We start from the raw sequence: 72,089 nt of genomic DNA on the forward strand, positions 1-72,089 counted from the left end.
CAGTCTGGTCACGTGCTCCGGACACACATCTGGTGCACCATCTGTAACTCTCCCCCCCCTACTGTGCGTGACAGGTAGTCCCTCTGGAGGGGGAAGGTCATTTTTGGTGCAAAAGTACCCGGGACTTCTGATACATCTGGAATGCAGGGTGTGGTGGGAACTTACTGAGCTAATAGTGTACAGTAAATACATGAACAGATATTCAAAACAAGAAAATCACAAAGTAAACTTAGACAACATTGTCTATGTCGTTGCATTTGAAGAACAGGGACATTTGAAGACAATTGCATAAAAATCCAACACAAGTGTATAAAAAAAATTCAAGCAATTTATTGTTGCAGTTTTTCAGTGACATACTGTACAGTTTCACATCACAATGACACTTACAGTAACATCATGTTGGCTACAGGGTAAATGAAAGACAAAACATTTATTACAAGGTATGTACTAAAGCATACCAAGGTTAGTATCTTTGAGGCTGACTGGAAACCAATCACCATACTTCTATCTTCTCTATAATATGTGCATGATTTATGCATATTGTACAAATGTATATCAAGCCCAAGGTTTCATAAAATAACACAACCAGTCTGTACAAGAGTGAAATGTTGCATGACATCATAGGAAATGTATCTCAAATCATTACAGCAAGACACTCAGTTTAGAGTATAACGTAACACTTTGTTATACTCCACATAACTCATATTATTCTGTTGGTGGTTACTTACGTTATACTCCACATAACTCATATTATTCTGTTGGTGGTTACTTACGTTATACTCCATAACTCATATTATTCTGTTGGTGGTTAACGTACATTACATTTTCTTAAATAACAAAAATGTAAAAGTTTATTCGGGGGAGAAATCTCATCCAACATTGTAAAGACGATTCATTCTGTCTGAAACAAGCTTATGTGGTGCTGAACATACTGAATGTATGACAGTCTGTGGTCAATGCACTCCCACAGACCCATTATGGGAATATTGAGCACGGGCAAAACGTTCAGAAAGTTGCAGGTAAAAACGTAATGTATCGAGCAGACACTATTCTCCAGAGAGCTGTGTCCGATGCACATTAGACATATGTTTGGAATATCCCCCAACTGAATTCATCTCTTATTCAGCTACCAATAACAGAGCACACTGAAGCGCCAAGGCCATAAGATACATGGTTCTAAATTCAACTTTTAGGAGAAGCAGGGGGTACTGGAAGCATTCAGGGGCCCTATTAATAAACCATCTCAGAGTAGGAGTGCTGATCTTGGATCAGGTCTCCCCTATCTATTTATTCTTACATATTATCTAAAAGGCTAAACTGATCCCAATTCAGCTGTCCTAATCTGAGACACTTTATGAATATGTGCTCAGTGCTTTGTGTTACACATAGGTTTGCAAAGGGAGGGTGTATTACTTGAAACATTCAAAGTTGACCTGTAAATTAACAGAATTGTTTTTTATCTTCCAAGGATTTTTTTTTACAATCTGTCAGAAGACATCTAGTGGCCCATTTGTGTAATTCAGATTATGACAAGTGTCTAATAATCTCTGATCCTGTGTGGGTAATAACATGTAAAATATCTGAAATATTTTTAATCAGATAAGGATCGGCCCATTTTTTAAAATGTCCACCTAAAATGACATACCCAAATCTAACGGCCTGTAGCTCAGGACCTGAAGGAAGGATATGCATATTATTGATACCAGTTGAAAGGAAACACTTTGAAGTTTGTGGAAATGTAAAATTAATGTAGAAGAATAACACATTAGATCTGGTAAAAGATAATACAATCAAAAACATGCGTTTTCAGAAAAGAATAATTGTTCCATCGTCTTTGAAATGCAAGAGAAAGGCCATACATTCAGATAGGAGTTTAGGTGTAATTTAGATGGCAGCAGTGTGTGTGTGTAAAGTTTCAGACTGATCCAGTGAAGCATTACATTAGTACACTATATTTTGTATCAAGTCTGAAAGGAGTTTGCCCAAATGTGCCGAATTGGTCAATTGATACATAACTATAGAGAACACACAAAAAAGCTATGGTATTAAAAAAATACAAGTTTACACACATTCAGGAATGTCATACATGATGGATCATTTGCTTCCCTACAGAGAAAAAACACTAACCTTCACACATCTAGATGGCCAGGCGGGCCAAAGACAGAACCCAGTTCCTACATTTGAATATAACATGTATTTTATCAAACAAAACTATCCTACATTTTATCTCTGGGACCCTCATGATGACAAATCAGAGCAACATTACTAAATGTAAGTACACTATTTACCTTCGGAGGTGAATGTATCAAACCAGTTTCCATGATAAGTGTTTTGTTGTTGTGCACTCTCAAATTAATAGAATGGTATTTTTTCACTGTAATAGCTACTGTAAATTGGACTGCAGTTAGATTAACAAGAATTTAAGCTTTCTGCCCATATAAGACATATCTATGTACTGGAAAGTTGGCTGTTACTTATGTCATTCTAGTCACATTAGCGCACGTTAGTAACAACCATCCAGGTTTAGGGACACCGATCCCATAGAGGTAAAAAATATATATGACAAAGATGTTAAACAATCCTAAATAAAAAAGAAACTAAACTAATACCATTCATTATTGTTTAATATGAGGGTTTCAGCATGAAATTTCCTTTTTACAAACTTTTATTTATTTTATGTCAATGTTTTATTAATGTTTGGGCATCAAACTGGTGGCAGTTGTGAAAAAAGTAAATCATTAGATTAGTGTAAAAATAATGTAATGGTTGATTAGATGCTTTTTGCCATTAATTAGGTTATTTTCTCTTGAAAAATATGGTAAAATAAAAAAATGTCACATATACCAGATTAGTCCAGAGAAATGTGGTGTTTGACATGGTCAGCCATGGCGTTCCTGGAGCAAATTAGGGTTAAGTTCCTCACTCATGGGCAAGTCGGCAGATTTTTCACCTTGTCTGCTCAGGTATTCAAACCAGCAACCTTTCGGTTACTAGCCCAATGCGCTACCTGCCACCCTACTATCTAATATAAAACTCATGGACAATATGGTCACAGATATAATTAATGAACACTATATACGAATACAGTTTTTAAAAGTTATTCAAGTATAGATTACTAGATTACCAAAATTACAATATATTCTGTTAATGACTAAAATCACGCAATATTCCGGTAACTTTGGAAAATCACCGGTAGCTTTGCAACCCTAGTTACACACATACTGTAGATCTCAAAGTCAGAATACAGCCCCACTCACAGGTCATGTTTTGTTGCCCAAAGAAATAATGTTTCACCACTGATGCTCCAATACAGATAGGTGTTCTCAGTTTGTTTGAGGGCTTTCTATGTACAATCCATTCAGAAAACCAAAGCATCAGATTTGTTCACCCCAAGCACATATTCAATGTACAAGTCTTTGAAGAAGCAAAGGGAAATCAGGGGTTACAAATAACAAAAGAACAAACAAAATAGCAGATGAAAACAATGTTAATCACAACTTACATCAAGAGACATAACACTTCAGGAGGAAAACAGAAACTATATTCAACAGTACTCCAAATTCTTATACAAAATTAGCTCCATCTAAAAATCATAAAATACATGTTTACATCATCACATATGTTGACCTTGACATATAACATAGCCGTACAGAATTTTGTTTCTGGTGTTAAAATCTCCTCACTCCATCCCCGTCCCACCCCTCCACTTCCCATTGGCATTATTGCTTCTTATGAACAGGGGGCTATTGGATGGAGAAACATTGCCCTACAAGAGTGTGAAGTTCAGTTCTGTACACTTCTGTCCTCTGATCTAGACAAAATGAATTTTACGGGTAATTTTTTGCCCTTTTCGAAATCTGCAGTGCTCTGGATAAGGCAGCTCTGTTTGGTTTTAAGGCATTGCTGCTTTGAGACTTAACTCAGACTAGAAGGGGAGAAATGGAAGTGAACACAATCATCTCATTACATAAGGCCCAGACATAGGGGATACAGAGGGCAAAGTGTGTGTGTGTGGGCGTCTCTGTGAGCTGCAGCCGTTATAAAAGTCCAGATAACAGTTGTACAGAGGTCAGAGGTTAGAGGTCAGAGCGGGGCTCTTGGTGACTGACAGTGACTGCCATGGCCATCTCTCATTGCTGGTAATTTCCATATTGACCCTGTGGAGGGAGGAAGGGAGTACTGTAAATGGACATCTTAATTACTTTTCATCCGAACATCTGAACAAACAGGCATTTACTAGGGAAATGCTAATATTTACATATTTAAACAGGATGCAAACAAGCACATCTGTAGCAGCTAGTTATGAACCTTTTGTTACAGATACAGATGCAGACTATTCCTGTGTGGCTGCATTGGCTATATTTAACCAGCAGGTGGCAGCATGGCCACAGAAAAGGTCAACAGGAGGGAAGTAACGTCATGTCAGTTATACTGTAGCAGTAGGCAAAATGCTTCTCTCCGACTTGCACATTTCACATGTTTTGTATTTTGCAGGAGCATTTCTAAACAGGGGTCGAAAGTGGCTGCTCTTTAGGAATAAAAGTTTAGTTACACATTGATTTATTTTGCTTAAATTTGACTTACTTTGATCATTTACTATTCTACACAGTGCATAATTAAATTACGCATTAAAAAAAAAACATTTAAATGCAGTATATTGCATGAAAAGGGATGAATAATAACCCAAGGCATGAGGAGTTGTACTTTTGATTGATTTAGTCAATTCCAAACCATCAACATTTTATTTTTGAAGTTCCCCTACAGAATATGCTTGATATGTTTGAAGACCTCAAGAATAGAATTCGACCCCTGGTTACAAAAAGAGGTAAAGGTGGAAATCAGATGTTTAAATAGAAGACAGGAGGAGAAACATGACAAATGCAAATCAAGGCTAGGTGAACGGTCACACGTTCAGATTTTACCATTACCTTTGCTTCTTACAGAACTAGTCAGGGGTTCAAATCCCTGGGTCTTTATTTCCTCATGTGTCCCTGAATATTCAAAGATAAAGAATCAAAGTGTTGCTGTGGCCCCCGCAAAGGACCACAGAAAATACAGGGCAACACGTAGCTCTCCCCTCCCCTTCAACAATCTCAAAAGTCAGTTACGTTTAGGGAGGAGACACTACATTGCCCTCGCATTGCACTGCTCTGGTCTGACTTGCTGTATTATCCAATATTATTCAACTTGTCTTAATCTCCCCATACAATGTCAGCATGCACAAGACACCCACTCCACCCAGGTCTCTTGCTTATGGACACTCCCTGAACCCTGGAAAACTTCACGTTACATTTTTAACTTCTATCCATCTCTAGCCAACATATAAAAAGGACACAATAAGAGTCACATACAGATAGAGGTTAGGCCTGCCTACTCATGGGCTCATACTCACCTGATCGTAGCCTGGGTATGGGCGTTGCTGCTGGGCCTGAGGGGGGCCGGGCTGGGGGCCCCGGTAGGCCCCGTACTGCTGCCCCTGGCCCTGGGGGTAACCCTGGGGGTACTGGCCTGGGGCTCCCTGGGACGGACCTGGGGAGGGGGGACAGAGCAGAGAAAAAGGTTATGGATGTCTAACTGAAACATGCTACAGTTCTTCACACCATATAGGAGCAGTTAAGAAGACTGGTCTGTTCAATAACAAAAAGCACACAGTTAACCTGGGAGTATAAGAGCGCGCTTGATTCACTGACTTTGTCCTGTTTGATGTCCATTATGCCACGTCTTGTTCTTGAACCATTGAGTGTCAATTAACCTTTATCTCCCAATAGACATATCCAGTGACAACCAGCCAGAGGCATGGCAGAAAGAGACTGGTGGGTAGTAGTAGTATTAGTTGGGTCCTGGCCCATTTGCTGAAGTTTGGCTCCACATTAACACTGGCCTACTCTGTTTTAAGTGGATGGCTGCAAACTTTCTACTATTAAACTAGGACAAAACTGAGATGCTTGTTCTAGGTCCCAAGAAACAGAGATCTTCTGTTGAATCTGACAATTAATCTTAATGGTTGTACAGTCGTCTCAAATAAAACTGTGAAGGACCTCGGCGTTACTCTGGACCCTGATCTCTCTTTTGAAGAACATATCAAGACCATTTCGAGGACAGCTTTTTTCCATCTAAAACATTTACATTTACATTTAAGCAAAAATCAGAAACTTTCTGTCCAACAAGTGAACAGTGCATCTAAATTAATCCATGCAGGTTTCCGGAAGGTGTCTCCGCTGTCTTCTAGGTTTGTTCCAGACTACTGCAATGCTCTATTTTCCGGCTACCCGGATAAAGCACTAAATAAACTTCAGTTAGTGCTAAATACGGCTGCTAGAATCCTGACTAGAACCAAAAATTTGATCATATTACTCCAGTGCTAGCCTCTCTACACTGGCTTCCTGTCAAAGCAAGGGCTGATTTCAAGGTTTTACTGCTAACCTACAAAGCATTACATGGGCTTGCTCCTACCTATCTCTCTGATTTGGTCCTGCCGTACATACCTACACGTACGCTATGGTCACAAGACGCAGGCCTCCTAATTGTCCCTAGAATTTCTAAGCAAACAGCTGGAGGCAGGGCTTTCTCCTATAGAGCTCCATTTTTATGGAACGGTCTGCCTACCCATGTCAGAGACGCAAACTCGGTCTCAACCTTTAAGTCTTTACTGAAGACTCATCTCTTCAGTGGGTCATATGATTGAGTGTAGTCTGGCCCAGGAGTGGGAAGGTGAACGGAAAGGCTCTGGAGCAACGAACCGCCCTTGCTGTCTCTGCCTGGCCGGTTCCCCTCTTGTCCACTGGGATTCTCTGCCTCTAACCCTGTTACGGGGGCTGAGTCACTGGCTTACTGGGGCTCTCTCATGCCGTCCCTGGGGGGTGCGTCACCTGGGTGGGTTGATTCACTGTTGTGGTCAGCCTGTCTGGGTTGGCGCCCCCCTTGGGTTGTGCCGTGGCGGAGATCTTTGTGGGCTATACTCGGCCTTGTCTCAGGATGGTAAGTTGGTGGTTGAAGATATCCCTCTAGTGGTGTGGGGGCTGTGCTTTGGCAAAGTGGGTGGGGTTATATCCTTCCTGTTTGGCCCTGTCCGGGGGTGTCCTCGGATGGGGCCACAGTGTCTCCTGACCCCTCCTGTCTCAGCCTCCAGTATTTATGCTGCAGTAGTTTGTGTGTCGGGGGCTAGGGTCAGTTTGTTATATCTGGAGTACTTCTCCTGTCCTATTCGGTGTCCTGTGTGAATCTAAGTGTGCGTTCTCTAATTCTCTCCTCTCTTTCTTTCTCTCTCTCGGAGGACCTGAGCCCTAGGACCATGTCCCAGGACTACCTGACATGATGACTCCTTGCTGTCCCCAGTCCACCTGGCCATGCTGCTGCTCCAGTTTCAACTGTTCTGCCTTACTATTATTCAACCATGCTGGTCATTTATGAACATTTGAACATCTTGGCCACGTTCTGTTATAATCTCCACCCGGCACAGCCAGAAGAGGACTGGCCCCAGTCCACTCTCTTTCTTTCTCTCTCTCGGAGGACCTGAGCCCTGGACCGTGCTGACTACCTGACATGATGACTCCTTGCTGTCCCCAGTCCACCTGACTGTGCTGCTGCTCCAGTTTCAACTGTTCTGCCTTATTATTATTCGACCATGCTGGTCATTTATGAACATTTGAACATCTTGGTCATGTTCTGTTATAATCTCTACCCGGCACAGCCAGAAGAGGACTGGCCACCCCACATAGCCTGGTTCCTCTCTAGGTTTCTTCCTAGGTTTTGGCCTTTCTAGGGAGTTTTTCCTAGCCACCGTGCTTTTACACCTGCATTGTTTGCTGTTTGGGGTTTTAGGCTGGGTTTCTGTACAGCACTTTGAGATATCAGCTGATGTACGAAGGGCTATATAAATAAATTTGATTTGATTTGATTTGACTTTGTAATGAGAGAGTCTGACTTGCTGGAGCTGGGTGTTAAGTTTTCTAATGAAAGGAGACATCAAGGAGATTCAGTGGGCCCTCATTAGATAAGTGAAGCATCATTAAAAATCACTCCATCAGACCGCCTCTGTATACTACCACTGCACTGCAGCTACCTTACCGCCGCGTAGTGCCATAATCAGGCATCTTAACTTCTTTGGGATAGGGGGCAGCATTTTCACTTTTGTATGATTAGCGTGCCCAGAGTGAACTGCCTCCTACTCAGTCCCAGATGCTAATGAATGCATATTATTATTGGTATTGGATAGAAAACACTCTGAAGTTCCTAAAACGGTTTGAATGAGGTCTGTGAGTATAACAGAACTCATATGGCAGGCAAAAACCTGAGAAAAAAATCCAAACAGGAAGTGGGAAATCTGAGGTTTGTAGTTTTTGAACTCACCCCTATCGAATACACAGTGGGATATTGGTTATGTTGCACTTCCTAAGGCTTCCACTAGATGTTAACCGTCTTTAGAACGTTGTTTCAGGCTTCTACTGTGATGTGGAACCGGATGAGAGCTCTTTGAGGCAGTGGTCGCTCTCAGTCACGCGCTTTCACTTGGGAGGTAGCTCTCGTTCCATTGCTTTCCTACAGACAATGTAATTCTCCGGTTGGAACATTATTGAACTTTTATCATAAAAACATCCTAAAGAAAAATTCTATACTTAGTTTGACAAGTTTCTTCGACCTGTAATATAACTTTTGAACGTTTCGTCCGAATGGACCAGATCGCACATTTGGATTTGTTTACCAAACACCCTAACAAAAGAAGCTATTGGACATAAATGAACATAAATGATGGACATTATCAAACAAAACAAACATTTATTGTGGAACTGCGATTCCTGGGAGTGCATTCTGATGAAGATCATCAAAGGTAAGTGAATATTTATAATGCTATTTATGAATAATGCTGACTACCCAACATGGCAGATTTGGGATCTGAGCTCCGTTCTCAGATGATGCTTTTATGCTTTTTCCGTAAAGTTTTTTTGAAATTTGACACAGCGGTTGCATTAAGGAGAAGTGTATCTATATTTCCATGCCTAACAATTGTATTTTCATCGACATATATAATGAGTGTTTCTGTGAATTCATGTGGCTCTCTGCAATATCACTGCATGTTTTGGAACTACTGAACATAACACGCCAATGTAAAATAAGATTTTTGGATATAAATATGAACTTTACCGAACAAAACATACATGTATTGTGTAACATAAAGTCCTATGAGTGCCATCTGATGAAGATCAAAGGTTAGTGATTAATTTGACCTCTATTTGTGCTTTTTGTGACTCCTCTCTTTGGCTGGAAAAATGGCTAGGTTTATCTGCGAGTTGGTGGTGACCTAACATAATCGTTTGTGGAGCTTTCGCTGTAAAGCATTTTTTAAATCAGACACTGTGGCTGGATTAACAAGAATTTTATCTTTAAAATAGTGCCTAATACCTGTATGTTTCAGAAATTTGATTTATCATATTTCTGTTGATTTGTATTTGGCGCACTGCAATTTCATTGGCTGTTGGCGAGGGGTTCCGCTAGCGGAACGGGGTTCCGCTAGACAGGTTAACAGCTGATCAGTGATACGATGACTGACTGACTGACTGACTGACTGGGCCAAGTCAAACGTCATTAGGTGCTCATAATGCAGACGCAGCTACCGCAAATCTTAACCTTGTGTGGCCCGCCTGCGAGAGCGCATGTGAGCCAGATGGAGCCCAACTCATAGCCTCTGCCTCTCTCCACCAGCTCATTACTGACATGAGAGAAAGGAGAGCTGACAGGATTTTAAAAACGAAAGAGGGGGCTGTGGTTCCCACACCCACAATGCCGAGGGTTATTACCCATAAGCGTGTCCTATTCCTTTTACTCTCCCGCCATCTCTAACTTTCAGAGACTTTCTATCACACAGTAACTAGGCCTGTACAGTGACCCACCATAGTACGAGAGGGACACCTAACAGCGCCAATGTCTGCCAGCTACCGCTTCTGATCAACGTGCCAGTATGTGTAGCCTTGATTGCGCCGCTGCAACATTGAAAGTACACCATTTCAATTAGCAAAACAGTGGTGTGGTTCAGTAAACATATGTGAGGCTCTGGGTGAGTGCCATTTGGAATCTAGGACTGATGTTTCAAGATAATGAAAAGGAAAGTAAACGGTGAATCCTACAGGATGAGTGTGGACTGACTGCCATCAGAGTAATGGCACACACCAACATCTTTTTATTTCCCATTTCAGTAAATCCCCCAAAAAAGTGTACAAAGTAATAGGCTATGGAAAAATAAAGAGAAAGAAAGAACAAGAAAGAGAGAAAATAAATAGAGTGAGAGAACAAGATGAGTGAGAGAGAGAAAGACCGAGACACGCAAAGACAGATTCAGTGATATTGCTTAGGTTCCACCCACCATAGCCCTGTTGCGGTCCAGGGTAGCCCTGCTGTCCAGGGTACTGCTGCTGTGGGGGGTAGCCCTGCTGCTGGGGAGGACCTTGCTGGTAGGCCTCCTGCTGCTGGCCATACTGGGCATTACCTACAGGGGGCAACAGAGCGACATTACAGTATCTGTGATATTTCAGTACCTGAACCAGGTTTGACGACAACACAGCAGACATCAGTGTTTAGAGTGGCCAGAATCAGGCTTGGGGTCCATTTCAAGTCGGAAGGTAAACTGAAATTCAATTCCAAATTTTTCCAGCATGATTAGAATTTCAGTTTACTTCCTGAATTGAACAAGCTATTGACCCAAACCCGGATCAGAATTTGTTTGAACACACTGATTTTGGCTGTTAAACAAAGTTAACAAACCATGATCTTTTTCATATGGGGACTGTTGGTTGGCTGCTGGGTCTCGCTCTGGCAGACATAACCCACAGGAGAAAAGAACCAACACCATGATTGGAATTTAATTTTACTTCCTGAGTTGATTGAATTGAACAGGATATTGACCCTAATCCTGATCAGAACGTTTTTTGAAAACACTGATTTAGGCTGTTAACAAACAAAGTTAACAAACCATTATCTTTTTCATAGGGGGACTGTTGGTTGGCTGCTGGGTCTCGCTCTGGCAGACAAGACAAGAACCACAGGAGAAAAGAACCAACACTGTGAGCATGCCCATTGAAACATTAAGTTTATTTTTGTTTGTTTTTATATGCAACATGGTTGTTATAGTGACTCTTTTTTAGCATCCTTACCTGACACCTGCTATGAGCCATTAATAAAACAAAGCTGGAACGACAACATTTATGAGAAATGAAATATGTGAGTGAGAAATCATCAACGATTAAAAGTAGTCACGTGCATAGCGGTGAGGGACATGAAGCCAGAAAACAGAGACTAGAACAAACTCAGAAAGCTTCAGCTGGCCAGGGAAGGCTAAACAGAGGAAATAATATCGGTATAGAAAGTGTACTTGAGTTATGTTATTAATTGTAAAAAGCTAGCATTTAGGCTATTGCAGTTATAAAACACAATAGCCTTTGTCACAATTGGAAAGAAGTCTCAGAAATGTCTCCATAAAAGCAACACAAAAGTTCCATAAGTCATGTGTTTTTAGCTTAGCTTCTTCCTTTTCCCCTGTGAGTACATTTCTGTGAAGCTACATAGATACCTCCTTGGTAGTATTGTTCTGAGGGATCAAAGCCTTGATCAGGGAACGGTGGCTGTAGTAAACCACCTAAAGCATTATTTCACAAGGAGATAGGAAGACATGTTATTTCATGTCCATGTTTGAGGTGATAAGTCAATGAGGGGGAAAGTCAGGGGATTAAAAATATACAGATTGTTAAATATCAGTATATATTTTATATTGCTTCAAGCAATGTCTCTGTGTGTGTGTGGGTATCAATGTTCATAAATATAGGTTTTGCAAAAGTGATAAGTAAACATTGGAATATTTGTTTCACTTTCTTTTGGGAATATACAGTTTTACAAGACAATATTTAAATCCTGTAATTTCCATAGGAGTACAATTTAGCTACGAGACTGGAGAATACTGTGTCAAAGTTTGAAAGGGAGTAGAATGTAGACAACTCAGAAAGGTGTAGAAAGTGATTGATACATGCAAGAGAAAGTTATTAATTTAAGAATAATTGATGGGGATGCTATGATGCAAAATCACTATGGAGGGGTGGGAAATCACTGGTGAAAAATACCAGTCCAACTAGTCACCTTTTCCACCAGGAGTCTTCAAAGCAACATCTGTCAACACGTGTGTGGGGCTTCTGCTAAAGTAGGACCTCTGCTTCTGCTAAAAGCACCACCTAAGATCAACTTCCTGGATTGAATCGCGGTACGCATTTGGAGCCACACCTCCACAAGAAAACGGTTGGACAGAATAACTAGCTATTTGTTTATCGAAGACGCATATCACCGGTGGGATGGTGGGCAGGCAAACCAAACATTAGCTTCCTTCTTGCCAGGTTTACAGAGCACCATGACTAACTGACATCTTCCATTCTCTATTTCCACAAATGTTCTAGATAACTGCGGTGGAACCAAGATAAACCATTGATGATTCGTTTCAGGTGTAAAGTGGTCCTGAGCAATTCACTGGCTTTAGCTGAGGGATGGTGTCACTGTCATACAATGTTGTTTTGGTACTCGCAATCCTCTTGTCCTTCTACATGACTCAATACAGTTTCTCTAAGTGAACGTTAGACGGACGGAGAGGTTTGGTTGGTTCTACGAGCGGTTGGTTGGAGGGTTGGTTCTCCTACCTTCTGAGGCTCCCTGTCCTGCGTGACTGTACTGGTCCCCATAGTAGTCTTCCTGCCCTGGGTACTGCTGAGGGGGTCCTACATACACACACACAACACACACAGGTTGATTCAAGGTGTTGTTGGGGCGGGAGTGTGGGGAGGGGGGAGGGGGGGATTTCGGTGTGGAAAGGGGAGTGAGGTTGGAATTTGGGCCACTTATTCGCTAGAGAGCTCCTGGTCCTCAAACTATAGCTCAGTTGTCTGGGTCTGACAACAACCTTCAGGACACCTGGGTACTCCTTCTATGGTAATGGGGCTACCTATGTCTACAAGCAACGACAGTGTAAGTGAAAGATAGTTCCACTTAAGAGACGAAGTGGAAAGGGGGTTACGGACAGGAGAAGAGGTTTCAGCCCTGTGTCAAGTCAAACCAAGCGCCTTGTCCCAGTGCCCACTCTGTAGAGCAGAGCGTACCTTGCTGTGGGGGTCTGTAAGGGGGCATGGGCCTCTGCCCCATCACGTGGTTCCCCTGGCCCATCATGCCCATGGGGTTCTGCTGGCCCTGGTAGTGCTGCCCGCCACCTCCAGGGGGTATGTTGTACTGCTGGGAGGGAGGCTGCTGGTGCATCATGGGGCCTGGGGCAGGAACAACACAAACACACACAGTATGCCATTACAGAACCCAATTTGAAAAAAAACTCAACAATAAAGCATCCATGGATGAATGTCATCATCAAAAGATGTGTATGGGTCAAAGAGAAGGTCTATCAAGGACACGTTTGTTTTCCTCTTTCCTGTACCTTGGTTAGCCTGCATGTTCATGTTGGGCCGGGGGCCGTAGTTACCCATGGGTCCTTGGGTCATGTTCATCTGGCCTTGGGCAGGCATGCTCTGAGAGGAGGGTACAGCGTGGTTGTAGCCGCCCATAGAGCCATGGCTGCTGGGGGGCATGTTCATGGAGCCGCTGCCGGGCATGTTGGGGGGCTGGTTGGGACCCGGCCCAGGGCCCTGCATGGGCATGTGATTAGGCCCTGGGAAAAAAAGAACGACAGATCATTCAACATTTTGGAAGATATTAGACCATACAGTACAGAGATCAAATATTTAATTATTTAATTAAAACATTATTAATGATTTCCCGAGAAAAATACTTTCTCCCTATTTTAATATTCACAAGCATGTGCGCTGTAGAGCCTTGACAACTGGTAATAACTGGTCAATCTACCCTGCGGCAGAACAAAGTAGACTAAATGTTAACAGTCTAGCCCCTGGGGCTGGGCGGTATACCGCTTCACACACCAAACCCTGCCCCATGTTACTCAACGAGAGAGCAATTTCTCAACCATGGAGTCACAAGCACTTTCTTGCTGTTCACTCTGCAGTCTGCATGGTTAGATAGATACAACAAGATGTTGGTGACAACGATGCTGCTTTACACAAATGTTCTATAATTACACTATTAGTTTGTGTATCTTACCATCTGCAAACTACTACTAGTTTGTCTTTTCTTAGCAAGTTGGGGCTAAAAGAATTTGCATTAGCCGCAAATGCTAATCACTAGTTAGTACATTTAGCAAGCTAAGAGTCAGCTAGCTAATACAGCCTGGTACCAGTGCTGGTGTAGGCCTAGATAAGCATGTTGTTTGTGCAATGGTATACTCTATATCAGAGGAATAGGCAAAGCATGAATATGTTAGCTAGCTAGCTACATCAAGGCTGCGGTTCAAACACTTAAAAGACCCTATCCCCTCAGCCCTCAAATTAAGTGGACACTTCTGATGACGTATCATGACGTCTGACGAGTATACACTTGCAGGCTGAGGTAGGAAGGAATGCTTTTTAAATGGACCACCCTTGTCCGGAAATTCGTCACTCGTACATCCCACGATGATTGTGTTATTGACTGTACGTTTGTTTATCCCATGTGTAACTCTGTGTTGTTTGTGTCGCACTGCTTTGCTTTATCTTGGCCAGGTTGCAGTTGTAAATGAGAACTTGTTCTCAACTGACCTACCTGGTTAAATAAAGGTGAAATAAATAAAAAATAAATTGTGTTTTCAGCCACTGGTAGCTTGTGGGTGCTTTATATGCGCTAGTCATTTATGAGTGCATGTCTACTTAAATTAAATATATAATTATTAATATACGCTAACTGTACGATAGCTAGCAAATGAATTAGCTAACTAATATTAGCCTGCCTAGCTGGAACTTCTGAAGGAGGAAAATGTTTTATTTCTACAAATTCCAAAAGATAACCAAACAAAAACATTTTTACGAGACGTGTTTGTGCCGTCATGTGCATTACTAGCACAATTTCTAACTTATTTGCATTTGTTTTTGCTTCTATTTTTATGTTGACTCCATTGATGTTGTTATTAAGTTTTTGCTGACTTTTCTTAGTGGATGTACAATCGCCGCAAATTGAATTATGGGGAGTTTCAGGCCCCGGAGTGAACATAATTGTACACTCGACTAAAAACGAGGGCTGAGGGGCTTACGTTGCAAACTTCCCTTGCTTGGCTAATCAGTTGGGCCGCCCTCCAAAATGGCGACGGGGCTTTCCCCAAGGGCATAAGGCGAGGGTGTCTTTTAAGTTTGGACCGCAGCCCAGGTAATAAAACATCTAATGAAACACCTTATTAGGGTGCCCTGGAAACACTGACCAACACATCGGTTCCTAACCTGTCAATAATGATTCGAACAGTTCACCAAATAACTACGTCTACATTTTTTCCCCATACCATGCAACCTTGCAGAATTTTTTTTGTTTAAAGTTGGATTGAACAGTATAAAACAATCAAGGTCATGAACGACTCAAAGAACATTTAGAACTTTAATTATTCAAAAACATAACACCTTATCAAAATATTTGAAAATATAATTGTATATTTTGGCCATATTGCCCAGCCCTACTCTCCCCACACACACACAAACAAACACGCATACAAACACAACCACAGTGAAGTGGAGTCCAAGACAACCAGAGCTCAGACGGGTGACATCGTTTAACAGAGCACCCTCCCCTCCTCTTCCAGCTCTGTGGTGTTGCTAGGCAACCCTAGTGAGTGAGACAGGGATAGAGAGAGGATGGGAGGTCACTTACCAGGCATCTGTCCGTTCATCTGGCTCTGCATGTGTGGGGCTGGGGGTCCGCCACTGACCATGCCCTCAGAGGGCATGTTGTGTCCGTGGGGGGGCTGGGGGCCCGGCACTCCGCTCTGGTTCATCCCACCAGGGCCCATGGGCATGTTCTGAGTAGGAGGCTGCAGACAGACAACACAGAGAGAGAAACACCAGCCGTGTTAAGATACATATCTCAGCCATGTATGAGAGAAAAAGCGGTGGGAGAGGGAGGAAGACTGATGGACGGATGACCATGGGTTCTTAAATGTAAGAACAGAAATGATCATGTTCAAAATAAAAGCAAATTATATTGAAGGTACAGGATTTAAAGACCCCGGCCATTCTGTGGATATAATATGTTATATAATCTCTGGATTTTACATGTTGTTCTATCATCTATTTCACAGCACCAGATTGCAGCAACAAGTAAGCCTATATAATAAAGCAGAACCTATCAACACAAAGTATACCTTTACACGGCACTGTACAATACTATTGCACTATTGTACCAGCAGTCTATCTCAGAGGTATCACATATGAAGTTTCACAACAAAAGACCCTGTGTTTGAATATCAATCATATAGCCTCCAACGCACAGTATGAACCAAGACACCCTATCATAAATTAACCCCCACTTCTCCACCCATACTCACTTCAAGCTTTACCTCTGGGGGAGTAGGGGAGTCACACTTCTGAAATCAAGTACAGAGCATCTAGGTGAACATTATACACCCCTTTGACCAACAGTAGGGGAGACAGGGCAAGCTTCCATTGGTGGCATATGAGGCATATATTATTTACATTCAATCTCACATGCACCGCACAATCTATCGTCAGAGCTTGACAGGGTTAGATATACTGGGAATAGGATGGGAAACCCCTATACTGGCTTAATTTCCTGTACTGGTGGAATTTGGTGAAGTTCCTGACTAGCAGTGTAATGCATATAAAGAGGCTTGGCTCTTCTTCAATTGTAACTTAGCTCTGTTGTTGCATTTCTATGCCATTATTTCAAGTCAGGATCTATAAATTATGATAACAGAATACATTATAGTTATGGAGGGAGTATTGTTAGACCACTTCATCAAAGAGTCATGTTTTGGGCAGCAGGTAGCCTGGTGGTTAGAGCGTTGGGACTAGTAACCAAAAGGTTGCAAGATTGAATCGCTGCGCTGACAAGGTAAAAAAAATCTGTCGTTCTGCCCCTGAACAAGGCAGTTAACCCACTGTTCCTAGGCCGCCATTGAAAATAAAAATGTGTTCTTAACTGACTTGCCTAGTAAAATAACGGTAAAATAAATGTTTTAAAAGCCCTATGCTTAGTTTGAGATTTAAAATCACTGAACACAATCCTTGAACTATCGGGAGCCAAGAACAACACCGTATTTCTAACTGTACAGTGTCTGTACAACTTGATGAAATGTGTCAGAGTGAATCCAATTCAGCACCAATGAATTGTCCCCTTCTTGTAACATCACTGCCCTTCTCCACCCTGGACCCATACTCACAGCAGGGAGCAGAGACTGCATGTTCTGATTGGAGTCTGCTATTGTGGCCAGGTAAACTAAATTTCTGTGGAGCATCTGCTGGTACCTGTTAACAGAAAACAGATAAAAACCCATGTTAACATTTAAAAAGGCAGGGAGAGAAGCCATCAATACACTGCAAAAACTCAAATACATGATAGTATGAAGCCTGAAAGCTCATCAGGTATGGAGATGTTGTACATAAAGTATAACTTACTGTGAACATTCTGCTGTCTTTCCTTTGCTCTGGAAGTCCATTATACATTGAATCAACTGATTGTTTTCATCCAGTAACTGAAACATGACAGAGCAAAACAGGAAGAAAACTTAGTGTTCATATGTTAAACAAACCATACAACATGCACAAGGACTATTTCCACTGAACTTCACAAAACCCCATTTACTTGAAGAACTGTGCAGATACAAAGCGGGTTAACAGAATGGTTTGTGCTGTCTGTTAGCAAACTAGTCATGTGTAATTGTTAAAATTCGTCTATGTGCATAGTTGTATGGTTTGTCTAATTTAACAAATCATTGGTTTTTGTTTGGCATACATTTTAAAGTGAAAAATAATTGAGAATACAGTAAATACAATGTAAAAAGGGTTGGGGGAATTGTGATGCATACATGGAAACAATGTTACTTGTATTAACGTTTTGAACCATAGACAGTATAACTCCAGAGGACAAACTGTCGTTCCAATCCAGACTACTCATAAAATCATATTATTTTATTTGAGAGTAGAGTAGTGTAGTGTATGATGTTAATGACAACACTGTAACTAACTAGCTGGTCAAACTGTCTTTGCCGTTTTCTCTACCTAGTAACAAAGCATTTGTCATCTAACGTTACTGTTCTGTGTGCCAGCTAACAAAAGAAGCTAACAATCCAGCTAACAAAATACTAGTAGGCCTCCATTCATATCAGAAACAAATGTAATGTTAGTCCATCGAATCGACAAAAAAAAGAAGTTATTTTTAGATTTGCCCACTCCCGCGAAGTTCATATTGACCGCGCTTTACCCTAGCAACATTGTTACCAATCTATTTCCCTTTACTTAGCTAACGTTAGCTGCCTATAGTTCGACCTGGGCACTGGCTAGGCTAGTTAGCTATCTAGCTAGCAGCAGCTGGGTTCTCTCCGCATCCATTCTGTTGTGGTGCGTGATAAAGATGAATTACCTTCTGAATTCCAGTGGGTGTTATATCACCCTTTCCACGTTGTCTATGAGGTGCAAACGCCACCGACATGGTGATTTGCTATTAAGCGAAATAAACTAAAACATAGAACTAAACAGCAAAAAAAATATGTAGAACTCAAACCAGGCAGTTTAGAATATGAACTCGTATTCCGCCAGCAGCACAAACAATGACGTCACTTTCGTACGGTAATGAGGAACCTTCAAAATAAAATCCCGCATTTCCAAACATTGCAAGGTGAATAACCAATTCAAATGAAATTGCATTTTTATCAATGGCCACTTTTATTGTGCAATTGTTAGAGACCATTAATACAAAAATACAATGCTGACCCTGGTATGTTAAGAATATTGGGCTATAGAGAGAATTTTTCTACCTGTCTCAGATTAAATGGGGTGGGAAATATTCATTAGGGTCTCAAATATGCTTAGATTCAAATCAAATCAAATCAAATGTTATTGGTCACATACACATCGTTAGCAGATGTTAATGCTAGTGTAGCGAAATGCTTGTGCTTCTAGTTCCGACCGTGCAGTAATATCTAACAAGTAATCTAACACTTTCACAACAACTACCTTATACACACAAGTGTAAAGGAATTAATAAGAATATGTACATATAAATATATGGATGAGTGATGGGCGAACGGCATAGGCAAGATGCGGTAGATGGTATAGAGTACAGTATATACATATGAGATGAGTAATGTAAGGTATGTAAACATTATATAAAGTGGCATTGTTTAAAGTGACTAGTGATACATTTATTACATCCAATTTTTAATTATTAAAGTGGCTAGAGATTTGAGTCAGTATGTTGGCAGCAGCCACTCAATGTTAGTGATGGCTGTTTAACAGTCTGATGGCCTTGAGATAGAAGCTGTTTTTCAGTCTCTCGGTCCCAGCTTTAAAACCTACACTCGATCCCTCCGATGTCAACAACTACAGACCAGTATCCCTTCTTTCTTTTCTCTCCAAAACTCTTGAACGTGCCGTCCTTGGCCAGCTCTCCCGCTATCTCTCTCAGAATGACCTTCTTGATCCAAATCAGTCAGGTTTCAAGACTAGTCATTCAACTGAGACTGCTCTTCTCTGTATCACGGAGGCGCTCCGCACTGCTAAAGCTAACTCTCTCTCCTCTGCTCTCATCCTTCTAGACCTATCGGCTGCCTTCGATACTGTGAACCATCAGATCCTCCTCTCCACCCTCTCCGAGTTGGGCATCTCCGGCGCGGCCCATGCTTGGATTGCGTCCTACCTGACAGGTCGCTCCTACCAGGTGGCGTGGCGAGAATCTGTCTCCTCACCACGCGCTCTCACCACTGGTGTCTTCCCTCTGCTCAAACCTTCTCCAACCTATCTCCTGATTCTGCCTCCTCAACCCTCCTCTCCTCCCTTTCTGCATCCCTTGATTCTCTATGTCCCCTATCTTCCAGGCCGGCTCGGTCCTCCCCTCCTGCTCCGTGGCTCGACGACTCATTGCGAGCTCACAGAACAGGGCTCCGGGCAGCCGAGCGGAAATGGAGGAAAACTCGCCTCCCTGCGGACCTGGCATCCTTTCACTCCCTCCTCTCTACATTTTCCTCTTCTGTCTCTGCTGCTAAAGCCACTTTCTACCACTCTAAAGTCCAAGCATCTGCCTCTAACCCTAGGAAGCTCTTTGCCACCTTCTCCTCCCTCCTGAATCCTCCTCCCCCTCCCCCCTCCTCCCTCTCTGCAGATGACTTCGTCAACCATTTTGAAAAGAAGGTCGACGACATCCGATCCTCGTTTGCTAAGTCAAACGACACCGCTGGTTCTGCTCACACTGCCCTACCCTGTGCTCTGACCTCTTTCTCCCCTCTCTCTCCAGATGAAATCTCGCGTCTTGTGACGGCCGGCCGCCCAACAACCTGCCCGCTTGACCCTATTCCCTCCTCTCTTCTCCAGACCATTTCCGGAGACCTTCTCCCTTACCTCACCTCGCTCATCCCTGACCGCTGGCTACGTCCCTTCTGTCTTCAAGAGAGCGAGAGTTGCACCCCTTCTGAAAAAACCTACACTCGATCCCTCCGATGTCAACAACTACAGACCAGTATCCCTTCTTTCTTTTCTCTCCAAAACTCTTGAACGTGCCGTCCTTGGCCAGCTCTCCGCTATCTCTCTCAGAATGACCTTCTTGATCCAAATCAGTCAGGTTTCAAGACTAGTCATTCAACTGAGACTGCTCTTCTCTGTATCACGGAGGCCCTCCGCACTGCTAAAGCTAACTCTCTCTCCTCTGCTCTCATCCTTCTAGACCTATCGGCTGCCTTCGATACTGTGAACCATCAGATCCTCCTCTCCACCCTCTCCGAGTTGGGCATCTCCGGCGCGGCCCACGCTTGGATTGCGTCCTACCTGACAGGTCGCTCCTACCAGGTGGCGTGGCGAGAATCTGTCTCCTCACCACGCGCTCTCACCACTGGCGTCCCCCAGGGCTCTGTTCTAGGCCCTCTCCTATTCTCGCTATACACCAAGTCACTTGGCTCTGTCATAACCTCACATGGTCTCTCCTATCATTGCTATGCAGACGACACACAATTAATCTTCTCCTTTCCCCCTTCTGATGACCAGGTGGCGAATCGCATCTCTGCATGTCTGGCAGACATATCAGTGTGGATGACGGATCACCACCTCAAGCTGAACCTCGGCAAGACGGAGCTGCTCTTCCTCCCGGGGAAGGACTGCCCGTTCCATGATCTCGCCATCACGGTTGACAACTCCATTGTGTCCTCCTCCCAGAGCGCTAAGAACCTTGGCGTGATCCTGGACAACACCCTGTCGTTCTCAACTAACATCAAGGCGGTGGCCCGTTCTTGTAGGTTCATGCTCTACAACATCCGCAGAGTACGACCCTGCCTCACACGACCCTTCTCACCCCCCTTAAAAGACTTAGATGCACTATTGTAAAGTGGCTGTTCCACTGGATGTCATAAGGTGAAAGCACCAATTTGTAAGTCGCTCTGGATAAGAGCGTCTGCTAAATGACTTAAATGTAAATATAAATGCACCTGTACTGCCCTCTGGAGAGCCTTACGGTTGTGGGCGGAGCAGTTGCTGTACCAGGCGGTGATACAGCCCAACAGGATTCTCTCGATTGTGCATCTGTAAAGGTTTGTGACTGTCTTTGGTGACAAACCAAACTTCTTCAGCCTCCTGAGGTTGAAAAGGCGCTGCTGCGCCTTCTTCACAACGCTGTCTGTGTGGGTGGACCATTTCAGTTTGTCCGTGATGTGTACACCGAGGAACTTAAAACTTTCCACATTCTACACTACTGTCCCGTCGATGTGGATAGGGGGGTGCTCCCTCTGCTGTTTCCTAAAGTCCACGATCATCTCATTTGTTTTGTTGACGTTGAGTGTGAGGTTGTTTTCCTGACACCAAAATCCGAAGGCCCTCACCTCCTCCCTGTAGGCCGTCTCGTCGTGGTTGGTAATCAAACCTACCACTGTAGTGTCGTCTGCAAACTTGATGATTCAGTTGGAGGCGTGCATGGCCACGCAGTCATGGGTGAACAGGGAGTACAGGAGAGGGCTGAGAACGCACCCCTGGGGGCATCCTGTCAGAAAGTCCAGGACCCAGTTGCACAGGGCGGGGTTGAGACCCAGTGTCTTGAGCTTTATGATGAGTTTGGAGGGTACTATGGTGTTAAATGCTGAGCTGTAATCGATGAACAGAATTCTTACATAGGTATTCCTCTTGTCCAGATGGGTTAGGGCAGTGTGCAGTGTGATTGAGATTGCGTCGCCTGTGGACCTATTGGGGCGGTAAGCAAATTGGAGTGGGTCTAGGGTATCAGGTAGGGTGGAGATGATATGATCCTTGACTAGTCTCTCAAAGCACTTCATGATGATGGAAGTGAGTGATATGGGGCGATAGTCGTTTAGCTCAGTTACCTTAGCTTTCAGGAACAGGAACAATGGTGGCCCTCTTGAAGCATGTGGGAACAGCAGACTGGGATAGGGATTGATTGAATATGTCCGTAAACACACCAGCCAGCAGTTTTGGAGGGGGACTGTGTTATTGACATATGCATTTAGTCCTGCATGTTATACTAATTCCAAAACAATACATTAATATACTGTTGCTGTGTTGAATATCAGTTGTAAATATCAGTGCTGTGTTCTATCATACGAAATGAAACACAGTGAAAAGGTACTACATTTTCTTCAGAAAGACAAAAGTCATCTTTGCTCTGACACATCCACAAAGAATGACTAATCTGGGTCAAATATCATAGTTTATGTCAATTATTCGGTCACTTGTTGTCATTGCTTAATATGTTATAATCCTCTTTAGTAAGTGGAGATGGAAGAGTTTTGATTGTCTTTGGAATTTGAAGTTTTGACCCAGATTAGTCATTCTTTGTGGATTTGTCAGAGCACAGATTACTTTTGTCTTTCTGAAGAAAATGTAGTACCTTTTCACTGTCTTTCATTTTGTATGATAGAACACAGCTTGCTTCAGGAATTATTGGACCTTCTCTAAGGTAAAGCCCACACTTGATTTTTATACTTGAGTGCAGTCGAAATACCAGTGATTTACATGTAGTGTGTACAATTTCCCAAATTGATAATTATCTGAAAATGCTATAATACTAAATAATTCAAAAAGCTGTATGTTATATATGCAGGATATTTTATTTGTCAGTCCAAACTTCAAATTCCAAAGACAACAAAAAACTCTTTCAAACTCTTTTATAGCATATTAACCAATGACATATACTATGATCTTTTGAAGTCACATCAAAAGGAACAATTTGTGTTAATGTCCCCTGCGTCTTTTGAGAGTCAGGAATTACAGTCTGTTTAGTGGTTATAAAGAGGTTATAAATACCTGGCATTACAGTTTCTGGCAATGCATGGATTGGTGGTGAATGTGACACTAAACTATAATTTTCTCATAGGTGCTCCCATTTTAGAAAACAGTCAGACGGTAGTAGTTGTAATGTCTGTGTGATTATTCTCCAAAGCAGTCGTATTAGAGTGCAACGTGAATAAGTTGTCACAATGGAATGCGAAAGTATGTTTTATATGAGTTACCTGAGAGAAAATGACTACATAATACATTTGAAACTATTTCAAACTTATTGATCTTGATAGATAATACATAATACAGAGACGTAATGAATATCTTTCATTCTTTTCTCTGGTGTTGGTTTTGAAAACTTGGTTAATAGGCCTTTACAGTATACTGCTAACCTTGATAGAAAAGCCTATAACTCTCCATTGTTGTTCTGAAAGCTTCATTATATTTTGTACTGTCAGCCTTGTTGTCTCTTGTAATGCATTTTAAACTCTATAAAAAGTAGCTTTGCTGACCTTAATCGATAATCATGAAATCTTGCTTGTAAATAATCTTGTCTATGATATACATTTTTAAAACTAGTTAACAGGCCTATGCCTTTACTGTATACTGTTAACCTTGACAGATACGAAGTATATATCAGCCTACAACTTGTAAAAAAAAAAGGTGCAATTATACTGTGGCCTGGTTAATATTCATTACATGTAACTTGTAAATACATAAGATTTTGTTTTGATTAAAAAAAGTTAGGCTTATATATAGCGTACACAATAGCTTGTAACATACCAGTATTTGTAAACCTTCAAAAGAAATGGTGATATTAATGGGCTCCCGAGTGGTGCAGCGGTCTAAGGTACTGCATCCCATTGCTAGAGGTGTCACTACAGACCCTGGTTCGATTCCAGCCTGAAACACAACCAGCTGTGATTTTTAATTTTTATTGTGGTGCACAATAGGCCCAGTGTTATCTGGGTTAGGGTTTGGCTGGGGTAGGCTGTCATTGTAAGTACGATTTTTTTCTTAACTGATTTGCCTCATTAAATAAAGGATAAATTACTAATACTACAACAACAAAATTATCAATACAAATTTTCGAAGCTTTGCAATGCTGCGAAAAACAGTTGTACTGCACTAGAGTGCAAAAATATATCGATATTCCCAGTTCAGTATGTCTTTGCAAGGCAAATATTATTTAGAAAAATAATATTACACGATCACGCTGCCAGCATAATATCCAGCTGCTATGAGAAAACTAATAGAATAGGACGCTATTCTGGAACGTATTAGCTAGTCCATTAGAGGGGTGAACGAAAATGTCATTAATATATTTATCTTCCTGAGATATTAAAAAATTAATTGAAGTAATAACTGAAATATAGAAATAATACCAACATGTCAATACATTGTATCATTGTTTAGTGGGGTGCAATTAAGACATAAAAACAAAACAATATGTTCAAAACCTTTCTAGTAGTGGAATAATCCAAACTCAACCCCAGGGGATTGGAATATACAATGCTCCGGAAAGGAACCAAACAGCGCTGGAAACGTCTGTATCAACCCCTTACAATGGTTCCGAACCACACTTATAAAATATTTTCGAGTTATGGAGAGTGAAATAAAAAGTTTCACTTGGATAACTTTGAAATGGTGGGTATTTTCTTAGGGAAATGCTCAAAATTAAACTCGTCCAAGTTCAGAGTTCAAGCGCATGCGCTCTGTGAGTGTACACAAAAAACTGACTAGGAAACATTCACTAGCTGAGTAGCTACACACATTTCACTGCATTTGTTTCTAGCAACTACATAATGTCAGCAAGATATGACAGGGCGATCACTGTGTTTTCTCCTGACGGTCACCTTTTTCAGGTGGAATATGCGCAAGAGGCTGTGAAGAAAGGCTCCACCGCTGTAAGTTTATGAAGCTGATAAGCAGCTGTTAGCTATGTCATTTAGCTAACTAGATAACTTTTAGTGACTTGGATGAAGGAGAAAATGGATGGTTTCCACTTGTAACCACAGCCACAAAGTCAAAATTGGCTATATTACATAAAAACATTTTTAAAAAAGTGCTTTTTAACCAACCAAGGTTAGCAGTGTGGGTGAGGTTAGTTAGGTTTCAAATCAGATTTTAAGCAGGGGTGGGCAAACTTTGCTCGAGGGCCACATCCGGACTTTGAAATTCAAAGGAGGGCCAGTAATATCTAACAATCAGTGGCGATTTTAGCATGGAAATCTTTGTGGGGCCCAAAAAGGAAGGGGATGCATGCCAGCAAAGCCACGACACAACACTAAACAATACATTAATTGCACTTTAATGGTGACAAACGGTGCCCACAAACTGTTAAGGCCTACATGAAGCTGTCCCAACAGCAGTCCCAACACCTTACCACTACTACACCTGGCTATCAGCAGAGGCTTATCTGGCAGTGGAACAGTTAATTCAGCCTCATTTACGGCCTTTAAAAAAATCATAGCTGATATGGCTGACTTTCTTAAACAAATGTGCTTTCTAATGTAAATTGAGATGTACAAACTATGGCATAAGGGGACAACAAGCGGATAAGAGGCAATCTGTCATTTCGATTGAGACATTAATGAGCGGGCTAGGATGGAGGTAGTCTAACTATTTGTTTAGCACTTTTGAAATGTACAGCAACAGAATTCAGAACATGGGCTGTTCTTAGTGTTCTCCCTGTACACCAAGTCAGCGTAGGATAAATAAAGGGGGCTTGTAAATTAGGGATGCACGATATATCGTATCGGACGATATTAGCTAAAAATGGCGACATCGGCCGATGTCTAGTTTAATGCTGATGTGCAAAACTGATGTCAAAGCTGACGTGCATACCTATATAACGTAGGTGCATGATGTAATGACGCCACGTAAATTGTAACGTGAGACTTGCAACACAGCATTCCTAGTCTACAATGTCTGCTGTGTGAATCGAGCAGTCGAGCAGTCATTTGAAAGAGGAAGAACATTTCAGCAAGATAACTCAAAGGCGAAATCCATTAACACCAAGATAATGGAATTCATTGCCCTTGACAATCAACCGTTCTCTGTCGTGGGTGATGTTGGCTTTCACCGAATGGTCGTGCACCGGTACACACTAAGTATGTACTATTTTTTCAGATGTTGCCCTACCGGAGTTACACATTAATAGCATCACTGCTATTAGCTTCACGATTGACATTTGGACTAGCAATATCAGCCCCGTGAGCATGCTGAGTCTGACAACACAGTTGGTCGTCAAGGATTTCGTACTGAGGAAAGTCGTCTTGCATGCTCATGAATGTGGCTGTCATACCGCTGCTTCCATTTCAATGGCATTTGAGCACATGTTTGAAACTTGGAAACATGAACATGCTAGCTCTATTCGAACAACTGACTCAAGAAATAAGCTCATCAACTGCGCCGGCAGCAGATGTGATACCCTCTGTCATGGCATTGAAACGCCTGCTCAACAAAACTGCCCGACACAGGCTGTGAATAAGCGATTCGGTGGCATTCTCTCTTTACTGTGTCGCCACCATGCTCGATGCTATGTACAAGGACCACTACTTCGATGCAGACAAGAAACAGGGTTTACTTGAAATGTTACATAAGCAGCTAAACAAGATGGAAATGAACACAGTGACCGCACCGAAGAAGAGGCCACGGACAGACAGAGCTGAAGCATCCCTGCTTGACATGTATGATGAAATCAAATTTTGTTAGCCACATGCAACACCTTACAGTGAAGCTGTTCAGAAGCGACTTGGCACAGCGCGATAGCAGAGAGAACAGTCTATGACTAGGGTGGCTGGAGTCTGACTATTTTTAGGGCCTTCCTCTGACACCGCCTTGTATAGAGGTCATGGATGGCAGGAAGCGTGGCCCCAGTGATGTACTGGGCCGTACGCACTACCCTCTAGTGCCTTTCAGTTGGAGGCCGAGCAGTGGCCATACCAGGCAGTGATGCAACCAGTCAGGATGCTCTCGATGGTGCAGCTGTAAAACCTTTTTGAGGTTCTGCAGACCCATGCCAAATCTTTTAAGTCTCCTGAAGGGGAATAGGTTTTGCCATGCCCTTTTCATGGCTGTCTTGTTGTGCTTGGACCATGTTAGTTTGTTGGTGGTGTGGACACCAAGGAACTTGAAGCTCTCAACCTGCTATACTACAGCCCTGTCGATGAGAATGGGGGGTGTGCTCAGTTCTCTCTTTTTTTGGTCCACAATCATCTCCTTTGTCTTGAACATGTTGAGGGAGAGGTTGTTGTCCTGGCACCACACAGCTAGGTCTCTGACCTCCTCCCTATAGACTGTCATCATTGTTGGTAATCAGGCCCATCACTGTTGTGTCATCGGCAACCTCAATGATGGTGTTGGAGTCTTCCCTGGTCGTGCAGTCATGAGTGAACAGGGAGTACACAGGGACTGAGCACACACCCCTGAGGGGTCCCTGTGTTGAGGATCAGCGCTGCGGATGTGTTGTTACTTACCCTAACCACCTGGGGGCGGCCCGTCAGGAAGTCCAGGATCCAGTTGCAGAGGGAGGTGTTTAGTCCCAGGTTCCTTAGCTTATTGATGAGCTTTGATGGCACTATGGTGTTGACCGCTGAGCTGTAGTCAATGAATAGCATTCTCACATAAGTGTTCCTTTTATCCAGGTGGGAAAGAGCAGTGTGGAGTGCAATAGAGATGGCATCATCTGTGGATCTGTTAGGGCGGTATGAAAATTGGAGTGGTTCTTTGGTTTCTGGGATAATGGTGTTGATGTAAGCCATGACCAGCCTTTCAAAGCTCTTCATGGCTACGGATGTGAGTGCTACTGGTCTGTAGTCATTTAGGCAGGTTACCTTCGCTTTCTTGGGCACAGGAACTATGGTGGTCTGCTTCAAACATGTTGGTATTAGACTCGGACAGGGAGAGGCTGAAATTCTCAGTGAAGACACTTGCCAGTTGGTCAGCGCATGCTCACAGTACACGTCCTGGTAATCCGTCTGGCCCTGCAGCCTTGTGAATGTTGACATGTTTAACTTCTTGGTGACAGGGGGCAGTATTTTCACGTCCTGATGAAATGCATGCCCAAATTCAACTGCCTGCTACTCATCCCCAGAAGATGAGATATGCATATTATTAGTAGATTTGGATAGAAAACACTCTGAAGTTTGTAAAACTGTTTGAATCATGTCTGAGTGTAACAGAACTTATTTAGCGGGCAACCCCGAGGACAAACCATTCAGATTTTTTTTTTTAGGTCACTCTCTTTTCAATGGGGTTTCATTGGAAAGGCCAGGGGCCTTTCTTGCAGTTCCTATAGCTTCCATTATATGTCAAGTCTTTAGAAATTGGTTGAGGTTATTCCTTTGTGTAATGAAGTACGGCCATCTTGAACGAGGGTCACTTAAAGTGTACTGTTAGAGGCCGCGTGACCAGAAAGCTAGCTACAGTTTTTTTTCTTCCTGTATTGAACACCGTCTTCAATTTTATTGATTATTTACGTTAAAAAATACCTAAAGTTGTATTACAAAAGTAGTTTGAAATGTTTTGCCAAAGCTTACAGGTAACTTTTGAGATATTTTGTAGTCACGTTGCGCAAGTTGGATCAAACGCGCCAAATAAATGGACATTTTGGATATATATCGACGGAATTAATCGAACAAAAGGACCATTTGTGATGTTTATGGGACATATTGGAGTGCCAACAAAAGAAGCTCGTCAAAGGTAAGGCATGAATTATATTCTTATTTCTGCGTTTTGTCGCGCCTGCAGGATTGAAATATGGTTTCTCTCTTTGTTTTCGGAGGTGCTATCCTCAGATAATAACATTGTTTGCTTTCGCCGAAAAGCCTTTTTGAAATCTGACATGTTGGCTGGATTCACAACAAGTGTAGCTTTAATTTGCTATCTTGCATGTGATTTAATGAAAGTTTAATTTTTATAGTAATTTTTTTGAATTTGGCGCTCTGCATTTCCCCTGGCTTTTGGCCACATATCCCAGAGAGGTTAAAGGCATCAGCCGGTGTAGTACAACTCGATCTTAGTCCTGTATTGATGTTTTGCCTGTTTGCTGATTTAGGTGATTTTGGGGTTCAAAATGTTGGTTCCAACCGCCATGTCTTTGTGAAACGCAGAGTAGGTGATCTCTGCATGTGTGGTTCCCACGGTGAAGCATGGAGGAGGTGGTGTGATGGTGTGGTGATGCTTTGCTGGTGACACTGTCGGTGATTTTATTTAGAATTCAAGGCACACTTAACCAGCATGGCTACCACAGCATTCTACAGCGATATGCCATCCCATCTGGTTTGAGCTTAGTGGGACTATCATTCGGTTTTCAATAGGACAATGATCCAACACACCTCCAGATGTGTAAGGGCTATTTGACTAAGGAGAGCAATGTAGTGCTACATCAGATGACCTGGCCTCCACAATCATCTGACCTTAACCCAATTGAGATGGTTTTGGAGGAGTTGGACCGCAGAGTGAAGGAAAACCAGCCAATGAGTGCTCAGCTTATCAGTCCCCCGGGGTGAAATGAGCACTGCATACAGTAGATGTGTGGTGCTCAAAATACTTCCTATTCCAATTCACTCTCTTCAACCGGACAAACCGTGCCCGCTTCAAAGCTTGCGTCTCGTTTTTTGGCAACAAATTAGTCGTTATCCCTTACCTGTGGGTTTTACTGCACTGGCTACAAATGATGGAAAACAACTACACCGCTCACTTGACTACCACTACCAAATGCACAGGAGAACAGGCCTTGCAGTTTTTCACAGGAATTTGTTTTTCTTCATGGATGTACATAGTAGCTCACCAGCACCAACACCTTGGTTTGGAATTAAATTACATGCTAGCATGGCTAGTAGCTAACGTTAGCCAGCTGGAACTAGTATCGGGTCTCCAGATGATGTTGAGAAATAGTGCATTGTGGGTAGTTATCTGGAAATAAGTTAATAAATATGTAAAAATGCTAAAACCATTGTTTGTAGTTATAGGTAGTGAGATCGTGACTACGACTAAGTCTTTGACACACTGTTACTTTGAGTAAAAACTCATGCTTCCTACCCTTAAAGAAGAGATGGTCAAAATGGGTGGGGTTTATGACTCTGGCTGTGGTAACTACTGACTTCCCAAATGTATAGCTAGCTTACTCAGTTAACTAGCTAATAGTTGCTAGTAAATTATCATGTTCTATTATTTAATGCTGTTATCTGGAATATTTTTACTTGCATAATTTGTGTGATTACTAAGCTAGCAAGTTAGATTTGCTAACTGTCACAGCGCATGTGCTGTTTGTTTAAATAGCTAGCTGACTGTTTCATTTCCCCATTCATTCCTCTAACATTAGGTGGGCATCAGGGGCAAAGACATTGTTGTCCTTGGCGTTGAGAAGAAGTCAGTGGCCAAGCTGCAGGAGGAAAGAACAGTCCGCAAAATATGCACCCTAGACGACCATGTCTGCATGGCATTTGCAGGTACCTATAAACTTCATTAATATGCTTGAAATTGAAACCTGCTGGATGCTTTGGTCTTATTTAACCAGCTGTCTGTCAGGCCTGACCGCAGATGCCCGCATCGTGATCAACAGAGCTCGTGTGGAGTGCCAGAGTCACCGGCTCACTGTGGAGGACCCAGTGACCGTGGAGTACATCACACGACACATCGCCACCCTGAAACAGGTAGGATAGCCTACATCGCCATACTTAAACCGGTAGTCTCCGTTCCTCGAACTAAGAACCAACAGCCCCTAACGGCTTGAGTACCACAGAATGAGTCATAATACACACATCTAGAGGTCAAACAAGGAAATGGTTCCAATTGCTTTTTCACCATAAAACGTTCGCCATAGAGAATTTTAGGAACACTTTAAATTAGGGCTGTGTTTCATGTAGGCTTATCCTGGCGTGACATTTTGATAACCATGTAAGTGTATTTACGACAGTGAATTTTAGCCATATATTCGCCTGTATTTACCCCCCCCCCGTTAACGTGGCTATCATGAAGAACTACAAATGCCATGATGAGACTGCCGAATCGAGGCAAAAGTTAATCCAGGGATTATTACCAATTAGGCAGGTAGCCTAGTGGTTAGAGCGTTGGACCAGTAACCGAAAGGTTGCAAGATCGAATCCCCGAGCTGACTATGTAAAAATCTGTCGTTCTGCCCCTTAACTGACTTGCCTAGTTAAATAGAGGTAAAATAAAAAATGTAATTTCTAAATTGGCTATGTTTCTTTAGATGGACAATTCTGTCAACTGTCTTGTGCAAGTTTTAAATTGACACAACCTTTTTAGCAAAGGTATCATCTAGTGATGCTGTACATGAGCTTGCAGCGATTTGTAGTCTTACATGAGTTCTACTTTGATGCTTAAAAGCATTTTCAAATCTGAGAGTAAATAGAGCTGAATATCTTTAAGTCACCTTGTCTGAGCGAGATTTACATGGTTATCAAAACTCAAGCCAGGGTAAGCCTACATGAAATACAGCCCTTATTGTAATAAGTGTTTCTAAAATTCTCTGGGGAAGCATTTATGGTGGACAAACGATTGGAACCATTTCCCTTTTTACTGCTAGGTTTTATGGGTATTATAACACCTCCACTATTGCCATCCATGAGACACAGACATCACTCAACAATTGGACAGACTTCACTTAAACAGGAAGTCACAGCCCTCCGTAAATCTTTCTCTCGAGATAGCACCCCCCCAACCCAAAGAAAGCCATGTATGTGTGCCAGGAAACAGTAGCTTGTGTGGGACTTGTATTTTGATTTGGTGAAGCAAGGAGGAAGTGAAAAATACCTTTGTGGATATTTTTTCCAATTACAAACACCATAAAAACAATTGTGACATGACTTTAGATTTTCGGTGATGAGTTAATATGCAACAATCCTATCTAAGAGTGAGTTCATATGATGCTTGACTGAATGGTCTTTTGAAGGTCAGTTTTGTGTTCATAACCGGTTTTTGACATTTTAATTCTCTAGCGCTACACTCAGAGCAATGGACGTAGACCGTTTGGCATCTCTGCCTTGATCGTGGGTTTTGACTGTGATGGGACCCCCAGGCTCTATCAGACTGACCCCTCTGGAACTTACCACGCATGGAAGGTCAGCCAATCCACAAAGATTCCTTACCTTTCTCCACAGCCAAATATGTTAAACTTTCTTCACAGCTATAGTGTCTATAACTAGTGTGCCTGAAGTGTATCATTGCAAAAATGTGATAATTTCGTATCCTAAATGCTCAGGTCTGTTTTTTAAATCCACATTAGTAGGAGAAAATATTTTCCTGTTGATATGTATTTAAAATGTTTTACTTTTGTTTAAAAATGCTGAGCTACGGATTTGTTTCCTATGCCTTTGTTCAGGCAAATGCGATTGGCCGTAGTGCTAAGACGGTAAGGGAGTTCCTGGAGAAGAACTACACAGATGAAGCCATCGCCACTGACAATGAGTCGATAAAGCTGGCCATCAAAGCCTTGCTTGAGGTGAGGTCAAATGCTCTCTTTTATGGTCGTAAATACCAAACTGACCCCTAACCCCTACTTCTTAGGCACTTCTTGATCTGAGGCAATTGAATTGGTCTATTCACTATGGCAAAAATGCCACCTAGCCAATTAGAGGGCAAGATAGAGCTATACAATTAGCATATCATTTATACCTACAAGAATTCTGGATATTACAAACATTTAGGGGAAAGGGGACAATTTGCAATTCAGCATAGGTTTGCACCTGATCCATCATGCATATTTTTATGCGTACACCTTTGAACTATGTCCCCAGGTGGTTCAGTCTGGTGGGAAGAACATTGAACTTGCTGTAATTAGAAGAAACCAGCCACTGAAGGTAAGGGTCGTGGTCTCATGTCCTAGTATTTACTGCTTTGCAAATATATTCGTCTATGGGCTAATTGCTGTATTTTTTTTTACTCCATGTAGTTATTGGAGTCCAAAGAAATTGAGATTCTGGTGACTGAGATAGAGAAAGAGAAGGAAGATGAGGCAGAGAAGAAAAAACAGAAGAAGTCTACTTGAAGTCATAATAAAACTCTGGCTTTCATTTAGCACTTGCTTAAAGGCAGCATATTTGGTCTAACATCAAAATGTGTTTACAAGCCCAAAACAGCTTTCATGTCACACGCTAAGGGCAGAATCTTAACTTAATGTAGGTTGAATTAGTCACATCTCACATTGCCATCAATGCATTGTTTATGTGGAAATATAAGTCAAATGTATGGATCTCAAGTTAGGATTCAGACCTACAATGAGATCTCCTCTCTGCCCACTTAAGGTATGTTGTTGAACTTCTTTGAAGTGAATGTTTTTGGATCAAAATGCTTAATAAAGTCAACTTGTTCATGTACCATCTCTGTTTTATTCACAAGATGCCCTATTACTTTCTGACTTCTATTGCGTTATGGTGTCAGTGTTATTTTCTTTAGATTCATTGTTGTTTTTGTGAGGTGCTGGTGCTAAAATAATCATTTTCTGCAGGCAGAAACCGAGCACCTTATCACAGAAAAAAATATAACTAATATATATATCACAAACATACAAGTTTGGGGTCACTTAAATATCCTTGTTTTTGAAAGAAAAGCTTTTTTTTTTTGTCCCATTTTTAAAAGAACATCATTGATCAGAAATACAGTGTAGACATTGTAAATTACTATTGTAGCTGGAAACGGCAGATTAAAAAAAATATATATATATTTTTATATGGAATATCTACATAGGTGTACAGAGGCCCAGTATCAGCAACCATCACTCCTGTGTTCCAATGGTACGTTGTGTTAGCTAATCCAAGTTTATCATTTTAGAAGGCAAATTGATCATTAGAAAACCATTTTAAAATTATGTTATAGAAGCAATAAAACGGGCCTTTAGACTAGTTGAGGATCTGGAGCATCAGCATTTGTGGGTTCTCTTACAGGCTCAAAATGGCCAGAAACCAAGAACTTTCTTCTGAAACTCGTCAGTCTATTTTTGTTCTGATAAATGAAGGCTATTCCATGCAAGAAATTGCCAAGAAACTGAAGATCTCGTACAGCGCTGTGGACTACTCCCTTCACAGAACAGTGCAAACAGGCTCTAACCAGAATAGAAAGAGTTGGAGGCCCCGGTGCACAACTGAGCTAGAGGACAAGTACATTAGTGTCTAGTTTGAGAAAGACGCCTCAAGTCCTCAACTTCCAACTTCATTAAATAGTACCCGCAAAACACCAGTCTCAACGTCAACAGTGAAGCGGCGACTCTGGGATGCTGGCTTTCTAGGCAGTTTTAATTTTGGATTGGAGATGCTTAATATGAGTCTGGAAGGATAGTTTACAGTCTAGCCAGACACTTAGGTATTTGTAGTTGTCCACATATTCTAAGTCAGAACTGCCCAGAGTAGTGATGCTAGTCGGGCGGGCGGGTGCGGGCAACGATAGGTTAAAAAGCATGCATTTAGTTTTACTAGCGTTTTAAGAGCAGTTGGAAGCCACAGAAAGAGTGTTGTATGGCATTGAAGATTGTTTGTTAACAGTGTCCAAAGAAGGGCCAGATGTATACAGAATGGTGTCGTCTGCGTAGAGGTGGTTCAGGGAACCACCCGCAGCAAGTGCTACACTTCTCCCTCAGTCATTTAAAGTACCGTAATTGCTGGACTATAAGCCGCTACTTTATTCCCACGCTTTGAACCTCGCGGTTTATACAATGACGCGGCTAATTTATGGATTTTTCCCGCTTTCACAAGATTCATGCCGCCAAAAAACTGAGCACCGTCACATAATGTGACGTAAAATCGAGCGCGCTCAAACTTCCCATCATTCTGATAACGGTAGTAATTTTGTGACCATCATGGCAAAGATACGGAGAAATGCATATGATGCAGCTTTCAAGTTGAAGGCGATCGATCTGGCTGTTGGAAAAGGAAAGAGAGCTGATGCATGGGAGCTTGGCCTTAATGAGTCGATGATAAGACGTTGGAAACAGCAGCGTGAGGAACTGACTCAGTGCAAAAAGACAACAAAGCCTTTCAGAGGGAAGAAAAGCAGATGGCCCAAAGTATTTGCAGCCACTCGACATCAGTGTAAATCGTGCATTTAAGGTGGCGCTCCTTGTTCAGTGGGAGTCTTGGATGACAAGTGGGGAGAAATCCTTCACTAAAACGGGCTGCATGCGAAGAGCAACTTATGGTCAAGTCTGCCAGTGGGTCCTGACAGCGTGGAGCATTGTCAAAAAATCCACTATCATCAACGGGTTTCGAAAGGCTGGACTGCTGCGTGTTGAAGGGGCAGCATGAGCTCAGCGGGGTATTTGCCTCCGGATGAAAGTACCGAGAGCGACAATGAAAACGATCCAACATCGGATGAAGCAATTCTGAGGCTATTCATCTCCGACACCGAAGGAGATGACTTCAGTGGTTTCAGTGCACAGGAGGAGGAAGATAGTGACCAAGTTCATTTGTTTCAATGTACCGGTAGGCACCTGCGGCTTATAGGCATGTGCGGCTTATTTATGTACAAAATACATATTTTTTAATAATTCAGTGGGTGCGGTTTATATTCAGGTGCGCTTAATAGTCCAGCAATTACGGTAACTGTCCAGTGAAAATCTCACTTTTTCAAGTTAATATTCTGTTAACTCATACCCAAATAATGTTGACTTGTTATACTCATATTGTCCAAATCATAAATTGGAGAACCCCCCCACACACACACACCTCAATCAGACTAACTGAGCTGGCCAATCAGCAGTCTTATCACATTATTTTTTTTAACCAACATTTCACTCAATGTAATTCTAGGTAATATTTCACAGAAATCTGGAAACACTGGACAGTTGCATAACATTTTTGCATTGGACCAAGCAAAGGTCTTTTGGTGGTCCAAGATATGCCTCTTCCTTCCCTTTTATTTCACCCTAAATTTGCTGATCAAGAAACCGCTGCTCTGAATTTTTAAAGACACAATTATGGCCGGTGGTGTGGTAGGCCTGCTTAATGGAATTCTGGCCTCAGACCCCAGTGTTAAACTTCACTGACTTCAATCTGGAACCCTTTGAAAAGTGCTGCCGAGTTCTGCTGAAAAGCCCCGGGGTTCCTTGTGACTCTCACCAAAGACGTTATGGTGAATGGTAAAGTCCTTAATTTAGTCAACTCCCCCAGCCAGGATTTTCTGAGTGGGTGCCTTGACTGCCCTGGTAAGAGTAACCACAATTTGTCTGCAAATTGTCTTGTTTGTGGGGGTCATAAATGGATGGGAATTAAGTTAATTTCAGGAGTATCCTCTTATAGCCATAATATATACGTATAGGGTTTAAATGTCACATTTATCAAACTCATTTCTTAAACGTTCATTTTGTATTTCAATGAGTTGTATGTTGAAGCTCTGTCAGAAGCTCTTGTAAAATGATTATGCTGACGGAGACACAAGTCGACCAAACGTATAACAAAATATTTTTTTTAAATGTAATGCTTGTGGTAGTGATTTTAAAGTGAAGCCAAATTATATGGGAGCATCAAAAGTATATGGGAGCTCTCCAAGTTAACTCAGGTTAATCTTCTTAGACAGAGGTTATCTGCACTGAACAAAAATATAAACCCAACATACATTTAGGTTGGAGTCATTTAAACTCGTTTTTCAACCACTCCACAAATGTCTGATTAACAAACTATAGTTTTGGCAAGTTTGTTACGACATCTACTTTGTGCATGTATAACGGATGTGAAACGGCTAGCTTAGTTAGCGGTGCGCGCTAAATAGCGTTTCAATTGGTGATGTCACTTGCTCTGAGACCTTGAAGCTCTGCAAGGGCCACGACTTTTGTGGAGCAATGGGTAACGATGCTTCGTGGGTGACTGTTGTTGATGTGTGCAGAGTGTCCCTGGTTCGCGCCCGGGTATGGGCGAGGGGACGGTCTAAAGTCCCCTGAGTTACACAAGACACAAGTAATTTTTCCAACAATTGTTTACAGACAGATTATTTCACTTATAATTCACTGTATCACAATTCCAGTGGGTCAGAAGTTTACATAAACTAAGTTGACTGTGCCTTTAAACAGCTTGGAAAATTCCATAAAATGATGTCATGGCTTTAGAAGCTTCTGATAGGCTAATTGACATAATTTGAGTCAATTAGAGATGTACCTGTGGATGTATTTCAAGTCCTACCTTCATATTAAGTGCCTCTTTCCTTGACATCATGGGAAAATCAAAAGAAATCAGCCAAGACCTCAGAAAAAAGATTGTAGACCTCCACAAGTCTGATTCATCCTTGGGGGCAATTTCCTAACGCCTGATGGTACCACGTTCGTCTGTACAAACAATAGTACACAAGGGTAAACACCATGGGACCAAGCAGCCGTCATACCGCTCAGGAAGGATACGCGTTCTGTCTCCTAGAGATTTAACGTACTTTGGTGCGAAAAGTGCAAATCAATCCCAGAACAACAGCGAAGGACCTTGTGAAGATGCTGCAGGAGACAGTATCTATATTCACAGTAAAACGAGTCCTATATCGACATAACCTGAAAGTCTGCTCAGCAAGGATGAAGCCACTGCTCCAAAACCGCCATAAAAAAGTCAGACTACGGTTTGCAACTGCACGTTGAGACAAAGATCGTACTTTTTGGAGAAATGTCCTCTGGTCAAATGAATCAAAAATATAACTGTTTGGCCATAATGACCATCGTTATGTTTGGAGGAAAAATGGGGATGCTGGCAAGCCGAAGAACACCATCACAACCGTGAAGCACGGGGGTGGCAACATCATGTTGTGGGGGTGCTTTCCTGCAGGAGGGACTTTTGCACTTCACAAAATAGATGGCATCATGAGGCTGGAAAATTATGTGGATATATTGAAGCAACATCTCAAGACATCAGTCAGGAAGTTAAAGCTTGGTCGCAAATGGATCTTTCAAATGGACAATGACCCCAAGCATACTTCCAAAGTTGTGGCAAAATGGCTTAAGGACAACAAAGTCAAGGTATTGGAGTGGTCATCACAAAGCCCTGACCTCAATCCTATAGAACATTTCTGGCAGAACTGAAAAAGCATTTACGAGCAAGGAGGCCTACAAACCTGACTCAGTCACACCAGCTCTGTCAGGAGGAATGGGCCAAAATTCACCCAACTTATTGTGGAAAGCTTGTGGAAGGCTACCCGAAACGTTTGACCGAAGTTAAACAATTTAAAGGCAATGCTACCAAATACTAATTGAGTGTATGTAAACTTCTGACCCACTGGGAATGTGGTAAAAGAAATAAAAGCTGAAATAAATAATTTTCTCTACTATTACATTTCTGACATTTCACATTCTTAAAATAAAGTGGTGATCCTAACTGACCTAAAACAGGGAATATTTACTTGGAATTTCAGGAATTGTGAGAAACTGATTTCAAATGTATTTTGCTAAGGTGTATGTAAACTTCTGACTTCAACTGTACACCAATATGTTACTGAGTTACAGATCATTTAAGGAAATCAGTCAATTGAAATACATACATTAGGCCCTAATGCGTCATCTATGGATTTCACATAACTGGGAATACAGATATGTATCTGTTGGTAACAAAAAAAATAGGTAGGGGTGTGGATCATAAAACCAGTATCAGTATCTGGTGTGACCACAATTAGCCTCATGCAGTGTGACATCTCCTTCCCATAGCTGTTGATTGTGACCTGTGGAATGTTGTCCCACTCCTCTTTAATGGCTTTGTGCAGTTGCTGGATATTGGTGGGAACTTGAACACGCTGGCAAACTCATCGATACAGAGCATCCCAAACCTGCTCAATGGGTGACATGTTTGGTGAGTATGCAGGCCATGAAATAACTGGGAAATGTTTCAGTTTCCAGGAATTATGTACAGATCCTTGCGACATGGGGACGTGCATTATCACACTGAAACATGAGGTAATGGCGGTGGATGAATGTAACGACAGGATCTCGTCAAGGTATCTCTGTGTATTCAAATTGCCATCGATAAAATGCAATTGTGTTCATTGTCTGTAGCTTTTGCTTGCCCTTAACCCCACCACCACCATAGGATACTGTTGAAAACGTTGACATCAGCAAACTGGTTGCCCACATAAGGCCATACACACTGTTTGCCATGTGCCCGTTACAATTGAAACCGGGATTCATCTGTAAAGAGCACACTTTTCCAGCGTGCCAGTGGCCATCGAAGGTGAGCATTTTCCCACTGAAGTCGGTTACAATGCCTAACTTCATTCAGGTCAAGACACTGGTGAGGACGACGAGCATGTAGATGAGCTTCCCTGAGGTGCTTTCTGACACCTTCTGTTTGTGCAGAAATTCTTTGGTTTTACAAACCTACAGCTCAGACGATCCTACAGGTGAAGAAGCCGGATGTGGAGGTCCTGGGCTGATGTGGTTACAGGTGGTCTGTGTTTGTGTGGCCGGTTGGACCTACTGCCAAATTCGCTAAAATTACAAGAGGTGGCTTGTGGTAGAGAAATTAACATTCAATTCTCTGGTGGACATTCCTCTATTCAGCATGCCAATTGCAATCTCCCTCAACTTGAGACATCTGTAGCATTGTGTTGTGGACTTTTATTGTCCCCAGCACAAGGTGCACCTGTGAAATGATCATGCTGTTTAATCAGGGATGTACTACTGCTGATAGTTACATTTACATTTAAGTCATTTAGCAGACGCTCTTATCCAGAGCGACTTACAAATTGGTGCATTCACCTTATGACATCCAGTGGAACAGTAGTGCATCTAAATCGTTTAAGGGGGAGGGGGGGTGAGAGGGATTACTTTATCCTATCCTAGGTATTCCTTAAAGAGGTGGGGTTTCAGGTGTCTCCGGAAGGTGGTGATTGACTCCGCTGTCCTGGCGTCGTGAGGGAGTTTGTTCCACCATTGGGGGGCCAGAGCAGCGAACAGTTTTGACTGGGCTGAGCGGGAATTGTACTTCCTCAGTGGTAGGGAGGCGAGCAGGCCAGAGGTGGATGAACGCAGTGCCCTTGTTTGGGTGTAGGGCCTGATCAGAGCCTGGAGGTACTGAGGTGCCGTTCCCCTCACAGCTCCGTAGGTAAGCACCATGGTCTTGTAGCGGATGCGAGCTTCAACTGGAAGCCAGTGGAGGGAGCGGAGGAGCGGGGTGACGTGAGAGAACTTGGGAAGGTTGAACACCAGACGGGCTGCAGCGTTCTGGATGAGTTGTAGGGGTTTAATGGCACAGGCAGGGAGCCCAGCCAACAGCGAGTTGCAGTAATCCAGACGGGAGATGACAAGTGCCTGGATTAGGACCTGCGCCGCTTCCTGTGTGAGGCAGGGTCGTACTCTGCGGATGTTGTAGAGCATGAACCTACAGGAACGGGCCACCGCCTTGATGTTAGTTGAGAACGACAGGGTGTTGTCCAGGATCACGCCAAGGTTCTTAGCGCTCTGGGAGGAGGACACAATGGAGTTGTCAACCGTGATGGCGAGATCATGGAACGGGCAGTCCTTCCCCGGGAGGAAGAGCAGCTCCGTCTTGCCGAGGTTCAGCTTGAGGTGGTGATCCGTCATCCACACTGATATGTCTGCCAGACATGCAGAGATGCGATTCGCCACCTGGTCATCAGAAGGGGGAAAGGAGAAGATTAATTGTGTGTCGTCTGCATAGCAATGATAGGAGAGACCATGTGAGGTTATGACAGAGCCAAGTGACTTGGTGTATAGCGAGAATAGGAGAGGGCCTAGAACAGAGCCCTGGGGACACCAGTGGTGAGAGCACGTGGTGTGGAGACGGATTCTCGCCACGCCACCTGGTAGGAGCGACCTGTCAGGTAGGACGCAATCAAGCGTGGGCCGCGCCGGAGATGCCCAACTCGGAGAGGGTGGAGAGGAGGATCTGATGGTTCACAGTATCGAAGGCAGCCGATAGGTCTAGAAGGATGAGAGCAGAGGAGAGAGAGTTAGCTTTAGCAGTGCGGAGCGCCTCCGTGATACAGAGAAGAGCAGTCTCAGTTGAATGACTAGTCTTGAAACCTGACTGATTTGGATCAAGAAGGTCATTCTGAGAGAGATAGCGGGAGAGCTGGCCAAGGACGGCACGTTCAAGAGTTTTGGAGAGAAAAGAAAGAAGGGATACTGGTCTGTAGTTGTTGACATCGGAGGGATCGAGTGTAGGTTTTTTCAGAAGGGGTGCAACTCTCGCTCTCTTGAAGACGGAAGGGACGTAGCCAGCGGTCAGGGATGAGTTGATGAGCGAGGTGAGGTAAGGGAGAAGGTCTCCGGAAATGGTCTGGAGAAGAGAGGAGGGGATAGGGTCAAGCGGGCAGGTTGTTGGGCGGCCGGCCGTCACAAGACGCGAGATTTCATCTGGAGAGAGAGGGGAGAAAGAGGTCAGAGCACAGGGTAGGGCAGTGTGAGCAGAACCAGCGGTGTCGTTTGACTTAGCAAACGAGGATCGGATGTCGTCGACCTTCTTTTCAAAATGGTTGACGAAGTCATCTGCAGAGAGGGAGGAGGGGGAGGGGAGGAGGATTCAGGAGGGAGGAGAAGGTTGCAAAGAGCTTCCTAGGGTTAGAGGCAGATGCTTGGAATTTAGAGTGGTAGAAAGTGGCTTTAGCAGCAGAGAGAGAAGAGGAAAATGTAGAGAGGAGGGAGTGAAAGGATGTCAGGTCCGCAGGGAGGCGAGTTTTCCTCCATTTCCGCCTCGGCTGCCCGGAGCCCTGTTCTGTGAGCTCGCAATGAGTCGTCGAGCCACGGAGTGGGAGGGGAGGACCGAGCCGGCCTGGAGGGTAGGGGACATAGAGAGTCAAAGGATGCAGAAAGGGAGGAGAGGAGGGTTGAGGAGGCAGAATCAGGAGATAGGTTGGAGAAGGTTTGAGCAGAGGGAAGAGATGATAGGATGGAAGAGGAGAGAGTAGCGGGGGAGAGAGAGCGAAGGTTGGGACGGCGCGATACCATCCGAGTAGGGGCAGTGTGGGAAGTGTTGGATGAGAGCGAGAGGGAAAAGGATACAAGGTAGTGGTCGGAGACTTGGAGGGGAGTTGCAACGAGGTTAGTGGAAGAACAGCATCTAGTAAAGATGAGGTCGAGCGTATTTCCTGCCTTGTGAGTATGGGGGGAAGGTGAGAGGGTGAGGTCAAAAGAGGAGAGGAGTGGAAAGAAGGAGGCAGAGAGGAATGAGTCAAAGGTAGACGTGGGGAGGTTAAAGTCGCCCAGAACTGTGAGAGGTGAGCCGTCCTCAGGAAAGGAGCTTATCAAGGCATCAAGCTCATTGATGAACTCTCCGAGGGAACCTGGAGGGCGATAAATGATAAGGATGTTAAGCTTGAAAGGGCTGGTAACTGTGACAGCATGGAATTCAAAGGAGGCGATAGACAGATGGGTAAGGGGAGAAAGAGAGAATGACCACTTGGGAGAGATGAGGATCCCGGTGCCACCACCCCGCTGACCAGAAGCTCTCGGGGTGTGCGAGAACACGTGGGCGGACGAAGAGAGAGCAGTAGGAGTAGCAGTGTTGTCTGTGGTGATCCATGTTTCCGTCAGTGCCAAGAAGTCGAGGGACTGGAGGGAGGCATAGGCTGAGATGAACTCTGCCTTGTTGGCCGCAGATCGGCAGTTCCAGAGGCTACCGGAGACCTGGAACTCCACGTGGGTCGTGCGCGCTGGGACCACCAGATTAGGGTGGCCGCGGCCACGCGGTGTGGAGCGTTTGTATGGTCTGTGCAGAGAGGAGAGAACAGGGATAGACAGACACATAGTTGACAGGCTACACAAGAGGCTACGCTAATGCAAAGGAGATTGGAATGACAAGTGGACTACACGTCTCGAGTGTTCAGAAAGTTAAGCTTACGTAGCAAGAATCTTATTGACTAAAATGATTAAAATGATACAGTACTGCTGAAGTAGGCTAGCTGGCAGAGGCTGCGTTGTTGACTATGTAGGCTAGCTGGCATTGGCTGCGTTGTTGACACTACACTAATCAAGTCGTTCCGTTGAGTGTAATAGTTTCTACTGTGCTGCTATTCGGGGCTAGCTGGCTAGCTAGCAGTGTTGATTACGTTACGTTGCGTTAAAAGAACGACAATAGCTGGCTAGCTAACCTAGGAAATCGCTCTAGACTACACAATTATCTTTGATACAAAGACGGCTATGTAGCTAGCTATGTAGCTAGCTACGATCAAACAAATCAAGCCGTTGTACTGTAATGAAATGAAATGAAAAATGTGATACTACCTGTGGAGCGAAGCGAGATGCGACCGGATTGTTGAGTGCAGAAGTTCTGTTGGCTAGCTGTTGGCTAGCTAGCAGACGTTGGCTAGTGTAGACGTTGGCTAGCTGTTGGCTAGCTAGCAGAGTCTCCTACGTTAAGGACGACATAAAACTACACACTCTAAACTACACAATTATCTTGGATACGAAGACAGCAAAGACAACTATGTAGCTAGCTAACACTACACTAATCAAGTCGTTCAGTTGAGTGTAATAGTTGTGCTGCTAATCGGTAGACGGTGGACTAGCTAACGGTGGACGTTAGCTAGCTGGCTAGCTGCAGGGCAGTGTAGACTGCGTTAGGACGACGAAATATGATAATTACGCAATTATCTATGATACAAAGACGGCTATGTAGCTAGCTAAGAAGAAATTTGCCTAGATTAGACAAATCAAACCGTTGTACTATAATGAAATGTAATGAAATGTAATACTACCTGCGGACCGAGTGCAGATGCGACCGCTCGCTCCAACCCGGAAGTGACATGTTTGAACTGCTTATGGGAAGACTTTGGTCATGTTCCCCAGCTCAGACATTGCATGCATCAACCAATGGTTGCGTGACATGTCATTGACTTTGCCCTCGGGCACCAGATTCACCATATGATGTGGTCAGCTGATACTTAAAATACCTATCTAGGTGTTGTAAGATGTGCCATGCTTCAGCAATGCCTGGGCAGAGGAACACACCCTTTGTTTTTCGCTCTTTGTCGTTGCCCATAATCAGAGTGAGCTACTTTGCCTTGGGACAAAGCCCATCTCTCCCATCGCTGGCTGTTCGTCATTAATGCAGAAAGTAATGGCTCCACTAGAGGTCATATACGGAGGAACGAGGCCCGGGGGCATGTGCTCTCCAAGCAGGAATGCACAGTGCCCAAGGCTGTAGACGGAGTGCATTACAGAGTGTGTTCACACACACTAATAATGTACCTCACAAGCCAATTGCATACACACAGTAAACAATATAAGATGTATGTGTACACACAAGCATCGCAAACCAATTGCATACACACATTTATTACGCATAATAAACATTTTAAACTGAACACACTCTCAACCCAGAGTATTTATGCATTAGTCAATAGACTAATGTTACCTGAATACAGAAAACATGATAGAAACAACCTCTAGTATGAGTCTGCTGTACTAGCTTCCTGTCGTGTTGATTTCAATTCACATACAGTGCACATTGCAAGCAGTGCGGGCTGGGGATCTGCATTTTGTCATTCTAATGTGTTACCCTTTGGCTGTATTTCATCCCCTCTTGGGATGTTTAAATTTATCAGTGTGGAATGTCCCCGGGTCTAGATAAGATAACTGCTTCAAGGGCAAAACACACACCCAGAGACACACAACCCTTGGGAGCTAAGGTTATATCAGTCCTCTTGTACGGAGTGCTTCTGTTCATTGGAGCCAGAACCACTTGTCACCAGAAGGGTGCAGTGTTGCATAGAAGCAGTACATTCATAATATCAGTTACACTTTCATCTCACTTTTGTTCTAAAGACTGACAGTATGAGTCTAGTCACCTAGCTGAATCTACTGGCTTCTGACATGTTTTTGTCTCTCTGCGCTTTAAACATACAGCCTCAAAGGCTCGAAGAACAACTGAATTCATCGAGAGAAAGGGACAGAGAGAGAGAGAGAGAGAGAGAGAGAGAGAGTTGTATTTTCTTAAAACTGTCAGATGAAAAAAAAAACAAGGGTTATGTCCTGCAGGCATGGCCAAGCTGTCAAAGTGTGTTGGGTCATGAAAGGCTACACTCTCAACACTGTCCCTTTTCTTTTGTCACTTTTCGACAGATATATACACCATTATCCATGCATAGCCTGTCTGATCCGCTGGCCTTTACTCATTCCCTGCAGGTTTATGGTCATACCACGAAGTAAAGGATGGACAAATTGGCAGTATATATGTAGGCCTTAGACATATGTGTAATCACATGTGTGATCCCCTATTATATCTCTGGGGATGCATTGACTAAAGAATCATATTCACATATTTATCTCACATCACTAATTCATAGGCCTACAGATAGATCATCTTTGCTTTGTGAACACACCCTCCATCGTTGTCACAACAGTTGCTAACATACACATTGGTGGTAATGGATATAACAAACTTCATTGATAGCCTTGGCATTTGTGAGTGTTGAATGTGTGTTGGAACATTAACAGTTCAGTGTTTACAGACTAAAGGGCTGTTTTACTCTTACCTCTTACCTCCGAGTACATCCTCTTCTAATTGAAAGAGGATACTATCACATACACAGGAAGAGAGAGGGAGGGACAGAGAGAGCGACAAGGAACTAGAGGGAGGTGGTAAGAAATAAAGGGAGAGGAAGGAGATAGAGGCAAGAAGGAGCAGACAGGGCTAAGTAAACAATTCTCATGATGCCACAGGGCAGGAAGCAGTAGCCCGGAGGGTCTTGGCCTCTCAGGGCCATGGCAGAAGCCAGTCACACACATCACATAGCATTACACTGGATGGGGTTACAGCAAAATGTCAGCCGACGCATAAGAAGGAACCAACGGCCCATATGATAATTTGATGGCCTTAAGGGGGGTGCAATCTCGCATTCCCACAGTTCCGCTCTTTCCACCCACCCCCTTTTTTATTGTATTTCTGAATCAAAAAAATTCTCTCTTTTTCATTATTTAATATTTCAATTGTACTATGCACTCTAGTAGCCAAGCATACTCATGATTGTAACATGGTAAATGGTTAGTGTCTTTCAATGACGAATGAATGTAGTATCCTCTACCACCTGTCCTAACCCACATGAAAAAATACTATAGTGTATACTATGGTAGGAATACTATAGTATTCACTGTAGTGTTTTTGCACACTTTACTGTAGTATTGACAGTTTACTATAGTTTAAATACTGCAGTAAAAATATAATAGTATATACTATAGTAATTACTGTAGGGTTTTTGGGGACATTACATAAAAGAACAAATGTTCTATAACCTGTAGCTAGGTAGGACTAGGTTCTGAACGGAGAGCTCAGAGCTTCTGCTCTTTTCTATACACATAGGGAACACAATATTTGGTCTATACTTGGCATGTAGGTTTCTCATTTACGGGTGGCACAAATTGGGATATGGTGGAAGGAAATGGGCATGGTATATGCAAATTAAATGCTGTAGTATTTACTATAGTATTTTTTTTTTGCAAACTAGTGTTTTTGCAGACATTTCTGTAGTATTTACTATTTTTTTTTCTTAATACTGTAGTATTTACTATAGTATTCCACAGTATACTACAAAATTCTATACTAAGTACTACACATGATCAAGGGATACTACAGTGTGTTGTACAGTATTCTACAGTATACTACATAATTCTATAGTAGGTACTGTAGTATTCTATAGTAAACTGTAGTATTTTTTATATGGGCATTCCCAATGGAAATGTTCATGGCTATTGGTTTAAAGGGTCCTCTGACCTGACTGTTTGATGGCTTGATTCAGGACCTGCTGCCTTCTCTGAATGCTCTCCCTTTGTCTCACTCTCATATTATCACCACCACAGAATCTGTGTCCTTCTATTACTTGTGGGAGGTATTCTTTCCTTCCCAGTCATGAGGGTTTGTCATACTTAATAAATGGTTTAGGACCGTTGAAATACGGAGCTTCATTCTGTCCTTTTGACTGTCACCTTGTTTTTGGAGCTCTGTCATTAAGGTACCATATGAAAATGCTTAATATTATGTTGGTCAGTGTGTGTGTGTGTGTGTACGTGTGTACGTGTACGTGTGTGTGTGTGTGTGTGTGTGTGTGTGTGTGTGTACGTGTGTACGTGCAGATATCTGAGTGCCTCTGACAGGGAGGACAGGCCTGAAGGCAGGTCTCAGCCCTTCAGCACCAAAAATGACACATGACTGCTTTGACTTTTGTCATCTCCTCCCTGCCCCCGGCCCTACTACAACCTACAGAAAGCCTCAAACAAACACTGAGGCACACACACACACACACACACACACACACACACACACACACACACACACACACACACACACACTGTATACTGCTTAGGTTACATTATGTTTGTCCTCTGGACATGGACCCTCTTTGCTGGATGACATTTGGGCTTGTCCAGTCTGGATGACATTTGGGCTTGTCCAGTCTGGATGACATTTGGGCTTGTCCAGTCTGGATGACATTTGGGCTTGTCCAGTCTGGATGACATTTGGGCTTGTCCAGCACTGAGGTTACCTTTATTTGCCCCGAAGTTAAAGATGCCTGTCTTCAGCATGCTATCGCAAAAAAATAAAAGATTGCAAGAATAAAAAAACATGTGACGAGAGAAAGATTTCCAAAAGCACTTTGATCAGTGGCATCAACAGTCGCGCACTAACTTGTTAAGCAGTATGTAAATTTGGTCTGATACTGAAAAAAGTTGCCAGAATGGCATGAATCCATTGTGCTGCGATGATCAAAATAAAAGAGGGCTTCATGTGCTGGAGGGCAAGAAAGTCACAGACATGTAGTTTTTTTCCCCGTTATTTTTTCTCACAAAGAGAGCGGGCTGATGGGAGGCAGAGAGGAGATGGAAGGAGGGAGGTAAATTAAAGATTGAGATCCTTCCAGGCTTTACCCTATCTAAATTATCAGAATAGAGGGAAATGAGATGTATAATTAATATCAGAGTTATATGGCTGGGATGTGATGAAAACATCAGCATTCATTCATTCACTGTCTGATTGGGTGAATTCTCCAATTACAACTGGAACAATATATAAACCATATATAGACGTTTCAAAGCCAAAGGTATAAACTTTGAACTATTGAATAGATTGTGGCAGTACCGCTGGAATGCATTTCGATGAACAATCTAACCTATGGCGCCTTTTTTTATGCAATTGCTTGCTAACTCCATACTCATTCCTCCCTTCCTACCTCTCTCTCTCTCTCTCTTTTTCTCTTTTTCGCTCTGACACTCAGTGAGATGAATAGGCGCTGTCACTGAGACTCTTGTAGCCTGTCAGCTTTTAAACAAACAGTCACTGAAAGGATCACTTTCACAGGAGAGGCCTGTGAGTCTGTGGTGAGATCATTAGCCAGCCTCTCAGTCACTACCCCTCCACTCATACCTGTCTATGTGGGAAGATGTATTCTACCACTGAAGCCGTATGGTGCAGAATGAGCATATCTCACTCTTGTCCTCAGCAATGTTATCGCAGGAGTCTAGTGAGAGTGCCTTTCATTAGCAGTAATAATCATCAACAAAAATAGCTGATTGAATGATCGTGTTCATTCAGAGTCCGTAAGACCTTTTGAACTACACTGTCTACTTACTTAGGCCTCTGCCTATTCACAGACTGTGCTGTGTGTAGGGTTAGGAACTCAGTTGGGGTCTCAACTTACTGTTGAGTGTTGGAAAGGTAGCTTTCACAAGATGCAGTTTCGTAATTTGGTAGTGCATCAGCAGTTTTCCACTTGTTATGTCAGTCATTGGCAGTCACTCAATTAGCCCATGTCAGCAAAACCATTTTTGATTACTATGTAATGTAGTCTAGCCATCTACATTAAAAAAACACTACAGTTTACTATAGAATACTACAGTACTTACTATAGAATTCTGTCCTATACTGTAGAATACTGTACTACATACACACTGTAGTATCCCTCGATCATGTGTAGTACTTACTATAAAATGTTCAAAATCAAATCAAATTTATTTATATAGCCCTTCGTACATCAGCTGATATCTCAAAGTGCTGTACAGAAACCCAGCCTAAAACCCCAAACAGCAAGCAATGCAGGTGTAGAAGCACGGTGGCTAGGAAAAATTCCCTAGAAAGGCCAAAACCTAGGAAGAAACCTAGAGGAACCAGGCTATGTGGGGTGGCCAGTCCTCTTCTGGCTGTGCCGGGTGGAGATTATAACAGAACATGGCCAAGATGTTCAAATGTTCATAAATGACCAGCATGGTCCAATAATAATAAGGCAGAACAGTTGAAACTGGAGCAGCAGCACAGCCAGGTGGACTGGGGACAGCAAGGAGTCATCATGTCAGGTGGTCCTGATGCATGGTCCTAGGGCTCAGGTCCTCCGAGAGAGAGAAAGAAAGAGAGAAAGAGAGAATTAGAGAGAGCACACTTAAATTCACACAGGATACCGAATAGGACAGGAGAAGTACTCCAGATATAACAAACTGACCCTAGCCCCCCGACACATAAACTACTGCAGCATAAATACTGGAGGCTGAGACAGGAGGGGTCAGGAGACACTGTGGCCCCATCCGAGGACACCCCCGGACAGGGCCAAACACTCAAACACTACAAAATGTTGTAGAATACTATAGTAAATACTACAGTATACTACAGACACAAACACTACAGTAAATACTACAGTAATGTCCGCAAAAACACTACAGTAGACCTCTGGCAGTCTCTGTGGGGGTGCCACAGGGTTCAATTCTCCGGCCGACACTCTTCTCTGTATACATCAATGATGTCGTTCTTGCTGCTGGTGATTCGCTGATCCACCTCTATGTAGACGACACCATTCTGTACACTTTTGGCCCTTCCTTGGACACTGTGTTAACTAACCTCCAGACGAGCTTCAATACCATACAACTCTTCTTCCGTGGCCTCCAACTGCTCTTAAATGCAAGTAAAACTAAATGCATGCTATTCAACTGATCGCTGCCCACACCTGCCTGCCGGTCCAGCATCACTACTCTGGATGGTTCTGACTTAGAATATGTGGACAATTACAAATACCTAGGTGTCTGGTCAGACTGTAAACTCTCCTTCCAGACTCACATTAAGCATCTCCAATCCAAAGTAAAATCTACAATCAGCTTTCTATTCCGCAACAAAGCATCCTTCACTCATGCTGCCAAACATACCCTCGTAAAACTGACCATCCTACCGATCCTTGACTTCGGCGATGTCATTTAGAAAATAGCCTCCAACACTCTACTCAGCAAATTGGATGCAGTCTATCACAATGCCATCCGTTTTGTCACCAAAGACCCATATACTATCCACCACTGCGACCTGTATGCTCTCGTTGGCTAGCCCTCGCTTCAAATTCGTCGCCAAACCCACTGGCTCCAGATCGTCTATAAGTCTTTGCTAGGTAAAGCCCCGCCTTAACTCAGCTCACTGGTCACCATAGCAGCACCCACCTGTAGCACGCGCTCCAGCGGGTATATTTCACTAGTCACCCCCAAAGCCAATTCCTCCTTTCCTTTCCAGTTCTCTGCTGCCAATGACTGGAAATAACTACAAAATTCACTGAAGCTGGGGACTCATATCTCCCTCACTAACTTTAAGCACCAGCTGTCAGACAGCTCACAGATCACTGCACCTGTACATAGCCCATCTGTAAATAGCCCATCTGTAAATAGCCCATCCAACTACCTCATCCCCATACTGTTATTTATTTTATTTATTTATTTTTGCTCCTTTGCACCCAGTATCTCTACTTGCACATTCATCTTCTGCACATATCTCACTCCAGTGTTTAATTGCTATATTGCAATTATTTTGCCACTATGGCCTATTTATTGCCTTACCTCCCTTATCCTACCTCATTTGCACACACTGTATATAGACTTGTTCTATTGTATTATTGACTGTATGTTTGTTTATTCCATGTTTAACTCGGTGTTGTTGTTTGTGATGCACTGCTTTGCTTTATCTTGGCCAGGTCGCAGTTGTAAATGAGAACTTGTTCTCAACTAGCCTACCTGGTTAAATGAAGGTGAAATAAAAAAAAACGAGTTAGAGTTTCGGTGGGAAACTGTCTGTTGAAACAAAGGTACATTCCTGAATTTGGAGAGGGAGATAGCTGAATGTGCTTGTCCTTGCTTTACAAAAGGATGTGAGCTGTCAACCCCCACCAGTTCCCTTCTCCCCCTCTCTGCAGGTGAGAGAGGGTCTGGTTGAAGTTATCCATTGCATAGCCGATCTGACCCATTCGATACTCACAGGACACTCATGACAGTATATACTAAAGTTTGTATACAAAAGTAAACTGTAAAATGTTTTTCCCGCAAGGTGGGTGGGACCCCTGAACAAATCTCGCTTTAGGCCCCCAAAAGCCTGGCTTATTTATGTCCACTCACATACTTGCCTTTCGAAAGTATTCAAACCCCTTCACTTTTCCACATTTTGCTACGTTACAGCATTAATAAAACAAATATTTAAAAAAAACACAATACCCCATTATGACAAAGCAAAAACAGGTTTGTAAAAAAAAGAAAAAAGTATTCAGACCCTTTGCTATGAGAGTCGAAATTGAGCTCAGGTGCATCCTGTTTCCATTGATTATCCTTGATGTTTCTACAACTTGATTGGAGTCCACCTGTGGTCAATTCAATTGATTGGACATGATTTGGAAAGGCACACATCTGTCTATATAAGGTCCCTTATTTGACAGTGCATGTCAGAGCAAAAACGAAGACATGAGGTTGAAGGAATTGTCCATAGAGCTCCGAGACAGAATTGTGTCAAGGCACGGATCTGGGGAAACGTACCAAAAAATATCTGCAGCATTGAAGGTCCCCCAAGAAGACAGTGGCCTCCATAATGTCCAATCAATTGAATTTACCACAGGTGGACTCCAAGTTGTAGAAACATCTCTTGGATGATCAATGGGAACAGGATGCACCTGAGCTCAATTTCGAGTCTCATAGCAAAGGTTCTAGATTATTATTTATTTATTTTTATTTATCCGTTATTTTACCAGGTAAGTTGACTGAGAACACGTTCTCATTTGCAGCAACGACCTGGGGAATAGTTACAGGGGAGAGGAGGGGGATGAATGAGCCAATTGTAAACTGGGGATTATTAGGTGACCGTGATGGTTTGAGGGCCAGATTGGGAATTTAGCCAAGACACCGGAGTTAACACCCCTACTCTTACGATAAGTGCCATGGGATCTTTAATGACCTCAGAGAGTCAGGACACCCGTTTAACGTCCCATCCGAAAGACGGCACCCTACACAGGGCAGTGTCCCCAATCACTGCCCTGGGGCATTGGGATATTTTTTCTGAATGCTTATTTAAATAAGGCATTTCAGTTTTTTTTTTAATACATTTGCAAACATTTATAAAAACATGTTTTCATTTTATCAATATGGGGTATTGCGTGTAGATTGATGAAAAAAAATTAAAACATTTAATCCATTTTAGAATAAGGCTGTAACTTAACAAAATGTGGAAAAAGTCAAGGGGTCTGAATACTTTCCAAATGCACTGTAGGTCCACTTGATTTCAATGATCTGACAGATATGGATAGGGTTCAAATAAGATTTTCACTATAATGCTTTCACCTATCAAATGACATCAGATCTGTAATCATGTGAAGCAAATGTCCGACTGACAAAAAAGCCCCCTCAAAAAACAAGCTTGACTTTTGAGAGAAAGAATAGCTCTTAGCCCTCTCTCTCTCTCTCTCTCTCTCTCTCTCTCTCTCTCTCTCTCTCTCTCTCTCTCTCTCTCTCTCTCTCTCTCTCTCTCTCTGCACCTGCAAAGATGTCTCTCATGTCTCCGTGTGTCTCTCCACACAATGGAAGAGAGTGCTTAGCCCCTGGCGCCTCTCCCCAGCTGAGAGCCACCTCTCTCCAGAGAACACAGGCAGCCAAGGAGAGACAGGGAGGCAGGAGGAGAAACTGGCAGGGATAAGTACTGATCCTGGCAGATAAAGAAGGAGATAAGAGGAGAGGAAAGGGAAGGAAACGATAACTCAGTCAATAGGCTACCTCTGCTGCCCTGTGTGTCTTACATGACTTAATGGTGCTACAACAGACACTACTACTGGTAATATTAATACTGATACTAGTAATGATAATGGTCAATGATACACATATAAGGAGGAGGAGGAATTGCAACTTTCTCTTTGAAATACGGTGCGTTCGGAAAGTTTTCAGACCCCTCGAATATTTCGTCATTTTGTTACGTTAGTCTTGATCCAAAATAGATGAATTCCCCCCCCCCCCCTCGTCAATCTACACACAATACCCCATAATGACAAAGAAAAAACAGGTTTTCAGAAATGTTTGCTAATTTATTAAAAATAAAAACCTTTAATATCACATTTACATAAGTATTCAGACCCTTTACTCAGAACTTTGTTGAAGAACCATAGGCAGCGATTACAGCCTTGAGTCTTCTTGGGTATGACTCTACAAGCTGGGCACACCTGTATTTGGGGAGTTTATCCCATTCTTCTCTGCAGTTCCTCTCATGCTCTGTCAGGTTGGATGGGGAGCATCGCTGCACAGCTATTTTTAGGTCGCTCCAGAGATGTTCAATCGGGTTCAAGTCTGGGCTCTGGCTGGACCACTCAAAGACATTCAGAGACTTGTCCCAAAACCACTCCTGCGTTGTCTTGGCTGTGTGTTTAGGGGCGTTGTCCTGTTGGAAGGTGAACATTCGCCCCAGTCTGAGTGCTCTGGAGTAGGTTTTCATCAAGGATCTCTCTGTACTTTGCTCTGTTCATCTTTGCCTTGATCCTGACTAGTCTCCTAGTCCCTGCCACTGAAAAACATCCCCACAGCATGATGCTGACACCACCATGCTTCACATTAGGGATGGTGCGATGTTTCCTCCAAACGTGATGCTTAGCATTCAGGCCAAAGAGTTAATTCTTAGTTTCATCAGACTAGATAATCTTGTTTCTCATGGTCTGAGAGTCCTTTGAGTGCCTTTTGGCAAACACCAAGTGGACTGTCATGTGCATTTAACTGAGGAGTAGCTTCTGTCTGGCTACTCTACCATGAAGGCCTGATTGGTGGAGTGCTGCAGAGATGCTTGTACTTCTGGAACTCTGGAGCTCTGTCAGAGTGACTTTTTTGGTACCCTTCCCCTTATCTGTGTCTCGACACAATCCTGTCTCTTACAAAACCTCATGGCTTGGTTTTGTAAGACATTTGCAAAAATTTCTACAAACCTGTTTTTGCTTTGCCATTATGGTGTATTGCATGTAGATTTGATGAGGAACATTTTTTTATTTAATTATTTTTAGAATAAGGCTGTAATGTAACAAAAAAGTGAATGGGTCTTAGTACTTTCCAAATGTACTGTATGCTCTGAACTATCTTAATCTAACACATTCAAAATAGGTCATCACAAATCTCCCTATTCTGCCAACCTGAATTGTGTCCACAGCCAAAGAGCCCTATATCTCTATAGTGTGTACAATATATAAACTCAGCAAAAAAAACTCCCTTTTTCAGAACCCTGTCTGTCAAAGATAATTCTTAAAAATCCAAATAACTTCACAGATATTTATTGTAAAGGGTTTAAACACTCTTTCCCATGCTTGTTCAATGAACCATAAACAATTAATTAACATGCACCTGTGGAACAGTCGTTAAGACACTTACAGCTTACAGACGGTAGGCAATGAAGGTCACAGTTATGAAAACTTAGGACACTAAAGAGGCCTTTCTACTGACTCTGAGAAACACCAAAAGAAAGATGCCCAGGGTCCCAGCTCATCTGCATGAACATGCCTTAGGCATGCTGCAAGGAGGCATGAGGACTGCAGATGTGGCCAGGGCAATAAATTGCAATGTCCATACTGTGAGACGCCTAAGACAGCGCTACAGGGAGACAGGACGGACAGCTGATCGTCCTTGCAGTGAAAGACCATGTGTAACAACACCTGCATAGGATCGGTACATCCGAACATCACACCTGTGGGACAAGTACAGGATGGCAACAACTACCGCCCGAGTTACACCAGGAACGCACAATCCCTCCATCAGGGCTCAGACTGTAGGCTGAGAGAGGCTGGACTGAGGGCTTGTAGGCCTGTTGTAAGGCAGGTCTTCACCAGACATCACTGGCAACAATATCGCTTATGGGCACAGACCTACCATCGCTGGACCAAACAGGACTGGCAAAAAGTGCTCTTCACTGACGAGTCGTGGTTTTGTCTCACCAGGTGTGATGGTCGGATTCGCGTTTATCGTCGAAAGAATGAGCGTTACACAGAGGCCTGTACTCTGGAGCAGGATCGATTTGGAGGTGGAGGGTCCGTCATGGTCTGGGGTGGTGTGTCACAACATCATCGGACTAAGCTTGTTGTCATTGCAGGCAATCTCAACGCTGTGCGTTACAGGGAAGACATCCTCCTCCCTCATGTGGTACCCTTACTGCATGCTCATCCTGACATGACCCTCCAGCATGACAATGCCACCAGCCATACTGCTCATTCTGTGAGTGATTTCCTGCAAGACAGGAATGTCAGTGTTCTGCCATGGCCAGCGAAGAGCCCTGATCTCAATCCTATTGAGCACATCTGGGACCTGTTAGATCGGAGGGTGAGGGCTAGGGCCATTCCCACCAGAAATGTCCTGGAACTTGCAGGTGCCTTGGTGGAAGAGTGGGGTAACATCTCACAGCAAGAATTGGCAAATCTGGTGCTCTCCATGAGGAGGAGATGCACTGCGGTACTTAATGCAGCTGGTGGCCAAACCAGATACTGACTGTTACTGTTACTTTGGATTTTGACAAGCTCTTTGTTCAGTGACACATTATTCAATTTCTGTTTGTCACATGTCTGTGGAACTTGTTCAGTTTATGTCTCAGTTGTTGAATCTTGTTTTGTTCATACAAATATTTACACATGTTACGTTTGGTGGAAATAAACGCAGTTGACAGTGAAGGGACGTTTCTTTTTGTTGCTGAGTTCATGTATAGATTTCCAGCAATCAAATCAAATGGACCACAAACTTGTGTTATATTTCAGTTTGTTTAGGTTTGTACCGTATGTGTTGTCATGTATAAGTGAAGAGGAATGCTAGGCTGAGCCACCCAGTCTCTGCTCCATGCTCCTGAGGGCAGAGGAGTGGAACAACGGTTAGGGGAGAGATGGACCACCTTCAGCCCTGGTGGGTCAACCAGGCCAGGGTAGGGTAGGCCACAGCTGGGGAACCCCAGCGACCCAAGATCTAGGCCAGTCTGTCGACCTGACTTGATTAACTACACATCCAGCTGCATGGATAATGTCTGGAATTGTTATACCTGGAGAGGGGCTCTGCTAATCCCAGAGTGTGTCTTTCAGACAGGGTGGGGGGAAAAGTTTACAGACAGAAATATGGCAGGACAGGCCACATAATATAGTAATTTATTGTTGGATTGACGTGTGTATTTATTACTGCTACCTGTGCTTTCTGCAGATTGTTTTTACTCACCCACCTATCAGGTGTGTGTTTCTGGTAGTATGTGTAATTTCAACACTAGTATTTGTCCTGAGAAAGACCTTGTTTGGAATGAGGTCTCAGCGAGAGGAGAGTGCTTACTTTTTTCTCTCTCGTGCTGCTGGGGGCTATGGCTGTATTAATGCAATGCCGGGGATCTTTGAAGTTGTGACTTTATGAGACAAAAGCTCATTTCCTTCCCTTTGTTCATTATCTGGACTGACTTCCAACCGAGCAGAGAACACGCTGTGCTAATTATTCCATTTATGAGTCGTCTCTAAAGTGTGTAATGGATTTCACTGGGCATTTCACAGGTGGTGTGGGAGTGCATAGAGAGAGTCATCTCTTTGGGAGATTATCTGTCTGTCTGCCTGGGCCCTGACACTGACTGACCAATAGGAATCTGAATCTGCTTTTAAATGTCCACACCACTAGAATTCCACTATTTCGAGCTGAAAGACGATGGCAAGAACTTACTCATTATGTTGCGAAACGATTTGAGTCAACAAGTCATCGTTTTAGTCGAAGTATGATATAGTTGGGCTTGAAGTGACATCGTAACTGCCCACTCTGTGTGAATGCGGTGTCTTTCGCTATAATAAAATGTACAAATTATTTTCAGCCTACGTTTTGTTTCAGGACTAGGTTTTATTTGAATGTTACAACCCACCAGCATGGGCTTGTTTGTTAATCAGAAACAACTGCAAAGTTATACCTCTTTGTGACTGAGATGAGCAGCCTTGTGTCCACTTGGCCGCCTGAGCCATGGAGCAAATTAAAATAGGCTGTGCAAACGTACGTTTTTTCACTTTTTTACCTGAAAATGATCATAATCCATTGGATAATTTGTAAATTTTTACTTATTTATTTGTTAGTCTGCATTTAAAATATTGTAATGTTGTATAGATTTGAAAGTCTCTCAGCCTATCACACACTGTTATGCAAATGAGTTGCTGTATGTGAGGATGCTGGGGCATGCTGATGGAGAGTTTTGGTGAGGCGTTTGTGCGGCGGGTCAGTGCTGGGGCGTCCTGTCTGTGTTCAGACTGATTTCCCCCAAAATAATCTGTCTCCCAGACTGTTTATGCTAGTCAACAAACTATGTGCGAGTTTCATTGGCCTTACAGGCTCGTTACAAATTGGTGACAGTGGTGGGATCAGCATTTAACTAGCTAACAGCAACTCGCAAGCTTGACTAACTTTAGCTGGTTAGCTGCATGGGAAAATGGAGGGAAAAGTTGAACAACCCGGGAACTGCAATCAACAACCACCGATCGACCAACAGCCGGTGGTGGATCAGTCGGGTGCCATGGGCAGGCGGGTTGACCGACAGGTGTTCATGCCATAATCTTTCAAGGGAAAAGAAGGCGAATGGACTGTTTGGATTGAACCATTTGATTTAGCAGCTCAAGTGAAGGGATGGCGCGCGGCAGATTGTTTGAACTTTCTCATGCTGTTGCTGAGGGGAAATGCGCAGAGATTTTGTTGTACTTTACCTCAGGATACCAAGAACGATTACAACAGCGTGAAAGTGGCTTTGCAGAGGCATATGCCACACCCAATCAGGAAGCAGTAACAGTGGCCAAATAACTAGTATAGGAATTTGTGTTAAAGCTAGCTTTTCCTAGCTCTATCCATAGCAACCAGGGGCAAAACATTTGATCCACTCTTTTTATAGAGATGTGCAATCTTTTACAAATGAACAAAACAAGGGCCACTCCGTACAACACACAATCGGATGGTTTAGTGGAAAGAATGAACAGAAGTCTAATCAATATGCTGTCACTTTTTGTTGATGACAGTCAATTACATTTGGATGAGATACTCCCTTGTGTGATGATGTCATACATGGTTCCACAGGGTTCACACCATACAGGGTGTTGTTCGGTACTGAAATTACAGGTTGATGTGGTTATGGGAACACAACAAAATGAAGGGAAACACTTTGTTTCTCAGTATGTGCAAAATGTGCAAGGGTATTTAAGCACTGTAAGGGGAGCTGTAAAGCGAAATCACCTAAAATCCACAGGTAAACAAAAGCAATCATTTTATCTAAAAGGTGACACCCCAGAGGTATGAGGAAAATGTACGTGTGGCTTAGAGACTACCAGAGCAAAAAGGGGTTGTCACTGAAACTGAGAAAGAAATTCAAGGGTCCTTTCAAAATTGCAAAGAAACTGTCAGAAGTGCTGTATGAAGTAGTGGACCTTATCATGCCAGGTACACTACAACAGCCTCAAATCTTACTTTGGGGTTGTTTCAGAGCATGAGGTCACTGGCACGAGACAAGAGACTGAGTTGAGCAAAGACTAATTTGTGCCTAGACTGACACACTACCCCTCAAGGGAACAGGGTTCTCCAAGGATAAAGCAACCAATGTTGCCTAGGTTACCCTTCAGTAGAAGGGTGGGGGACATTGGGAGACTGTGGGCTCCAGGAGATGTTAATGTGTCAGCCGGAACGGGAACTGGACATTGTCAGGTCTGAAAGCTCAGTCGAAGACACAGAGATTCGTACCACGCAAACTGTTGTGAACACTGAGTTGCCCTGTGCACCTGCAAGAGAAAGTGTCTCCTTTGAGACGAGTCAAGCAGCTGAGTCATAGAGCCAACTGGCTAATCTTTTGAATATTGTGTAATTTAAAAAAAACATCAACAACAGACAACATTAACTAGCTAGCTAGCTAGATAGATAAGGTTAGCATGCTTTCAGTACCCTATTTGTTGATGTTTATCAACTCAATGTGGAAATTCCCACAACTAATTTGTAAATATGTATTATTAATCTTCGCCGTTCTTCGTGGGTTTCGGAACTTAAATATGCATTTCCTCTTTAGGACAGGAAATTACGTCAAAATAGTTGCGGCACATCCTCGGGGTCGGGTTACATTTCCCTAGTCTTAGCTTTCAAATCCTAGAATGTAGCTTCACATGAGGAGATGGAGATTGGGTCTTGCTCCATCCAATTAAGTTCCATTCACATCGTGTTGAGGGAACAGGAAGTACTAACTGACCACTTTATCACTAATCAAAAAGCCTTAATGAATTCTTGTTTTTGATCCATCTGTTTGCTGTTCCGGTTCCAATAAACAAGCAATACATTATTATAAAATGTAACCTTTATTTAATGAGGCATAAAATGAGCTCAAAACAAAAAAAAATTCAATGTTTGAATATGGGAGTAAGTTTTTAGTGAGTTTATCTTTGCATAATTAGTTTTGTATTAGCCTTGACTCCATCCGTTCTAGGTTTATGCAGAAACTAGAATCGCAGTGTGAGGTTTGTGTTAGTGAATGATGCAAAACAACTCACAGTGACTGATGGTCTTGCAAATATTTCTTTTAAACACTTAGGATCAAACCACTTTTATGCTCATTAAGGTTCAAAATCCTATGCTAAGTTTGAGTAGAGCATATACAGATAACTGCCCAAATAAATTAAACACGGAGTAAATTAGGGTTCTGCCAGCTCTATTATGGCGCGGGGTGCCTTTTCTTGGCAAGGTTTAGAGGGGAAGGTTTAGAGGGCAAGGTAAACGGCAATAAATACACAGCCATTCTGAGTGATCACCTTCAACCTATGGTGAATCATTCTTATCCTGATGGGAGTGGTCTCTTCCAGGATGACAATGCCGCCATCCACTAGGTACGAGTGGTCACTGAATGGCTTGATGAGCATGAAAACGATTTAAACCCTATGCCATGGCCCTCTCACCAGATCTCAACCCAATTGAACACTTATGGGAGATTCTTGAGTGGCACCTGAGACAGTGTTTTCCACCACCATCAACAAAATACCAAAAGATTACATTTCTCATGGAAGAATGGTGTTGCATCTCTCCAATAGAGTTCCAGACACTTGTAGAAGCTATGCGAAGGCCCATTGAAGCTATTCTGGTGGCTCGTGGTGACCCAGCGCCCTATTAAAACACATTATGTTGGTATTTCCTTTATTTTGGCAGTTACTTTTAGTAATGTATGAATACAGGCCCTGAGCCAGTGTAAGTCAACCAATTGTAACCTGTAACATAATGGGATTTCCATATTTATTACAAATAGGGCTTGGCAGAATATAAGGGAAATGGCTACAACATTCCATCTTCATAAGAGCGTGTGTCAAACTTTCACCCATAGGTACCACCACCTGAATGATCCCAGAAGATATGTAACCTGTAGCACAGAGAGGAACCTACCAGTGGGTAGGATATAGTCTAAAACTAAAGAGCTAGAGAGGTAATACAGGTGAAACCAACCAGGCCCCCCCCTCTCTCTCTATCTGTCTCTCTCTCTCCCTCTCTCTCTGTCTCTCTGTCTCTCTGCCCCTTCCCTCTCTCTCTCTCTCTCTCTCTCTCTCTCTTTCTCTCTGCCCCTCCCCTCTCTCTCTTTCTCTCTGCCCCGCCCCTCTCTCTCTCCCTCCCTCCCCTCCTGCTTTGTTTGGGCTCATTTCATTCTGTATGTAGCAGCCTCCTGGCAGGCAGGTCAAGGTTTACCCTACCATCGCACACCATTTTCCCCATGCACTGCCTGAGGGAGGAACACTGAAGGCTTGAGGCAAGGGCAGGCCCAAACAGTTCACACAACATGGCCGCCATCAACCACCTCCAACCATACTTACAGGATGGTAATGCCGATGAGAGAGAGGTGAACAGCTAGGAGTATCTATAGTTCTATTTTCTTTCTCTTCATTCCTCCATCAGATTATATATTTCCAGCAGTGATTTCCTGTCACTAGTAGGGTATATTTCTATTAACAGACACGTTACAATAAAGGAGCTTCTCATTTGTTCCCTGTAGTGTAAGTGTTCATTTTGTGAGTCTAATACTAACCCTGGCTAGGAGCTAGTGCTGGATTTTTAGCTGTAAATGGAAAAGGCCTGTGGGCTTTTCATTTTCTGGGCCCAGACGTTCCCTTCATGGTGTCGGAGCCCTTGTGTTCACAGAGTTCATATTTGGCCGCGGGGCTTTATTTTTTTCATCTCATAGCTTAGACTAACAGGGCTTCGAGTCCCAGAGGAACCACTGCATAGCAACAGCAGAGATCAACAAAGTACGTTTGTTTACATTGGCTGTGTCCGCATGTTGTCGACTTATACATTTCTCCCAGTCTCCCTCTTCCTGCCTCTCCTTGCCCAAGGGGAGCGGAGACCTCTAATTGGATCGTGTCCTAATTGAGCCTAATACTGGAGCTAACCGGAGCTGGGCCCCACGGCTAATGAAGAGAGAGACAATCAAAACTAAGCACTAAAACTTTGACTTTGTGTAGTTTGTGTGTGTGTGTGTGCCTGTGTCTGTGTGTGCATTCTTTCTACTGTAACAAATCAGCTCAAAGAAACAGTACTGTTTACTCATGGCTTGTGAGCTTATTGTCGCAGTCTCTAATCCATGTTTTAAATAGAGAGTGTCTGGGCTTGAATCCTATTCAACTGGTTTGAACACATTTATTTCAGAAGAATGACAGCAACAACCAAAACAGTTATCTTCAGAGTTACAAGTCTACATAATCCAACATCTACATTGTCCTCTCGTAACTTTTCATAAAATACATGCCCTTTCTATTAAAAAAACATTTTCACTCCTTTTCCCCTCTCACACACAAAAGGCCAACCCGATGGATATAAAATTAAACAAAAAGAGCAGATGCTGCAGTTTGGACGGCCACGGATGCAACAGAGAGATGGAAATGGAGCGCTGCTTTCATTGTGCTGGAGGGCCCGGAGAAGAAATGACTACTCCTCCAGCTACGATCTGGTAAACAAGGCTGTGTTTATCTGTCATTACCTATTTTAAAAAGGAATTGTCTCTTTCAGGTCAGAAATTAAGATGTGTTTTGCCGCATGCTTAAATACACTCAATGGCCACACATCAGTGACCAACCGTGTTACTTTATTTTAGCCCTTTTCTACCTGTTTGTTCATTTATTTCTTATTCCACTCTGATCTCTGGTGATTATTCCATGTGTAGCCATGTTTTTGGATTGGGGTCTTTCCCAAGGACATGATGGATGGCAGTATTCTTTCTGTTGTTGAACTAACGATCTTCTGGGCACAACACTCTATGCCCTGACAGGCCTCCATACGGACATCTTTTTGAAGTCAGGGTGATAAAGGGGGGAAATCAGGTATTTTGGCCACATTGTATAGGCCTACCAAAGAACGGGGAAATGTTCACATATGGCCTAGCATATTTAGAGCTGCTTGAGCATCCTCACTTGGTGATTGATGACACCACAACCATTGTTGTCTATCTTCATCGGTAGCCTAGTGGTTAGAGCGTTGGGCCAGTAACCAGAAGGGGATCGAATCCCCGAGCTGACAGGGTAAAAATGTATTACATTTACATTTACATTTAAGTCATTTAGCAGACGCTCTTATCCAGAGCGACTTACAAATTGGTGCGTTCACCTTAAGACATCCAGTGGAACAGCCACTTTACAATAGTGCATCTAAATCTAGTAAGGGGGGTGAGAAGGATTACTTTATCCTATCCTAGGTATCCCTGAAAGAGGTGGGGTTTCAGGTGTCTCCGGAAGGTGGTGATTGACTCCGCTGTCCTGGCGTCGTGAGGGAGTTTGTTCCACCATCGGGGGGCCAGAGCAGCGAACAGTTTTGACTGGGCTGCGCGGGAACTGTACTTCCTCAGTGGTAGGGAGGCGAGCAGGCCAGAGGTGGATGAACGCAGTGCCCTTGTTTGGGTGTAGGGCCTGATCAGAGCCTGGAGGTACTGAGGTGCCGTTCCCCTCACAGCTCCGTAGGCAAGCACCATGGTCTTGTAGCGGATGCGAGCTTCAACTGGAAGCCAGTGGAGAGAGCGGAGGAGCGGGGTGACGTGAGAGAACTTGGGAAGGTTGAACACCAGACAGGCTGCGGCGTTCTGGATGAGTTGTAGGGGTTTAATGGCACAGGCAGGGAGCCCAGCCAACAGCGAGTTGCAGTAATCCAGACGGGAGATGACAAGTGCCTGGATTAGGACCTGCGCCGCTTCCTGTGTGAGGCAGGGTCGTACTCTGCGGATGTTGTAGAGCATGAACCTACAGGAACGGGCCACCGCCTTGATGTTAGTTGAGAACGACAGGGTGTTGTCCAGGATCACGCCAAGGTTCTTAGCGCTCTGGGAGGAGGACACAATGGAGTTGTCAACCGTGATGGCGAGATCATGGAACGGGCAGTCCTTCCCCGGGAGGAAGCGCAGCTCCGTCTTGCCGAGGTCAGCTTGAGGTGGTGATCCGTCATCCACACTGATATGTCTGCCAGACATGCAGAGATGCGATTCGCCACCTGGTCATCAGAAGGGGGAAAGGAGAAGATTAATTGTGTGTCGTCTGCATAGCAATGATAGGAGAGACCATGTGAGGTTATGACAGAGCCAAGTGACTTGGTGTATAGCGAGAATAGGAGAGGGCCTAGAACAGAGCCCTGGGGGACGCCAGTGGTGAGAGCGCGTGGTGAGGAGACAGATTCTCGCCACGCCACCTGGTAGGAGCGACCGGTCAGGTAGGACGCAATCAAGCGTGGGCCGCGCCGGAGATGCCCAACTCGGAGAGGGTGGAGAGGAGGATCTGATGGTTCACAGTATCGAAGGCAGCCGATAGGTCTAGAAGGATGAGAGCAGAGGAGAGAGAGTTAGCTTTAGCAGTGCGGAGCGCCTCCGTGATACAGAGAAGAGCAGTCTCAGTTGAATGACTAGTCTTGAAACCTGACTGATTTGGATCAAGAAGGTCATTCTGAGAGAGATAGCGGGAGAGCTGGCCAAGGACGGCACGTTCAAGAGTTTTGGAGAGAAAAGAAAGAAGGGATACTGGTCTGTAGTTGTTGACATCGGAGGGATCGAGTGTAGGTTTTTTCAGAAGGGGTGCAACTCTCGCTCTCTTGAAGACGGAAGGGACGTAGCCAGCGGTCAGGGATGAGTTGATGAGCGAGGTGAGGTAAGGGAGAAGGTCTCCGGAAATGGTCTGGAGAAGAGAGGAGGGGATAGGGTCAAGCGGGCAGGTTGTTGGGCGGCCGGCCGTCACAAGACGCGAGATTTCATCTGGAGAGAGAGGGGAGAAAGAGGTCATGTATCTTTGTACCCCTGAGTAAGGCAATTAACCCACTATTCCCCTGGCGCTGAAGACGTGGATGTCGAATCAGAGGGGGAAGACACATTTCAGTCTAATACATTCAGTTGGACAGCTGACTAAGTTTCCCACCTTTCCCATCATTGTGGTCGATCGCCATCTTTGTGGTCGTCCGCCATCTTTGTGGTCGTTCGCCATCTTTGTGGTCGTCCGCCATCTTGGTGGTCGTCCTCCATCTTTGTGGTCGTCCGCCATCTTTGTGGTCGTCCGCCATCTTTGTGGTCGTCCTCCATCTTTGTGGTGGTCATTCTACATCACAATGGGGCCTGATCAGTTCCAGTTCCACCTCTCAGCTCTGTAGTTCTATCTACATTAGAGGAGTGGTGAGAGGAGCTGGGATCAGTAAGACAGAGCCTCCAGATTGTTGTTAGGTGGTGCCTTTCCAAGGAGTTGCCTTAGCGGCAGCCCTGCAGGGCCCAGCCCATTGCTGTGCAGTGTCGCGGGCGGCCACCAGGGGGGATGGGGTCTGGATGAAGACGAGACACTCCAGGTGGGCCCCCACTATTCCCCCATGCCCCCCACAGAGGCGTTCTGTCATGTAATTCGATCGGAGAATGGAGGACGGATCCAGAACAAACACAGCCTTCCAAAGCTCCAGCCCTAAGGATGTAGCTCGAAGGCCCAAGTCCGTTTGGAGGATTGGAAACACATGAAAGACAGAAGGAGAAGGAAAAAAGACAGAGTGAAAGAGAAGAAAATGTGCACTTGGTTTCTCTTATACAACTCAGATAATGATGTTGAGTTGATTTAATTTATATATTTGATTGGATAAATGTATCCAAACCGTGACTTACATACCCAAATAGCATCCTGTATGTATACCGGTATGTTGATGTGAGTATGCTAATGTTATTGACTGAGCAGTACCTGCAGCTCTAGCTCTTTAGAGTGTTGACAGTATTAGACACATGGTCAGTATGTCCATACCTCAGAGGGGAGTGAACAGTCAGTGTGTCCCCCACTGTAGTCTGGAGCCGAGCTGTGAGTGGGGCCTGCCTAGTTGCAACCTGCAGCCGGGGTCCTCTGGGGCCTCTCTTCACCCCCATGTCTCGGAGGTGAGAGGGTGGGTGATAATTGAACGCTCTCTGGCACTTCTAACAAATGTATTGAAAGAGAGGAATCGAAAAACCTGTTAATGAGATTTCTCTCCCCGGGCAACGCTCCGGGTTATTATTCTTATAATTTCTTAATCTAATGAGTTACTCAAAGTTTATTTTCAAACGTGTTTCTCGCACTCGCCTCGCACCTGTTTTTTTCCAAATTGATTAGATTCTATTTTTCAACTGCTTACAAACTTTATTAATAAACAGATTGAGGATGCATTAGTGGGTTACATGTTTGAGGTTTTTAGACTTGTGCATCAAGATCCACTCACTAATTCATCTGAAAAATGTAGACAATAAATGATAGAATTCAATATTGTATTTTAATAATGCCCAGTGTGTGCAGTCTGTCTTTTTGAGATAGGATTCCCTAAAGGCTATTGAATTTGTATTTTTGAAATATAACCTATTTTGAAAGGTACACTACATGACCAAAAGTATGTGTACAACTGCTAGTCGAACATCTCATTCCAAAATCATGGGCATTAACATGGAGTTGGTCCCCCCTTTGCTTCTATAGCAGCCTCCACTCTTCTGGGAAGGCTTTCCACTAGATGTTGGAACATTGCTGCGGGGACTTGCTTCCATTCAGCCTCAAGAGCATTACTGTGGTCGGACACTGATGTTGGGCGATTAGGCGTTCCAATTCATCCAAAAGGTATTCGATGGGTTTGAGGTCAGTGCTCTGTGCAGGCCAATCAAGTTCTTCCACACCGATCTCGACAAACCATTTCTGTATGGATCTCGCTTTGTGCACAGGGGCATTGTCATGCTGAAACAGGAAAGGGCCTTCCCCAATCTGTTGCCACAAAGTTGGGAGCAGAGAATCGTCTAGAATGTAATTGTATGCAGTAGCGTTAAGATTTCCCTTCACTTGAAATAAGAGGCCTAGCCTGAACCATAAAACAGCCCAAGACCATTATTCCTCCTCCACCAAACTTTACAGTAGGCACTATGCATTGGGGCAGGTCAGACTGCCAGATGGTGAAGTGTGATTCATCACTCCAGAGAACGTGTTTCCACTGCTCCAGAGTCTAATGGTGGCAAGCTTTACACCACTCCAGCCAGTGCTTGGAATTGCACATTGTAATCTTAGGCTTGTGTGGCTGTTCAGCCATGGAAACCCATGTCATGAAGCTCCCAACAAACAGTTACTGTGCTGACGTTGCTTCCAGAGGCAGTTTGGAACTCGGTAGTGAGTATTACAACCGAGGGCAGACGAGTGTTATGTTCTACGCGCTTCAACACTCGACGGTCCCATTCTGTGAGCTTGTGTGGCCTACCACTTCGCTGCTGAGCCGTTGCTGCTCCTAGACATTCCCACTTCACAATAACAGCACTTATAGTTGAGCGGGGCAGGTCTAGCAGGGCAGAAATTTGAGAAACTGACTTGTTGGAAAGGTGGCATCCAATGACGGTGCTACGTACGTTGAAAGTTACTGAGTTCTTCAGTAAGGACATTCCATTGCCAATGTTGTCTGTGATTGCATGGTTGTGTGCTCCATTTTATACACCTGTCAGCAATTGGTGTGAATGAAATAGCTGAATACACTCATTTGAAGGGGTGTTCACATACTTTTGTATATATAGTGTATGCATGGTATCAGGGCTAGGCTTGGGAATGGGCCACATGTGAAAATGGCCGCTCCAATCTCTTCCAGCAGTTTCTACCCTCTATGGACAGTGAAGAGTTAGCCTGCCCTACATGGATGTTGGGCTGCAGGGAGGGGACAGCCTCAGGGGATCTGGTCTCATTAAGGACACGGCCCTGGGCACTTGTCTGTCCCACTGCTTCCTGTGGAGTTCTCTGTTCCACCGCTTCCTGTGGCACTGACCTCCTTTTCACCCCTGGGCCCGGTTTACAGCCTCCCTCCACCGCCTCTCTCTCTGTCAATTAAATTCAAGGGGTTTATTGGCATGGGAAACACATGTTTACATTGCCAAAGCAAGTGAAATACATAATAAACAAAAGTTAAATAAACAATATGTTTTTTTACAGTAAACATTACACCATGGAGGGCCACATTAGAATATATTTTTGCCATCACGGGCCAGAATCGTATTACAGGATTACACATCATGTGTATGACTGTGTTGATAGATATCTACTGTAAATCACATCCAGATATGCTACTCATTTTACTTTTTTAACATGCACAGACATAAACCACATCCATGTTCTCCTTTTGGTAGGTATTTTCATTATTGAACATGCAATGAACTACACAGGGGGAAAAGTACACTGTGCATTCAGCACCACGGACAGAACTCTTGTTAACGGGTATGCACAAAAACACAAGAAAGAGAGAGAGCTCAACATTACATTTAAACTACTCAATCAGTGTGAGGAGTGAAGACTCTGATGGGCATTGACTAGAGCAGTGAAGCCAGGTATAGTTTCTGACGTCGCTATGCACAGGATTGCTGAGAGGTGAGAGTCTGTAAGAGATGATCTGTGCCTTGACTTGTTATATTTCATCACTAAAAATATCTGTTCACATACATAGGTTGACCCAAACAGTACAAGCATCTTCTGACTCCTAATCTTTGGAAAGTTTTGTTAATTGAGAGATGCATAGAACCTTGTCAGTGACATTGTTTTGAAGAGTTCTCCAATCATTGCATCAGACTGAAGATCAATAAGCTCAAGTTGCAGGTCAGTGGGAGCATTATCCACATTGAAGGTGAAAGGAGAGGAAACCAACTGCATGTCATTTTCCAACACTTTGAAATCCTCAAAACGATGAGAAAACTCACCGTTCAAAGCACGCAGCAGTGATGTATACTTCTCCCTCTGGTCATCTGATAGGGAACAGACTAGTAGTGTCGGAAGATGGGTGAGATTGTTGGCTTCTACTTGGCGGGTCAGGAGGAGTAATTTTCCCTTGAAGGCTTTGACAAGGCTGTACATCTGATGAGCAAAAAGGCCCTTCCCTTGTAGTTTGGAATTCAGTTCATTCATTGGGGCCATGATGTCCACGGTGAAGGCAAGATCAGCCAACCATCCTTTATCTTGCAGTTGAGGGAAATCCACATATTTTCCTTTCATTTGCACAAACTCAGCAATCTCCGACCTCAGGTCCCAGACCCTTTTAAGAACATTTCCCAAACTCAGTGGTTTAAAGCTCTTATGAAGTTTACCACTTTACTGACTGTACCCACTACATGGATCATTTTCAGAACACCTCCTGATAAATAATACAATGTAGGAAAATAATTTTCTGATCTGGGTTCAGCTCAGCTACTTGATCTTATATCCCTTTCAAAAGGCCAATGTCTTTTCCAGTCTAGTTTGGTCACCCATCAGTGGTCACACTGGATAACTTTTCAAAACTCAGTCCCAGCTTTGCCACACACTTATTAACCTCCTCCAATAAATCTTTCCCTGTGGTTGTGCTCTTCATTGACTGCACTGAAGCAAGCTCCTCTGTAATTTCAAAGTTTGGGGTTTTGCCTCGTAAGAATATCAACAACTGCGCCGTGTCACGTGCATCACTGCTCTCATCCAGGGCCAAGGAGAAATAGGTGAAATCCTTAACCTTGTCTTTCAACTGTTGTTCCGTATTCTCTGCGATGTCCTCAACACGCCGCTGTTCGTCTTGACAGGGAAACATTTTTAAACAGCTCTTCTTGTCGGGGCAAAGTATTGCTGCAGAGTCAATTAAACATTATTTAATGAATTCGCCCACAGCGAATGGCTTGCTATGTTTAGAAGTTTTTTGGGACAGTACATAGCTAGCTCTTGCAATTCCATTGTTTGCTGAATGCAGTTTTGTGAAAAGTCCTTGGTGCTTTTGCGAATGAGAAAGCAACTCTTTTGATGCACTTGCCCTCTGAAGACATATTCCTATATTTCTCTGCATGCTTCGTCTGGAAGTGTCGGGACAAGTTGTAGTCTTTCAAGACGAAGATGCTCTCTTTGCACACTAAGCACACAGCTTTTCCTGATACCTCAATAAATACATGTTTCGATGTCCACTCTTGCTGGAACACCCTACATTCATTGTCTACTTTCCTTTTCTTTGAAATCTTTGAAAAACATTTTTTTTTGCGCAATTTCTAGCTAGCTACTATTTGTAACTGTGAGGTGTGTGTCAGCCTGTCAGTCACCGTCTGTCCTCGTACAGTTGTTATTTATACGTGCCTTTAAAAGAAATGTCCCACAAGCGGTGGGAGTTAAATCATTACACAAACGTGAATATTCATTGGGCTTTTAATTTGACTAACAAATATTGTTTTTCAAAACTTTACTATCGCAAATTCTTTATGTGATCTGAGCATGATTCCACGGGCCGTATTGAATCAGGTGGCAGGCCGTATACGGCCCCGGGGCCGGCCTTTGCCCAGGCCTGCATTACACAAAAGTTCCAAAAGAATAAAGACATTTCAAATGTCACATTAAGTCTATATAGTGTTTTAACGATGTGCAAATAGTTCAACTAAAAAAGGGAAAATAAATAAATGAGTTGTATTTACAATTGTGTTTGTTCTTCACTGGTTGCCCTTTTCTTGTGGCAACAGGTCACAAATCTTGCTGCTGTGACTGCCTCTTCTCAAACCCCCGAGGGTGGTCATGTGACTCACATGACCCCTGATCTGTCGACCCCATTCCTTCCACCCAGAGCCAAGTATTTAGAGATTTTGGACATTGAGGTTTCTCCATTACGTGCATTTACATGACACTACAACATTATATGGCAGGCATGTTATCTCTCCATTAACATTACTTGGGGACTATTTACAAAATGCTATGTAACTGAATGTCTAGAATGTTTTTAAATGTTGGTCTAACTCTTTAAATATATGGCTCTGCTTTCACCCCACCCCACCTCTACCCCTCCCTTCCCTCCACTACCTCTCTGTAGAATCAGGGAAAACTTGAAGGTCATCTGTGCCCTCCAAAATGGAGTCCACGTCCATGGACCGTCAAGGAAAGGGTTTACGGCATGGCTGACAATGTGTCAGAACACTATGTCAGAAATGATCAACCCCTGTAGCCTACGTAGAATCATCATAATCATCATAATACAACATCTCACATAACCACAAGTGGAGTAAAATTGGACATTATTCACATAGGCACCACTTTCAGGCTTGTCACAGGGACCAAATGACTGAGTGGAAGCACCTGGCATGTTTGTACCTTTTACTGAGCACAAGTAGATGATCTCTCTTTCTGTTTGAATGGGCAGGAAAATACTGGGTAATAGACCACCACAGTATGAGTCATAATCCCCGTAAAACCTAGCGGTCAAACAGGGAAATGGTTCCAATAATTTTTCCACAGGTAATTTTCCCATTGTTTTTTTTTAGAAAAACATAAAATAAGGGTTGTGTTTTTTTGTGACGTTTCATGCCATAACGTTCTGATAACTGTAAATCTCTCTAGAACAAGGTGACATTTATCAAAATATTCGCCTATATTTGCCCGCTAAATATCAAATTCTAATTAGCTTCTAATGTGGCTATCATACTATTCTACAAATGCCATGATGATCTGGACGAGACTGCCGAATCGAGGCAAAGGTAAGAATTCTCTGGAACTATCTAATGTTAGCTAAATGTGTACTGAACAAAAATATAAATGCAACATGCAACATTTTCAAATATTCTACTGAGTTACAGTTCATACAGTATAAAGAAATCAGTAAATTTAAATACATAAATTAGGCCCTAATCTATGGATTTCACACGACTGGGAATACAGATATGCATCTGTTGATCACAGATACAGTTGAAGTCGGAAGTTTACATACACCTTAGCCAAGTACATTTAAACTCAGTTTTTCACAATTCCTGACATTTAAACCTAATAAAAATTCCCTGTCTTAGGCCAGTTAGGATCACCACTTTATTGTGAAATGTCAGAATAATAGTAGAGAGAATGATTTATTTCAGCTTTTATTTCTTTGATCACATTCCCAGTGGGTCAGAAGTTTACATACACTCAATTAGTATTTGGTAACATTGCCTTTAAATTGTTTAACTTGGGTCAAACGTTTCGGGTAGCCTTCTACAAGCTTCCCACAATAAGTTGGGTGAATTTTGGCCCATTCCTCCTGACAGAGCTGGTGTAACTGAGTCAGGTTTGTAAGCCTCCTTGCACGCACACGCTTTTTCAGTTCTGCCCACAGATTTTCTATCGGATTGAGGTCTTGTGATGGCCACTCCAATACTT

At 43.3% G+C, this 72,089-nt stretch overlaps 2 protein-coding genes across 12 annotated transcripts; one reads left to right on the forward strand and one right to left on the reverse strand.

The window, feature by feature from the left end:
* Positions 1-308: 308 nt before the first annotated feature.
* Positions 309-18,673, reverse strand: LOC115114505 (protein SSXT-like). Of its 11 annotated transcripts, XM_029642790.2 has the most exons (14): positions 18,481-18,673; positions 17,517-17,593; positions 17,282-17,366; positions 16,427-16,465; positions 15,754-15,913; positions 13,451-13,681; positions 13,125-13,286; positions 12,669-12,746; positions 10,964-11,011; positions 10,756-10,803; positions 10,358-10,480; positions 5,393-5,529; positions 4,929-4,991; positions 4,069-4,157 (listed from the first exon to the last, which is right to left on the reverse strand). In XM_029642790.2, exons 1-13 carry the CDS (start codon positions 18,547-18,549, stop codon positions 4,974-4,976), a joined length of 1,275 nt encoding a protein of 424 aa, XP_029498650.1. In that variant the 5' UTR covers positions 18,550-18,673; the 3' UTR covers positions 4,069-4,157; positions 4,929-4,973. The 11 variants fall into 11 exon arrangements, with proteins under 11 accessions (XP_029498649.1, XP_029498648.1, XP_029498653.1 ...); XM_029642789.2 differs by lacking the exon at positions 4,929-4,991 and having other exon boundaries at positions 309-4,157; positions 16,427-16,462; XM_029642788.2 differs by lacking the exon at positions 4,929-4,991 and having other exon boundaries at positions 309-4,157.
* A 6,366-nt stretch (positions 18,674-25,039) lies between these two features.
* On the forward strand, positions 25,040-33,673 carry LOC115114507 (proteasome subunit alpha type-7-like). The gene is made up of 7 exons (XM_029642799.2): positions 25,040-25,234; positions 30,658-30,784; positions 30,864-30,988; positions 32,297-32,419; positions 32,680-32,799; positions 33,095-33,157; positions 33,250-33,673. Exons 1-7 carry the CDS (start codon positions 25,133-25,135, stop codon positions 33,343-33,345), a joined length of 756 nt encoding a protein of 251 aa, XP_029498659.1. The 5' UTR covers positions 25,040-25,132; the 3' UTR covers positions 33,346-33,673.
* Positions 33,674-72,089: the final 38,416 nt, after the last annotated feature.

The sequence above is a fragment of the Oncorhynchus nerka genome, linkage group LG9b (assembly GCF_034236695.1).
Source record: "Oncorhynchus nerka isolate Pitt River linkage group LG9b, Oner_Uvic_2.0, whole genome shotgun sequence".
NCBI lineage: Eukaryota > Metazoa > Chordata > Actinopteri > Salmoniformes > Salmonidae > Oncorhynchus > Oncorhynchus nerka.

Bases quoted from the DNA above. Each gene is read 5' to 3' on its own strand.
- LOC115114507 (XM_029642799.2), top strand. From the start codon at position 25,133: ATGTCAGCAAGATATGACAGGGCGATCACTGTGTTTTCTCCTGACGGT. The intron at 25,235-30,657 runs GTAAGTTTATGA...CTCTAACATTAG, and splicing joins TGAAGAAAGGCTCCACCGCT to GTGGGCATCAGGGGCAAAGA. The intron at 33,158-33,249 runs GTAAGGGTCGTG...TACTCCATGTAG, and splicing joins GAAGAAACCAGCCACTGAAG to TTATTGGAGTCCAAAGAAAT.
- LOC115114505 (XM_029642788.2), bottom strand. From the start codon at position 18,549: ATGTCGGTGGCGTTTGCACCTCATAGACAACGTGGAAAGGGTGATATA. The intron at 16,466-17,281 runs GTGAGTATGGGT...ACTTGATTTCAG, and splicing joins TGCAGTCTCTGCTCCCTGCT to AAGTGTGACTCCCCTACTCC. The intron at 15,914-16,426 runs GTGAGTATGGGT...GTCTGTCTGCAG, and splicing joins CCCCAGAGGTAAAGCTTGAA to CCTCCTACTCAGAACATGCC.